At 34.9% G+C, this 72,089-nt stretch overlaps 1 protein-coding gene across 1 annotated transcript; it reads left to right on the top strand.

Annotated features, from left to right (window-relative positions):
• The first annotated feature begins 36,073 nt into the window (after positions 1-36,073).
• On the top strand, positions 36,074-46,549 carry LOC115725071 (putative glucose-6-phosphate 1-epimerase). Its single transcript, XM_030654487.2, has 9 exons — positions 36,074-36,587; positions 38,717-38,791; positions 43,658-43,714; positions 43,796-43,956; positions 44,113-44,253; positions 45,154-45,256; positions 45,338-45,437; positions 45,815-46,055; positions 46,245-46,549. The coding sequence occupies exons 1-8, from the start codon at positions 36,465-36,467 to the stop codon at positions 46,027-46,029; spliced, it is 975 nt and encodes a 324-aa protein (XP_030510347.1). The 5' UTR covers positions 36,074-36,464; the 3' UTR covers positions 46,030-46,055; positions 46,245-46,549.
• Positions 46,550-72,089: the final 25,540 nt, after the last annotated feature.

Below are 72,089 nucleotides of genomic sequence, written 5' to 3'. Positions count from 1 at the left end.
GCATCGGAAGGGACCGATATTGACTTTGACTTAGATTTATTAAACTTACTGTAATATCTATTCAAGTCAATATCGCCTAGTTGATCCTAGATCAAATAATCTTAATCCTGTTATGATTAGGCTCAATCTTAAGAGGCTATTCGTGTTCTTTGATTTGTTAGTTAAGCCTACTTTTAGGTCAGGGTGATACGTACATTTTGGGAACACGGTAGTGCAATTGAGTGGGAGCGCTAACATAAACATGGAATCTGTGGCTTCTATCTGGCGAATAGTAAGTAAAGGATGATCTCCTTCGAGCTTGACCAAACGAAAATAAATGGTGGAGTACTCATTTCACATAAGCTGAAATATCATTTATATGGGGTTAAGTGTTTTAAGGATAAAATACATTGTAGGGTGTAACGGTAATTTAATCCCTTTACAGTGTAGATCATTCATATAGAGGATCATTAATCAAATTAGGATTATAACAATGGATAACTAATGATGTGTCTGTTGGAAATTATTTTACCAGGATCTTAGATCTACTCACAAGTATGTTGTTTAACACCCTAAATATGAACTTTCTAAAACGATAAAATAAACACATATAAAGTTAAGAAAACCTTACATTGATGCAGCGGAATTAATGTCTCCTTCCACTCAGATCTCTAACCCTTGTATCCTTTCTGTCGCAGAGTATAATCAAGATCTGAGCCAGAATCTCCTTCTCTTTGAGTTTGATCCTTCACAGTCTTCCAATCTATGATTGAGTTACCACTTGCTGTGTGTGGGCACTTACTCTATCACTAGGGTCGAAATTTAGGAAGAGAAAAGAGAGAGAGGGGTTTCGGCCAAGGTATAGAAAAGGGAAGGCTCAGTTTTTCTGAAGAGAGAATTTTCTGACAGAAAAGGTTATTGAAAACTTGTGTTTGACTGAGCCATCACTTTCTATTTATAGGCAACTACTAGGTTTAGGTTAGGAATTATTTGGCATTAAAATAATGAAAATATCAATGTGAAAAACTTAAATAAGTGGCCGGCCATGGTGTAGATAATGGGCCCACTTGATTTTGCAGTTCTATTTTCTCAAAAACGCCAATTTTCCAATTCTAACCATTTAAATGCCAAAACTAATTATTTAATAACTAAAATAGATTATTAAATAATATTGTCATTTAATTTAATTATTAACTAGACATATAAAGTCCATTAATAAATAAATAAACCTAGAATCTCTTTTCTTTACAATTTCGCCCCTGCTTAGTGAAAATTCACAAATTAGACATAGTCTAACTTTAGAATTATAATTGACTAATCAAGAATCAATTATTGAGTCTTACAAGCAGTATGTTCTCAACTAGAATGGGGACCATGGATCTATATGCTGAGCTTCCAATAAGTGAACCGAATTTACCAAGTAAATCCTACTTATTAATTCTTCGTTGAATCCACTCTTAGAACTTAGAATCGCACTCTCAGACTTATATAGAGCATATTATATGTTCCACTATATAGATATGCTATCTCATTTAACTATTGTTATAATCTTATTGTGATCAAAGATCCTCTATATAGATGATTTACATCGAGATGAGATAATTTTACCGTTCTCACCCCTCAATGTATTTTGCCCCTTAAAACACTTAGCTACCTGTAAATGGTGTTTAGTGATCTAAGAATTAGTCACTTAAACAAGAGCTCATCCATTTACTTCTATTTGCTAAGCTCGAATGGAATCATCACTTGACTTCTATACATCAGTAGAAGCTATAGATTCCATATTTATGTTTAGCACTCCCACTCAATCATACTATCATGTTCCCAAAATATACGTATCACCCTGACCCAAAAGTAGGCTTAACTAATAAATCAAAGAACATGAATAGTACTCCTGAGTTGAGCCTAAGCATATCAGGATTTAGATTCTTTTAATCTTAAGAATAACTACTGATATTGACTTGGAAAGATATAACGGTAAGTTTATAATATCTTAACTAAGTTGCAATATCGGTCCAGTCCAATGTATATTCCATACATTCGAAACTAGTATACTTTACTAATTTCCTGGAGAGAACATAACACTTACTCCAAGTGTAAGTACACATCATCGCTGATTATCACATTAGTGTAAATCCAAAACACTGATGAAACAGGGACTTAGTCTTTTGATTCATATGATCACAATCACATTCCACTGTGTTGACGATACTGTAATTGTGAATAAACATATGATCTGGATTTAACTGATTCTGTGTGTAAATGTAATAAACATATTAAACCATTAGCATGTAAAATTCATGCAAACATTAATCACTTCAAATTTCTTATATTGATAACTAATCAGATTGTAAAGGGTTTTATTTAGGGCACAAAACCCAACAGTGTCTATATGGTGGAACATATAGAGCATTCTATATACTGAGAGTGCAATTCTAAGTTCTATGCGTGGATTCAACGAAGAATTAATAAGTCAGTGAATTTAGGTTATAAATTCTTGATCTGCTTATTGGAAGCTCGGTTATATAGACCCATGGTCCCCCCACTAGTTGAGATAATATTGCTTGTAAGACTCATATAATTGGTTTTGATTAATCAAATTCTCAAATTAGACTATGTCTATTTGTGAATTTTTCACTAAGTAAGGGCGAAATTGTAAAGAAAGAGTTTTAGGGGCATATTTGTTAATTATGATACTTTGTATGGTTCAATTAATAAATATGATAAATGACAATATTATTTAATAATTATTTATAGTTATTAAATAGTTAGAATTGACATTTAAATGGTTGAATTTAAAAATTGGCATTTTTTGAGAAAATGAGATGCAGAAATGATAAAACTACAAAATTTCAAAAGTGAGGCCCAAATCCATATTGCCAAGGCCGGCCACTTTTATAGGGTTTTTCATCTGATATTTTCATTATTTTAATGCCAAATAATTCAAACCTAACCCTAGTGGAATGCTATAAATAGATAGTGATGGTTTCAGGAAATTTACACTTAACTTTCACACTTTCCTTCAGAGAAAAACCTGAGCCTTCTCTTTCTAAACCCTAGCCGCCACTCCTTGCTCTTCTTCTTCCTTGAAATTTCGAACCACTTAGTGATTATAGTAGTGCCCACACACAGCAAGTGATACCTCAATCATAGTGAGGAAGATCGTGAAGAAAGACATTCAACAAGAAGGAGTTTCAGCACTAAAGAAGGAGAGAAAGAGATCCAGGTTCAGATCTTGATAATACTCTGCGATAGAAAGGATACAAGGGTTAGAGATCTGAACAGAAGGAGACATTTAATTCCGTTGCACCCAATGTAAGGTTTCTAATACTTTATATGTGTTTATTTCATAATCGTTTTAGAAGTTCATATTTAGGGTGTTAATCAACATACTTGTGAGTAGATCTAAGATCCTGGTAAAATAATTTCCAACAGAAACCACCACCAAAAATGAGGATGCACACACTCTTTTACCTCAACTAAGTGCCACCCAATATCAGCAATTACTCAACTTACTTGCTAATCAACACAGTAACATCTCTGTGACCGATCCTAGTACTTCTACAGACAATTCTGGTATAATCCTTACCCATACTTCATCTGATTTTTTGACACTTCTTGGATTATTGACTCAGGTGCCACTAGGCACATTTGTAACAACATCAAACTCTTTCAATGCATCAGTAATGTGCCTGCTACTAGGCTCATTTTACCTAATGATGAAACTTTATTAGTTAACCAAAGTGGTACTATCCTTATCTCTAAAAATCTTATTCTTGAAAATGTTCTTTTTGTCCCAAACTTCAAGTTCAACATAATCTGTGTAAGTAATCTCACCAATCATAAATTTGTTAAAGTTAAATTCGAAACTGCAATTTTATTATCCAGGAAAAACAACTCAAGATTGTGATTGGAAGAGGTAAAAGGAAGAATGGTTTGTATATCTTGGATAGCATTGATACTGCTGCTTGCAACCTGTTGGAAATTATTTTACCAGGATCTAGGCTCTCATAACTGAGTATATGAGAGGGATCTGAAACGTATTTTCTCAACATCGAGACATGGAATACGTTGTGAACTACTGATAAAGCTGGAGGCAATGCTAACCGATATGCCACTTGACCTATCTTCTCGAGAATCTCGAAAGGTCCTGTAAATCTAGGGCATAACTTGCCTCTTTTCCCGAAACGTTTAATCCCCTTCATCGGAGATACCCGTAAAAACACATGGTCCCCTACTTGGAACTCAACATCTCTGCGTTTCGGATCTGCGTAACTCTTCTGTCTACTCTGTGAGGCAAGCATTCTAGCTTTAATCTTTTCTATTGCCTCATTGGTCCGCTGCACTGACTCTGGACCTAGGTATTTCCTCTCCCCTGTCTCATCCCAGTGGATGGGAGATCTACACTTCCTACCGTATAACAGTTCGTAGGGAGCCATCCCTACCGTACTCTGATAACTGTTGTTGTAAGAAAATTCTATCAACGGTCGATACTTATTCCATGAGCCTTCGAAATCCATAACACAGGCTCGCAACATGTCCTCCAATATCTGAATTGTCCTTTCGGACTGACCATCTGTCTGAGGATGGAATACTGTACTGAATTTCAGCTTTGTACCCATTGCTTGCTGCAAACTCTGCCAAAATTTGGAGGTGAACTTCGGATCCCTGTCCGAAACTATAGACTTCGGTACCCCGTGAAGTCTTACTATCTCTCTGACATACAACTCTGCCAACTGATCCACTGAAAATGTTGTTCTAACCGGCAGAAAATGAGCAGATTTCGTAAATTGATCCACCACTACCCAGATGGAGTCAAATAAACCCGTGGTCCTAGGCAATCCGACCACAAAATCCATCGTGATATCTTCCCACTTCCATTCTGGTAGGGTTAGAGGCTGCAACAACCCTGCTGGTCTCTGATGTTCAGCCTTAATCTGCTGACAAGTGAGGCATCTCGATACGAATTCTACCAAATTCTTCTTCATACCGCTCCACCAGAAGTACGGTTTCAAATCTTGGTACATCTTAGTGGTGCCGGGATGCAGAGAATACGGGGTAGAATGAGCCTCCTCAAAGATTTCGTTCCTGAGTTCCACACTACTCGGAACACAAACCTTAGCTTTATACAAAAGCATGCCACTGTATGACACTGAAAAGTCCTTGGCTTGACCAGCCACCACCTCATCTCTGATCTTCACTAACTCTGGATCCGTCATCTAAGCGACTTTTATTCTTTCCAACAGATCAGATTGCAGCGTTAAGTTGTGAAGCTGACCTACCACAAACTCAATGCTAGATCTAACCATATCCTCTGCTAGCTGAGGTGAGATCTGAACCATACTAGCTACTTGCCCGGGACCCTTTCTGCTCAGGGCATCGGCCACTACATTGGCCTTTCCGGGGTGATAGAGGATCTCACAGTCGTAATCTTTCACTAATTCCAACCAACGCCTTTGTCTCATATTCAAATCCTTCTGAGTAAAGAAATACTTGAGACTTTTACGGTCGGTATAGATTTCACACTTTTCCCCGTAAAGATAATGCCGCCAAATCTTCAATGCGAAAACCACCGCGGCCAACTCTAGATCATGAGTCGGGTATCGCTGCTCATAATCCTTTAACTGACAGGAGGCATAAGCGATAACCCGATCGGCTTGCATCAATACACACCCCAAACCCTGTTTGGATGCGTCACAATAAACTACGAACTTCTCCTTGTCAGAAGGCAAAGCTAGCACTGGAGCGGTAATCAATCTCTGTTTTAGCTCCTGAAAACTAGCTTCGCACTTATCTGACCAAATAAATCGCTGATTTTTCTTTGTAAGTTCGGTTAGGGGCATTGAAATTTTAGAGAACCCCTCGACGAACCTACGGTAGTACCCAGCTAAACCCAAGAAGCTTCTGATGTCTGTCACTGTCTTCGGTCTCGGCCAATCCCTGACGGATTCGATCTTCCCGGGATCCACCTTGATCCCATCTTTGCTCACAATGTGCCCTAGGAAGGACACCTGAGATAGCCAGAACTCACATTTCTTGAACTTGGCATAAAGCTTGTGTTCCCGAAGCCGTTGCAGTACCATCTGCAGATGTAACTCATGCTCCTCTTCTAATTGAGAGTACACGAGGATGTCGTCGATAAACACAATCACACAGATATCGAGGAAATCCTTGAATACTCTATTCATTAAGTCCATGAATGCTGCAGGAGCATTGGTTAGTCCGAACGACATAACCAGGAATTTGTAATGTCCATACCTAGTGTGGAAAGCCGTCTTCGGAATGTCCTCCTCTCGGATTCTCAACTGATGATAACCCGAACGGAGATCAATCTTAGAAAAGACTGTCTTCCCCTGAAGATGATCGAACAAATCATCGATTCTAGGTAATGGATATTTATTCTTCACCGTCAGCTTGTTCAATTCTCTATAGTCGATGCACATCCTCATAGATCCATCTTTCTTCTTGACGAATAAAACCGGGGCTCCCCAGGGTGACACATTGGGCCTAATAAACCCTATGTCAAGCAACCCTTGGAGCTGAATCTTTAATTCCTTAAGTTCAGCTGGAGCCATTCTATACGGGGCTTTGGAAACCGGTTCCACCCCTGGTGCCAAATCTATCACAAAGTCAATCTCTCGCTGAGGTGGTAACCCTGGAAGTTCTTCGGGAAAAACATCCTAAAATTCCCGAACCACTTTGATATCCTCTGGCCGAATGGTATCTGGCCGAGTGGTGTCCACCACCACGGCCAGAAACCCTAAACAACCGCCGTGCAACAATTCTCTAGCTGACATAGCCGAGATCACCGGGATCCGAGATCCCTGAACTGAACCAACAAACACAAATGGTTCTTCACTTTCCGATTGGAAGATCACCATCTTCCTTTTACAATCAATGCTCGCCGAATATTTAGATAGGAAATACATTCCTAAAATAATGTCAAACTCAACTAGACTCATCTCTATCAAGTCAGCACTTAACTCTCTACCATCTATCCTGATCGGCATAGACCTAATCCACCTGTTGGAGATAACCAATTCTCCGCCAGGTAATAGGGTTCCAAACCCCGATTCATAACTATCGTACGGTCTATCCAATTTACTAAAGACTCTGGCTGCCACATAAGAATGTGTAGCCCCAGAATCAAACAAAGACCGAGTAAAGCGAGTTATTTACAGAAAGCTGACCTGTGACAACTGATGGGCTGGCATCTGCATCAGCCTGAGTGATGGCGAACACCCTGGCTGAAGTGGGTATCGTCGGAGCTCTCGGTGCCTCTGATCGGAGCTGGGGACGATCCCTCTTGAAGTGTCCGGCATGCCACGGTGAAAGCATCCCTGACCCTTGCACTCACCCCGATGGTGCCTTTTGCAGCTAGGGCACTCAGGATAGGAGAATTGGGTCTCGCACCACCAGGACGACTCCTCTCGTTCGGTTCCCCCGAACCTCTTGTTCGATTCAAGCCACCGAAGCGATGGGTGCTCTCTTCCTCTGATCAATGGCCGAACCACTACTCCCCCTGCTAAAGCCTGATGCAGGAGGGGTAGGAGCCCCGCCACTCGCCGGAGTACTAGCTGACTCCGACATACACCCAACTGCGCCCTCAGCTCGCAGTGCCTTCTCCACCATCTGAGCATAGGTGGTGTTGTTGTCCGTGGTGATCATCAAATCGTGTTTGATCTTTGCATTCAACCCATCCAGGTACTTCTCTTTCTTGTTGAAGTCGGTTGGCACAATTCCCGAGGCTAACCTCGCCAACCGATCGAACTTAGTAGTATACTTGGTGACGCTCATATTCTCACGCTGGGTCAGTTGAGCGAACTCTTTCCTCTTGGCGCTTCTGACCGCCTCATTGTAGTACTTGGTGTTGAAGAGTTCCTGGAACCTTTCCCAGGTCATGGTGGTGACATCGTGAATCTGAGACACCATGTCCCACCAGACCAAAGCGTCCTCCTGGAACTGGAAAGTGGCACACACCACTCTATCATTACCGGTGACACCCATGAAATTCAGGATCTTGGTAATCACCGTCAGCCACTGCTCGGCTTTCATCACGTCCGGACCTCCCAAGAAAACCGGAGGTGCTTGCTTCCGGAACCGCTCATACAGAGGTTCCAATCTATTGGCCGCCACCACTACCTCGGCCTTGGCAGCAGGGGCAGGTGCCACTGGAACTACGGGCACTGGAACTGCAGGAGCACCCTGCTGTCTCAACCTCTGAATCTCGAGGTCTTGCTCTTCAATCCGGGCTTGCATCTCCGCAAATCGAACCTCCCAATTCTGGGCTCCCTGATCGGCCGGGGAGCTCGGGCAGCCCGTGGCAGGTTCTCATCACCCCGACCACGAGCCCCGCCTCGGGGACCTCTACCCCGCCCCTACGGTGGGGGAAACTGAGCTCCCTGACCTTGATTCGACCCCACTGAGTTGCCCTGACTCCTGGTAGTCCGCCTGGCGTCCATCTGATTAGAACCGCCTGCGAAACCAAGAGTTGGCATATCAGGTCGTATTCAAGGAGAGCTTACTAATGCCGCTTAATTTGGAAATTAAAAACGAAACATGCGCCTATTCTACTATCAGGCTACTAACATGCTTCCTAACAGGCTTTTCTTTTTTTTTTCATAACTGAATAAAATAAACTACTAAAGCAATAAAGGCTTACTGAACCGTGAAACGAGCTAACTGCTGATGATGATTGTACATGTCGTGACGATCTTCGGAAGACAACCCGCGGCTCGATACCAAATTGTAACACCCTAACTACCATAGGCGTATTACGTGATTTTTAAACATGCCAGGCAAATTTCGTTGCTAATCAACGAGGTTTATGGAAAACGTGATTAATTAAAATTTTTGCTTTTTAATTAAACTTGTAAAATATAATTACAAAAAGACTCGGGATCCCGATTACAAAATCATTTACAAAATTTAACTGTTTATACAAAATAAATGTCGCCTAGCGACTAGTTACAAAATCAGCCTCGCTGTCCCGATGATCGTACTCTCCAGGCCTAACCGCCCAGACATGTACAACCTTCATAAGCTCGCTCACGGTCCATCAGCTTTAGCCTTGCCTTTACCTACACATAAACGTAGAACTGTGAGTCGACAGACTCAGTAAGAAAAGCATAATAATATTCATACATAATCCCGGTCATGATCAGACGCCCATACCCCCGATCATAACCCTAACCGCCGTGTCCAACACGATACCGAGTCCCACTATCCGCCGTGTCCAACACGCATCGAGTCACTACTGCCGTGTCCAACATGGTACTGAGTTCTGAACGTTCATAGGGACGGTACTATTGACACGTAACGGCTGATCGGCCGAACCTGGTCATACTCCGCCGCCGGTCATACTCCACTCGTACCGACGTGTTACTATATCCACCCGATAGGTCGAACCTGGCCATACTCCGCCGTCGGTCATACTCCACCGTACCGACGGGATACGTCAATAGTACGGAACCACGAACCAAGTGTCGACTGATCGGCCGAACCGGCCATACTCCGCCGTCGGTCATACTCCAAATGTCGTACCGACGTGACAGGTTGGATGGTTCGAAGCCAACATACATAACTAATGTAATCTAACAGGCTTCCTACATGCACGCTAAACATGTAATCTACATATGCATACCGTTATACTAATCTTACTCGGATTCCGAATTCAGTGTGTCTTGGCCAACTCGACCGGAACTTTAATCGCGGCGGACATGTGCTCCTAAACCATAAAAATCACAACACTATAAGTGACACGCTAAATCACTTCCCGGGGACTTAAACTAGGAACTAAAAGTTTCCCTATCGATAAAAAGCATGGAAATACCCCCTAAAACATAAAAACGAGGAAAACTAGGGTCCCTGAATTTTCCCCAACCGGTAGACCGGTTGCCCAACCGGAATTCCAGTTCTGGGAAAATTCAGAACCCCCATCCGAATTCGGATGCACAACCTAATTCGGTTCCTCGCAAAAGAACAATCAAAAATTCATATCTTGCTCAAATGAACTCCAAATCATCTCAAACCTTCCAGACCTATTCCATATAACCCCTAGAACATTTCTAAGGCACCAAAACCACCCAGATTACACATAATCAAAAAACACCATTAGAGCTCAAGCTTTCAGTTCTAAACTCAAACTTGAGCAAACCTAGCTAGCATGCAATCAAATCCATCTAAACTTACTTAAACATGCTTAGAATAACCTCTGGAAACAATTACAAACCTCCACAACATCACAGCAACAGAACATAACCATTTCTTTCAAAAATCATATATTTTACATAGAAAAACCATAGCTTGCTCAACCTAAGAATCATGCTTCAAAAACAACTCAAATAACATCTAACAAACATGCTTTAACCTCTGAAAATATCCATAAAACACAGCAGCAATAACAACCAAAAGATTCATGCATGCATTACACTAAATTCATCAAAATTCAACAATTTTACAAGAAGCAAGGAAGAGGAGTTAACCTAGCTTGAAGAAGGCTTAGATTGGAAGAGAAATTGCTTGAAAATCAAAGAAAGAATCCAGCCCTAGCATTCCATGCAGCCAGCCAAGAGAGAGAGGAAAAGAGAGAGAGGTTTTGAAAATTTTCAATCTTTTTCTAAATTTGTAATTTTTTATAAAATGAAACAAAAAATCTTTTACACATATATCAATTCATTTCAGCCAAATATTAACTAATTAAACATTTATTTTCCATTTAATAAGCTCACTAAAAGACAAAACATCATTGGGGCAAAAAGACCAATTTGCCCCTCCACACTAAAACCACATAATAAACACTAAAGGGGGTTTTTTGGGAAATTCTAAATTTCTGGCCATTCCCGACATTCCCAATGTCTAATAAACCGTCCCAAACTACTAACATACTAAGTTGTGATTTCTACTGAGCCAAACACCGGGTTCCAAGATACTGGGCACCGGAAATGCAAAATATGAAAACTATTGAATGACATAGCAATGCATTTCTGAATTCAACAAATAACAGTATAATAAATTATTTAAATAGCTATAAATAATTTCATAATTAAACGTGATTAACTGCTAATTTCCAAATTAAACTAAGCGGGCTTTACAAATAATATCTGATCTTATAATTAAAATAAATAAAATAATCTAAAATTTCAAAATTAACTATGAGGCTCCTTTGTGAGAAATCAAATTTTCAAAATTCAAAGCCTACTAATATCAGAAACTAATTTTAATTAATTAAAAAATTAATAAAAATTAATTTTATTCTGACAATTAGATTTTTAATTGAAAATTTAGATTCTACACAAAATTCTACCAAAAATTGGCTTGTGTTTCAATGAAAAACGATTTTTGAATCAAAAGTTATGACGAAAACAAGTTTGAGGCACAGGGGTATGCATTGCATACCCCTGCGCGCGTGGATGCAAGGGATTGGCCTAGGAAAGAGGCTGCAAGCAGCCTCATTTGACCGTGGGACTTGGGGCGCGCGCGGATGCAAGGGATTGGCCTAGGAAAGAGGCTGCAAGCAGCCTCATTTGACCGTGGGACTTGGGCGCGAGCTGCCCTTCAGACAAGGTGTTGTCCGAGCGTCCGCGCGCACGTGTGTGCATTCAAATCCTGATATTTTCATTCAACTTCAAAAAAACATAACTAATTCATAAAAAATCAAAATTAGGTTCTGTAAAAGCATAAATTGATTAATTTTTTGTCTACTTTCCAGAAAAAATAGTTCCAGATCGAAATTAAAAATATTTCAGTAACATATATTGCAATTTCTAAACTATCATCAAATAAGCACATAAACAACATGAAACCATCCAAATCAACGCATAACATCGTTTTAATTCGTATTTCATGAAAGTAAATCATTACCATGGCTCTGATACCAGTTGTTGGAAATTATTTTACTAGGATCTAGATTCACTAACAAGTATGTTTCATTAACATCCTAATATGAATTCTAAAACAATGAAATAAACACATATAAAGTTTAGGAAACCTTACATTGGGTGCAGCGGAATATAATGACTCCTTCCATTCAGATCTCTAGCCCTTGATTCCTTTTTGTAGTAGAGCATCACCAAGATCTGAACTTGGATCTCTTTCTCTCCTTCCTTTGATGCTGAATCTCCTTCTTGTTGCTTGATTTTCCACATTCTTACATACTATGATTGAGATACCACTTGATGGGTGTGGGCACTCACTCTATCACTCAAGAATTTCAAAATTTAGAGAAGAAAAGAAGAGAGAAGGTGGCGGCTAGAAATTTTCTGTGAAGGAATGAGATGTATCATCTTTTCCTAAAGCCATCACTACCTATTTATAGGTAACCACCTAGGTTTAAGTTAGAATTATTTGGCATTAAAATAATGAAAAAATAAATGATAAAACCCTATAAGTGTGGCCGGCCATGGATTGTGGATTGGGCCCACTCTGCAATTTTGCCATTTTGTCATTTTTCCATCCCATATTTTCAAAAACGCCAATTTTCCAATTTAACCATTTAAATGTCAATTCTAATTATTTAATAACTAAAAATTAATTATTAAATAATATTATCATTTAATATATTTATTAATTAGACATATAAAGTCTCTTAATTAATAAATGAACCTAGAATCTCTTTTCTTTACAATTTCGCCCTTGCTTAGTGAAAATTCATAAACTAGACATACTCTAACTTTAGAATTATAATTGATTAATCAAAATCAATTAACTGAGTCTTACAAGCAGTATGGTCTCAACTAGTATGGGGACCATGGGTCTATATAACCGAGCTTCCAATAAGCAGATCAAGAATTATATCTTAAATTCACTGACTTATTAATTCTTTGTTGAATCCACGCATAGAACTTAGAATTGCACTCCCAGTATATAGAACATTCTATATGTTCCACGATATAGATACGTCATTAGTTATCCATTGTTATAATCTTAATTTGATCAATGACCCTCTAATAGATGATCTACATTGAATAGGCACTAACTTACCGTTACACCTTCAATGTATTTTATCCTTAAAACACTTAGCTCCGTATAAATGATATTTCAGCAAAGTGAAATGAGATCTCCAGCATTTATCTCTGTTTAGCCAAGCTCGAAGGATATCATCGTTTCACTTCTAAATTCCTATAGAAGTTATAGATTCCATATTTATGTTAGCACTCCCACTCAATTATACTATCATGTTCCCAAAATGTACGTATCACCCTGACCTAAAAGTAGGCTTGACTAACAAATCAAAGAACATATATAATACTATTGAGATCGAACCTAAACATATCAGGATTAAGATCATTTGATCTAGGATCAACAGGTGATATTGAATTGAATAGATATTACGGTAAATTTTAACAAATCTAATCAAAGTTCAATATCGGTCTCTTCTGATGTATACTCCATACATCCGATGCTGGTAAACTTTGCCAATGCCCTGGAAAGGACATAATACTTATCCAAGGTGTAAGAATACCTATCGCTGATTATCATGTCAGTCTAAATCCAGTGAACTGACAAATCAGGGAATAAACTTTCGAACATATAATTAAGATTATTTTCCACTGTGTTGACAACACTATAATCATTAACAAATTCATATGTTCTGGACTTAAATAGAATTCATACATTATATACATAATCATGAAATAAATCATGTGAACCATGCAACATAAAATGTTATTTTTGATCTTTATTAATAAGTAAATCTGATTATATTGAAATGAGTTTTATTTAGGGCATAAAACCCAACACAACCTTACTGTGACAGCTGATATTTGGCACTCTCGAATGGGACATCCCTCTCACAAACGTCTTAGTTTACTTTGCAATAAACTTGATTGTAGCATTGATGATTTTCATAAAAACAATCCTTGTTTTGTTTGTCCTTTAGCTAAACAAAGAAAGCTTCCATTTCCCAAACATTCTGGTTTTGCAAAATCTAAATTCGATTTTATTCATCGTGATACATGGGGTCCTTATCATATTCCTTCTCATGCTAATCACAAATATTTTCTAACTTTGGTAGATGATAAGACTAGATTCACATGGATTTTTTTAATGAAACAAAAATCAGATGTAGTCCAAATTATTCCTGAATTTTTATCTTATGTTCAAACTCAATTCCATTGCATTTTCAAGTGTTTCAGATCCGACAATGCTCCTGAATTAATTTTCAAAGATCTCTTCGCTAGATTCGGCATAATACATGATTTCACGTGTGTGGAAACCCTTGAGCAAAATGCCGTTGCTGAGAGGAAACATCGACACCTTTTAAATGTAGCAAGAGCTCTTTATTTTCAGGCTAAGATCCCTATTCAGTTTTGGAGTGAGTGTGTGATTACTGCTGCCTACTTAATCAATCGCACTCCTACACCAAATCTAAATAATAAATGCCCCAATGAATTGTTGTTTAATGAACTGCCCAAATATGATCAATTAAGAAATTTTGGTTGCTTGGCCTTTGCTAGTACTCTCACTGCCAACAGAAACAAATTCACCCCTTGGGCTCGAACTAGTGTTTTCATGGGATATCCCAAAGGCATCAAAGGTTACAAACTATATGATCTTAATAACCATGAATTTTTTATCTCCAGGAATGTGATTTTCCATGAAAGAATATATCCTTTTCATCGGCTCAACACAACTAAAGATATTATTGATCCTTTTTCCAATATTGTTTTTCCATCTCAAAGCATATCTGATACTTATGTTCAGCAATTTCCTCCTATTGTTCACAATGATACTTGCACTAACCATTCTCCTCAGGTCAATAATTCACCCTTGGCAACTAATGTGCCATATGAACCCTCGGTTCCTGCTGCTACTGCTGATGATAACAGCACTACAGAAAGTTCCACTGATGCTGCAATGGATAATGACACTACAGACTCAACAAACGAAACTCAGCATATCCTCAGACGCACCAGCAGAGTCATCAAACCTCCTGCCTACCTGTGTGACTTAAATGTCATTCTGTCATACAAGACAAACATTCTACACCTCATACTCTTCACAAATTTATATCTTATGATAAACTTTCTGACTCTCATAAAGCTTTCATCTCTGTTATCACAGCTCTTTATGAACCAACAAATTATAACCAAGCAACTCAACTCAAGATCTGGAATCAAGCAATGAACAATGAATTATTTGCTCTTCTAAAAAATAAGACTTGGACCTATGTCAAACTTCCTCCCAATAAGAAAGCAATCGGCTGCCGATGGGTATACAAGATCAAACTCAATAGTGATGGTTCCATTGAACGACATAAGGCTCGGCTCGTTGCACAAGGATACACTTAACAAGAAGGATTAGATTTCTTTGACATATTCTCCCCAGTTGCAAAAATGGTGACATTCAAATTACTATTGGCCATTTCCATAATTAAAAAATGGCACGCTTTGCAACTTGATGTCAACAACGCTTTCCTCAATGGGGATCTCTATGAGGAGGTTTATATGCAACTCCCTAAAGGCCTATCTCTACCACCTGAGTTTGCAATTCTGACATTGTTTGCAAATTGAATAAATCAATTTATGGGCTCAAACAATCATCTCGGCAGTGGTATAAGAAACTTTCAGACGCTTTAATAGAAGAAGGATTTAACCAATCTCAGGCCGATTATACCTTATTCACCAAAGGTACTGACGACAGTTTTATTGCCATTTTAGTATACGTGGATTATATAATCATCAATGGACCAAACTTGACCTTATTACATCAGTTGCAATCCTCTCTCCACAACAAGTTTTCTCTGAAAGCTCTTAGCCCTCTCAAATATTTCCTTGGGTTTGAAATAGCTGTTGGAATTTATTTTACCAGGATCTTAGATCTACTCACAAGTATGTTTATTAACATCCTAAATATGAACTTTCTAAAACGATGAAATAAACACTTATAAAGTTTAAGAAACCTTACATTGGGTGCAGCAGAATTAAATGACTCCTTCCGTTCAGATCTCTAACCCTTGTATCCTTTCTGTAGCAGAGTATTATCAAGATCTGAACCTGGATCTCTTTCTCTGAATCCTTGATGCTGAAACTCCTTTGCTGATGATCTTTCTTCACGATCTTCCTCACTATGATTGAGGTATTGCTTGCTGTGTGTGGGCACTACTCTAATCACTAAGGTAATTTCGAAATTCTAAGGAAGAAGAGAGAGAGAGGGTGGCGGCCAAGGAAGAGAGAGAAGGCTCAGGTTTTTCTGATTCAGAAGTGTAATTTTCCTCAAGCCTTCACTATCTATTTATAGCATTCCACTAGGGTTAGGTTTGAATTACTTGGCATTAAAATAATGAAAATATCAGTTTAAAATACCTACAAAAGTGGCCGACCATGGCTTGGTGGATTTGGGCCTTGCTTTTTGCAATTTTGCAATTTTAACACTTTTGTATCTGATTTTCTCAAAAATGCCAATTTTCTAATTCAACCATTTAAATGCCAATTCTAACTATTTAATAACTATAAATAATTATTAAATAATATTGTCATTTATCATATTTATTAATTGAACCATGCAAAGTATCATAATTAACAAATATGCCCCTATTAACTCTTTCTTTACAATTTCGCCCTTACTTAGTGAAAATTTCACAAATAGACATAGTCTAATTTGTGAATTATAATTGATTAATCAAAACCAATTACATGAGTCTTACAAACAATATTATCTCAACTAGTGCGGGGACCATGGGTCTATATAACTGAGCTTCCAATAAGTAGATCAAGAATTTAGCACTAAAATTCACTAACTTATTAATTCTTCGTTGAATCCACGCATAGAACTTAGAATCGCACTCTCAGTATATAGAATGCTCTATATGTTCAACCATATAGACGCATCATTAGTTATCCATTGTTATAATCCTAATGTGATCAATGATCCTCTATATGAATGATCTACACTGTAAAGGGATTAGATTAACGTAACACCCTACTATGTATTTTATCCTTAAAACACTTGACCCCGTATAAATGATATTTCAGCTTATGTGAAATGAGTACTCCACCATTTATGTTCGTTTGGTCAAGCTCGAAGGAGATCATCCTTTGCTTACTATTCGCCAGATAGAAGCTATAGATTCCATGTTTATGCTAGCGCTCCCACTCAATTGCACTACCGTGTTCCCAAAATGTACGTATCACCCTGACCTGAAAGTAGGCTTAACTAACAAATCAAAGAACACGAATAGCCTTTCAAGATTGAGCCTAATCATAACAGGATTCAGAACATTTGATCGAGGATCAACTTGGCGATATTGACTTGAATAGATTTTACGGTAAGTTTAATTAAATCTAAGTCAAAGTTCAATATCGGTCCCTTCCGATGCATACTCCATGCATCCAACCTGAGCTTTACTTTAACCAATGTTCTGGAAAGAACATAGCATTTCTACAAATGCAAGTAAACTCTTGTTGTAGATTATCATATCAGTAAAACCCTGTGTCTGATAAATCTAGGAAACTTTATTCACATAGTCATGTTTTCTTTCCAATGTGATGACAGCACAATAAACATGATCAAGTATGTGAAAAGGGTTTAAGATGAATTTATAAATCAAATAGACAAGCAATTGATAAAGTGAACCAAAACATACACAAATGAATGAAAAATACTTCTATTTCTTTATTGATGTTGAATAAAATAGATTACATTGAAATGGAGTTTTATTTAGGGCATAAAACCTAACAAACTCCCACTTGCACTAATATAAAAATAATTAGTACATATCAATTAATCCTAAATTCTGACGGTGCTTTTCAAAGGCTGTCACGGCCAGGACTTTGGTGAATGGATCAGCTAGGTTGTCCTCTGTGTCAACTTTCTCAACTAGTACATCCCCTCTTACCACGTATTCTCTGATAATGTGATACTTCCTTTCAATGTGTTTGCTTCTCTTGTGGCTTCGAGGTTCTTTACTGTTTGCTATTGCTCCATTGTTATCACAAAGTAAGACCAGAGGCTTTTCCATTCCAAGAACAACAACTATACTGGTGAAGAAATTTCTTAGCCAGACAAGTTCTTTAGCAGCTTCGGCTGCAGCTATGTATTCAGCTTCCATAGTTGAGTCCGATATAGCGGTTTGTTTAGCACTTCTCCAAACCACTGCTCCACCCCCAAGAGTAAACACCATCCCAGATGTAGATTTCCTGTCTTCAAGACTTGCCTGGAAATCTGAATCAGTGTAGCCTATGGGATTTAAAGCACCACCCTTGTAGACTAACACAAGATTCCTTGTACTCTTTAAGTATTTCAGAATATACTTAACTGCATTCCAATGTTCATGTCCTGGATTAGACTGATACATGCTCACGATTCCAACAGCATAACAGATGTCAGGTCTAGTGCATAACATTGCATACATTAGACTTCCAACTGCAGAGGCATAGGGAATTTTCGCCATGTCCTCTATCTCTTGAGGATCAGTCGGAGACTGTTCCTTAGATAGACAAATACCATATCTAGAAGGCATGTTTGCCCCATTGGTGTTGTTCATGGAGAATCTCTCTAAGACTTTGTCTATGTAGGTTGTTTGAGAGAGAGCAAGAGATCTGTTCTTCCGGTTTCTGATAATCTGAATACCAAGAACATAGGCTGCTTCACCCAAATCTTTCATATCAAATTGAGTGTTAAGCCATTCCTTGATGTGAGTCATTTTCTTGACATTGTTTCCAATGATCAAAATGTCATCAACATAAAGGACCAGGAATACTACTACTTGGTCTTCCTTGAGTTGGTAAACACAAGGTTCATCTTCATTCTAAAGAAAGCCGTAGGTCTTGATAATTTCATCAAACCTTTTGTTCCATGAGCGAGAAGCTTGCTTAAGTCCATTGATAGATCTGTTTAATTTGCAAATTTTCTTTTCCTGCCCAGGAAGAACATAACCTTCTGGTTGCTCCATATAGATGGTTTCTTCAAGTACCCCATTAAGAAAGGCAGTCTTGACATCCATTCGCCAGATTTCATAATCGAAAGCAGCAGCTATGGAGAGAAGAATTCGGATGGATTTGAGCATGGCAACAGGACTAAAAGTTTCCTCATAGTCCACGCCTTCTCTTTGGGTATGACCCTTGGCTACAAGTCTAGCTTTAAAAGTTTCGACTTCGCCTCCAACTCCTCTTTTCTTCTTGTAAACCCACTTGCATCCTATCGGATGATAGTCGTCAGGTGCGTGTACATATTCCCAGACTTTGTTCTTTTTCATGGAATCCATTTCTGAATCCATGCCGGCCGACCATCGTTTCCGTTGCGGACTAGCCATTGCCTGTTTATAGGTTAATGGATCGTCATCAATACCGTCACCTACGACCATATTGATTTCACCATCCAAGCCATAACGAGCAGGTTTTGTTGAAACCCTCCCACTACGACGAGGTGCGGTGATCTTCTGAACAGAAACTTTAGTAGTAGATTTCTCAGTTTGTTCAACTGAGGGGGTGGGATTGTCTTCTTCACGAGTGGAAGAGGACAGAACATTGGAAGGACTTATATCTGATAGCAATTCCTCTAGAACAACTTTACTTTTCGGTTTGTAGTCTTTAATATAGTTCTCTTCAAGGAAAGTAGCATTTGTAGAAATAAACACTTTGTTATCCTTGTGACTATAAAATAGTCCACCCCTAGTCTCTTTAGAATTTCCGACAAACATGCATACTTCGGTATGTGATTCAAGTTTGCCTTCTTTCTTTCTTAAGACATGAGCAGGGCACCCCCAAATTCTGTAATGGCGTAAACTAGGTGTACGACCATTCCAAAGTTCGACGGGTGTCTTAGGGACTGCTTTAGATGGAACAACATTTAAAATGTCATTTGCCATCTATATAGCATATCCCCAGAAGGACGTAGACAGAGTTGAAAAACTCAGCATAGACCTAACCATTTCCAAAAGAGTGCGATTTCTTCTTTCTGCAACTCCATTTTGTTGTGGAGTGCTTGGGGCAGTGTATTGGGATTCAATTCCAAGTTCAATTAAATGATCTTTGAACTGCATATCCATATATTCTCCACCCCTATCAGTTCGCAAGATCTTTAATGATTTACCTAATTGGTTTTGGGCCAAAGCATGAAACTCCTGAAACTTTTCAAATGTTTCAGATTTCTTTTGCATTAGGTAAAGAAAACTATATCTAGAGAAATCGTCAATGAAAGTGACAAAATACTCATAACCACCTCGGGCTTTGACATTCAAAGGTCCGCAGACATCAGAATGCACTAACCCTAGAGGGATTTTGGCACGCTCTCCCTTTGCAGAGAAAGAACGTTTAGTCATTTTTCCTTCTAGGCAGGACTCACATACTGGCAGTTCACCTAAGACGACATTTTTCAATGGACCGTCCTTGGTGAGCCTATTGAGTCTATCAAAGCCTATATGACCTAAACGTAAATGCCATAGATAAGTTTGATCATCATTATCAATCTTTTTTCTTTTTAGGTTTCTAGGTCTAGCTACACTGAAAAATTCACTATTTAGTGAGATTTGAGTACTCGGTCTTAAAACATAAAGCCCTTGTTCCATTATAGCAACACATATTTGAAATCCATTACGAGAAATTGTACAATTTGTACTCGAAAAATTCAATATATAAGATTGTGTTTGCAAACATGAGACACTAATCAAGTTTCTACTAAAGTTTGGAATAAATAAAACATTTTCTAAAATTAAAAATCTTTGTTGAAACTTGATGCGGGCTTTTCCTCTAGCTTTGACCGATACTAATTCGCCATTGCCAACTTTAAGCTTTAACTCTCCTGGAAGCAGATTTTCCCAAGTTTCAAGCAACTGCAGTGAAGAACATACATGGTTAGTAGACCCAGAATCAACAATCCAGATGGATTTGTCGTTCTCTAAAACACATGATTCAAAGACAAAAGCATTACCTTCGTTTGAATTGTTTAGAAGCCTGGGACATCGTTCTTCATGATGTCCCTTTTCATTACAATTCGAACATAGAAGATTATGTCTGATAATTGTACTTGAAGAAGCAGCTTTGCTAGATCCTTCATACCTAGTCCTTTTCCTTCGATTATGGATTGCAAACCCAGGGGAACCCATTGCAATCAAGTTCCGTTCATGGGCTCGTAATTCTGCTTCGAGCTTGTCCATGTCGGAGGAGTTAGAATTGTTGATCATGTAAGAGATAACAAATTCATTATACTCCGGAGGAAGACTATTAAGGATGAGTTGGACCCATTGTTCTCTTGATAAATCAATTCCTAGTAGATTTGCCTTTTGGAACTTCAGATTCATCATCAACAGGTGCGAGTTAATGCAACTACCAGGATGCATTTTCACACTATAGAGTTCGTTTGCTAAGATAGTAACTAGGAGAGGATCGGGGTGAGGGTTATTCATAATGACACTACAACACATCAATAAAACAGAAGTAAGGTTTGGGTTCATAAATTCATACACAGTTCAAAAAATAACAAATAATCACATATGTTATAGAAATACTAAATCTAACATAGTTTATTTTCCAAGGTTTTTCAACAAACTGATACAGTGTCCCGTTTAGGCGAGAGTCAAAGCATCATCCATTGAATAGAGTTGTCAGCTCATCTAAAATGATAACCATTCTAGCAACCTTTTATTCGATCAAGATTGGAATTCAGCGTTGTCCCGTTTAGGCGAGAGTCAAGGCAATTCTATCTTATGAGCTTCCACCATTGTTTCATAATTTGCAAGTCAAGTATGGTCGCCACCATTAGGGTGATCCATACCATACAAAACACTTACAAACTACTTATCATGCGAGGTTAAACGGTGCGAAATTGCTAATGAACGTTCCTCCATTAGGGAGGATTACTCACTAAAACAAACGCGGTGTAAAACCCACAATGGAGATCGAATGTCTCTTGATTAAAAGTTCATTATTTAAAAAATAATATATGTATTTTGTATAATCATTTTAATTCGATATTATAATAATGAAAAATTACAAACTAAAGTTGGTTTAAATAAAAAATCAACTTTAATTAATTTTTAATTATTATTTTATTTGAAAAATAAATTCAAATAAATATCGAACAAGTTCCATAGTATAATAATGAAAAATTAAAAATCAAAGTTGGTTTAAATAAAAATTCAACTTTAATTAATTTTCAATTATTAATTAAATTCGAAAAATAAATTCGAATAATAAATGGAACAAATTTGAAAATATCTTGTTTAAGTTGTTTTAGAAGAATCTAAAAAAAATCAACTTAAATATCTTTCAAATCAGATTTAATTAAATTAAAATTAAGTTGTAACCACTTAATTTGAAGATATTCCATTTTAAGTTAATATTCGAAAAGATATTAACCTAAAAAATATCTAAAATATTCCATTGTAAGTTAATATTCGAAAAGATATTAACTTAAAAAATATCTAAAGAATCTTAATAACCAATGCCTAAAATTCCTCAACTTAATTTTGAAATTTTAAATCCAAAAGATATTCATATTTAAGTTGGTTAGTTGTAGATAACTAAATATCAACTTAAATATGAATATTTAATGAAAAATTTAAATTAAGCTTCAGAAAGAATCTAGATGGTTATAATTCTATATTTAATTAAATACAAGAAAATACATATAGTTTAGCTTAGAATATAAAATTCTTTAAACTATGGTTTTCTTAAATTAATTTCAAAATAAATGAAATTAATTATTTTGCTAATCAATTTTATTAGGTTAAACTAGTGTAATTAACCTAGTACAGTTATTCAAATCAGGCAAATGGGCCTTCACAATTGGGGTGGTTCATGTGAGGGGGTGCTGGGTTCAGTATGTCGTACCCACTACTATGGCTCCCAACTCTCACACAAGGCCCAAAAGAGAGGAATTTAACCTTAAAATAAGCAACTGTTATTAATTGACTAAGCCCAAAAACTAAATGGGCCTAAATAAAATCTATCAAGAACTATGACATTTTATTTAGCAACAGCAACCTATATGCATCTATAATGAAATTAAACACATAGGCTCACACAGGCACACTTTGGATGGGTCCTATCATGTTGGTAGGTCATACACAGATGAAAGAAGATTGTAAATATACCTGTTACAAATTATTAACTTGACCAAGGGAGCCATGAGTTAAAATCAGATCATTGGATCTGTCAACAAGTTAACCATGGCTATTTGCAATCAAGCAATAATAGGTTTTGAAAACTTACACACAAGCTAAAACACATACTCCTGCAACAAGGTTAGCTGGATAGTTGGATGTAGGATTTATTTAATTTTAAATTAAATAATTAATTTCGAAAATAATTAATTAAATAAAAAATAATTTTCGAAAATTTTAAAAAAATTTGAAATTAAAAAAATTAAATTTAAAATTAAACTACAATTTTGAAAAAATTAGGTTTCAACCAACCTAAATATTATTTCAAAATTTGCTAACTACTTTTAAAATTTAAATGTTATTTTATAAATAAAAATTAAATAAAAAATTAGAAAAGATAAATGAATATCTTTTTCAGATTTTAAATGTAATTTAAATAAATAAAATAACAAAATTTAAAAGTTAGCAAAATATCTTACACCTTTTTAAAATTACATGATTATAGTTATCTTATTTTAAATTTAAATAAGGTCAAATTATTTTTAAAAAAAAAATTAAAATATTTAAAATCTGACCTTAAATAAGATAAGATATAATCAAATTTAAAAATAAGATAGATTATTAAGCAAATAAGATAGATACTAACTATTTTTAAATTCAAATTACACTAATATCTTGAATTAAATTTAAAAAATATTAAATTAATTCATAATGATAATTAGAATTGAATTAGGAATAGTAATAGTATAAATACAGAACTACACAAAAAATCGGAAGTTAATTCCATGAAAAAGCATGAAAAAACGAAGAAAAACGAAAAATTTGCGAGCTGTACGGACAGTATGCATTGCATACTGTCCGCGCGCGCAGGGTGGGGAGCATGGCCGAGGGAGCTCGGCGCAGGAGGCTGCTAGCAGCCTCTCCGCGCGCGCAGCCCAGGTTTTTAGACAAAAAATTTGTCTGCGCGCGTGCTGTCCGAGGCACAAGGCTCATGCGCGCGCGTGACCCTGTTGCTCAACCCCGATATTTTTCGAAACTTCAAAAAATCATAACTAATTCAAATTAAATCGAAATTGAGTTCTGTAAAAAAGTAACTTGCTTAATTTTTTTCCATACTATCCAATAAAAATAATTCCAGAAACAGATATTCAATTATTTTCACGAAAATTCACAAACACCAATCAATCATCAAATAACACTCAATACAACATGATACCATCCAAAAAAAAACAAACAATCGTTTTAAAGTCCAAATTTCTTGCAAGTAAATCAATTACCATGGCTCTGAGGCCAGTTGTTGGAATTTATTTTACCAGGATCTTAGATCTACTCACAAGTATGTTTATTAACATCCTAAATATGAACTTTCAAAAACGATAAAATAAACACTTATAAAGTTTAAGAAACCTTACATTGGGTGCAGCGGAATTAAATAACTCCTTCCGTTCAGATCTCTAACCCTTGTATCCTTTCTGTAGCAGAGTATTATCAAGATCTGAACCTGGATCTCTTTCTCTGAATCCTTGATGCTGAAACTCCTTTGCTGATGATCTTTCTTCACGATCTTCCTCACTATGATTGAGGTATTGCTTGCTGTGTGTGGGCACTACTCTAATCACTAAGGTAATTTCGAAATTCTAAGGAAGAAGAGAGAGAGAGAGGGTGGCGGCCAAGGAAGAGAGAGAAGGCTCAGGTTTTTCTGATTCAGAAGTGTAATTTTCCTGAAGCCTTCACTATCTATTTATAGCATTCCACTAGGGTTAGGTTTGAATTACTTGTCATTAAAATAATGAAAATATCAGTTTAAAATACCTACAAAAGTGGCCGGCCATGGCTTGGTGGATTTGGGCCTTGCTTTTTGCAATTTTGCAATTTTAACACTTTTGTATCTGATTTTCTCAAAAATGCCAATTTTCTAATTCAACCATTTAATGCCAATTCTAACTATTTAATAACTATAAATAATTATTAAATAATATTATCATTTATCATATTTATTAATTGAACCATGCAAAGTATCATAATTAACAAATATGCCCCTATTAACTCTTTCTTTACAATTTCGCCCTTACTTAGTGAAAATTTCACAAATAGACATAGTCTAATTTGTGAATTATAATTGATTAATCAAAACCAATTACATGAGTCTTACAAACAATATTATCTCAACTAGTGCGGGGACCATGGGTCTATATAATCGAGCTTCCAATAAGTAGATCAAGAATTTAGCACTAAAATTCACTAACTTATTAATTCTTCGTTGAATCCACGCATAGAACTTAGAATTGCACTCTCAGTATATAGAATGCTCTATATGTTCCACCATATAGACGTATCATTTGTTATCCATTGTTATAATCCTAATGTGATCAATGATCCTCTATATGAATGATCTACACTGTAAAGGGATTAGATTACCGTAACACCCTACTATGTGTTTTATCCTTAAAACACTTGACCCCGTATAAATGATATTTCAGCTTATTTGAAATGAGTACTCCACCATTTATGTTCGTTTGGTCAAGCTCGAAGGAGATCATCCTTTGCTTACTATTCGCCAGATAGAAGCTATAGATTCCATGTTTATGCTAGCGCTCCCACTCAATTGCACTACCGTGTTCCCAAAATGTACGTATCACCCTGACCTGAAAGTAGGCTTAACTAACAAATCAAAGAACACGAATAGCCTTTCAAGATTGAGCCTAATCATAACAGGATTCAGAACATTTGATCTAGGATCAACTTGGCGATATTGACTTGAATAGATTTTACGGTAAGTTTAATTAAATCTAAGTCAAAGTTCAATATCGGTCCCTTCTGATGCATACTCCATGCATCCAACCTGAGCTTTACTTTAACCAATGTTCTGGAAAGAACATAGCATTTCTCCAAATGCAAGTAAACTCTTGTTGTAGATTATCATATCAGTAAAACCCTGTGTCTGATAAATCTAGGAAACTTTATTCACATAGTCATGTTTTCTTTCCAATGTGATGACAGCACAATAAATATGATCAAGTATGTGAAAAGGGTTTAAGATGAATTTATAAATCAAATAGACAAGCAATTGATAAAGTGAACCAAAACATACACAAATGAATGAAAAATACTTCTGTTTCTTTATTGATGTTGAATAAAATAGATTACATTGAAATGGAGTTTTATTTAGGCCATAAAACCTAACAATAGCTCGTGCACCAGAAGGCTTAGTTATTTCTCAAAGAAAGTATGCTATACAACTCCTAGAAGATACTGGATATATTGGAAGCAAGCCAACTAAGACACCTATGGATCCTCGGATCAAACTTGATGATCAAAAAGGAGAACTTCTTCAAGATCCCTCCCCATATCGTCAAATGGTTGGCAAACTGCTCTATCTAACCTTGTCCAGACCAGATATCACCTTTGATGTGAACATACTGAGCCAATTTATGTCCTCTCCATGCACCCCTCACTTACAGGATATACACCACTTGCTTCGTTACATAAAAGGCACCCTTGGCCAAGGCCTTTTATATTCTGCATCTTCAACACTACAACTCAAAGGATACTCTGACTTAGATTGGGCCTCTTGCCCCACTACAAGACGCTCAACAACTGGTTGTTGCATCTTCCTCGGAGATTGTTTAATCTCTTAGAAAACAAAGAAGCAACCAACAATCTCTAGGAGTTCTGCTGAAGCAGAGTATCGGGCTCTCGCTGCTACTCATAGTGAAATTACTTGGCTCCAATACCTTCTCCAAGATCTTCACATACCTCAAACTCAACCGGCATTCATCTTTTGTGACAACCGATCGGCCATCCACATTGCCAATAACCCCACGTTTCACGAACGAACAAAACACATAGAATTAGACTACCATTTTATTCGTGACAAGATCAACCGTTCCCAAATTCGCTTAAGTCCTGTTTCCAGCACCATGCAACTGGTCGATGTCTTCACAAAACCCCTAGCTTCAACTACCTTGACCACACACATAAACAAGATGTATGTCCATGATGTGTACAGTCCATCTTGAAGGGGGGATATTAAGTATATTAAGTCTCCTGCTTCTTTTCTATACTGTTATATACTGTTCTACTCCTTTTTGACTTAGCTGGCTTATTTTTAAAGTCAAGTTTCCCTTTTCAGTTTTTTGTGTCAGAAGGTAGTTAATTAGTTAAATCGACTCCTGTTAATTAGGTGTTAGTTTTATTCCTTTTGCATCTGTATATATACTCTGTTCTTCCTCGTATTGTGTTAAGTCATTTTCAGATTAATAAAATGAATTACTTTCTTTCTTTCTTTCCGCATTAAAAACTAATAATTCTATTTTATTTTTCTTAAAATTATTCTCCAAGCGTTATATCCTAAGTTAAATTCAAAAGATAGTTGTGCCAAGTGGAGCTTTTATAATCAATTTTTATGAATGATAGAACTTAATACACATATTTTAATATAATATTCTGTAGAAGAACAAACCAGTAGAGCAACAAGAAAGATTAGAAAGCAAAGAAAGAAAGAAAAAGCTAAATAGCAGTAGAGAGAATTTTAGACATAGTCCAATAAAAAATAATCTCATTAATTACAAGAATGAGTTAGCTCATCCTTTATATACACAAAGAAAACACGAAAAAAGATCAACAGCAAACAATAGAAAAGAACCAACTACTTACTAACTAACCACCTAAACTAACTTAACAAACTTAAGAGACATCACTCAAAAGTTGGTTAACATCCCCCCTCAAACGAAAAGGTGTATCAGACATCTTGACTTTGTGGCATGTTTGGTTTGTTATCATGGGAATGATAATGAAATCAAATTATCCATTACAATGTTTGTTTTGCTTTTAAAGGTGATGTAATGGGATTACATTGTAAACATAATTACATTAAACAAGGAAATCCCCATTACATTAGAAAAGCTATGTAATGAGGATTACATTACAAAAAACTAAAGAAAGTAAAGCTAAAATGACTCTAATGCCCTTTTTTTTATATAAATATAAAAATTAAAGTAGGGGATAATTTTGTCAATATATCATTTATTCTAATATTCATTCCAATAATAAACCAAACATCTTAATCAATTCCCATTACTATTCTTATTCCATTACATTACTATTACTATTACTATTACTATTACATTCCACTAAACCAAACATCACCTTGGTTCTTAAGTAGGTGAATCTTTCAGTAGATAGTTGTTGGAAATTATTTTACCAGGATCTATTTACTATCATGTATGTTGGATTAACAACCTAATATGAATTCTAAAACAATAAAAATAAACTCATATAAAGTTAGAAAACCTTACAGTGGGTGCAGCGGAATAATATGACTCCTTCCGTTCAGATCTCTAGCCCTTGATTCTTTTCTGTAGCAGAGCATCACCAAGATCTGAACCTGGATCTTCTTTTCTCCTTCTTTGATGCAGAAATTCCATAGTCTTACATACTATGATTGAGGTACCACTTGATGTGTGTGGGCACTACTCATCTCACAAGGATTTCGAAATTTTCTCTCTCTTTTTCTCTCTTAATTTCGTGGGTTTAAGCTTACAAGGGAAGAGAACAAAGGTTGCTTTATATAGGGAGAAGGGAGAGCACAACTTTCCAAATAAAACAGTTTCCTTAATTATTGTGTAATCAATTAACTGCCTTATTTAGTGTGATCCACCACTTTTCTATTTTTGCTAGGCTTTGATTAGCAATTACATGGTAATTAAAATTGAAAATAATAATTGGGAAAATCAAACCATGTGGCCGGCCATAGGGTGAAATGGGCCTCACTTGGATTTTGCAGTTTCCTCAATTTTATTTTTATTTCTCCAAAAATGTCATTTTTCCAATTCTAATCATTTAAATGCCAAAACTAATTATTTAATAACAAAAATAGATTATTAAATAATATTGTCATTTAAAATAATTATTAATTAGACATGAAAAGTCTCTCAATTAATAATTAAACCTAGAAACCCTTTTCTTTACAATTTCATCCTTAAACTGTGAGAATTCATAAAGTAGACATAGTCTAACTTTTAGAATTATAATTGATTAATTAAAATCAATTAACTGAGTCTTACAAGCAGTATGGTCTCAACTAGTATGGGGACCATGGGTCTATATAACCGAGCTTCCAATAAGTTGAACCGAATTTACCAGGTAAATGTTGGGTTTTATGCCCTAAATAAAACCCATTACAATCTGATTAGTTATCAATTTAGAATTTTGAAGTGAATTATGATTACATGTATGTTACATGTTTATGGTTTAATATATATACTTGATATATGCACAAAATCAGTTAAATCCAGAACATATAGGTATTCACAATTACAGTATTGTCAATACAGTGGAATGTGATTGTGATTATATGATTCAAAAGATTTGGTCCCTGTTCATCAGTGTTTTGGATTTACACTGATGTGATAATCAGCGATGAAGTATACTTACACTTGGAGTAAGTGTTATGTTCTTTCCAGAACATTGGCAAAGTATACTGGTTTCGAATGTATGGAGTATGCATTGGACTGGATCGATATTGAACTTGGTCAAAGATATTGTAAACGTACCGTTGTATCTTTCCAAGTCAATATCAGAAGTTGATCTTAGATTAAGAGAATCTAAATCCTGATATGCTTAGGCTCAATCTCAGGAGTGCTATTCTTGTTCTTTGATTTATTAGTTAAGCCTACATTTGGGTCAGGATAATACATATATTTTGGGAACATGATAGCATAACTGAATGGGAGTGCTGAACATAAATATGGAAATCTATAGCTTCTACTGGTGTATAGAAGTAAAGTGATGATTCCTTTTGAGCTTAGTTAAATAGAAGTAAATGGATGAGCTCTTGTTTCAGTGACTGTATATCAGATCACTAAAACATCGTTTACAGGTAACTAAGTGTTCAAAGGGGCAAAATACATTGAGGGGTGTAAACGGTAAATTGGTCCCATCTCGATGTAAATCATCTATATAGAGGATCTCTAAATCACATTAAGATTATAACAATGGTTAAATGAGATAGCATATTGATATCGTGAAACATATGATATGCTCTATATAAGTCTGAGAGTGCAATTCCAAGTTCTAAGAGTGGATTCAACGAGGAATTAATAAGTTAGGGATTTACTTGGTAAATCGGTTCAACTTATTGGAAGCTCAGCATATAGATCCATGGTCCCCATTCTAGTTGAGACTATACTGTTTGTAAGACTCTATAATTGATTTATGATTAATCAATTATAATTCTAAAAGTTAGACTATGTCTAATTTGTGAATTCTCACAGTTTAAGGATGAAATTGTAAATAAAAGGGTTTCTAGGTTTAATTATTAATTATGAGACTTTGCATGTCTAAATTAATAATTATTTTAAATGGCAATATTATTTAATAATCTATTTTAGTTATTAAATAATTAGTTTTGGCATTTAAATGATTAGAATTGGAAAAATTGCATTTTTGGAGAAATAGAAATAAAATTGAGGAAACTACAAAATCCATGTGAGGCCCTAACACACCATGGTCGGCCACATGCTTGCATGTTTCCCAATCATTGTTTTCAATTTAAATTGCCATATAATTGCTAATCAAAGCCTAGCCTAAATAGGAAAGTGGTGGATCACACTAAATAAGGCAGTTATTCAATTACACAGTAAAAGAGGAAACTGTTTATTTGGAAAGTTGTGCTCTTCCCTTTTCCTATTTATAGCCGCCCCTCTCTCTACTCTTGGAGTGCTTGAAAAAGCTTTGCTTTGCATTGTGTCACACGAAATCAAGAGAGAAAACAAGAGAGAAATTTCCAAATTCCTAGTGAGAGAGAAGTGCCCACACACATCACTCAGTACCTCATTATAGTTTGGAAGACTGTGAAGGATCACATCCAACTGAAGAACTTTCGGGCTCAGATCTTGATTATACTCTGCTACAGACAGGAATCAAGGGTTAGAGATCTGAGTGGAAGGAGACATTAATTCCGCTGCAATCACTGTAAGTTATTCTTAACTTTTATGTGTTTAGTTCATCGTTTTAGAAGTTCAATATTAGGTTGTTAAATCAACATACTTGTGAGTAGATCTAAGATCCTGGATAAATATAATTCCAACAGTAAATTCCCTAACTTATTAATTCCTCATTGAATCCACACTTAGAACTTGGAATTGCACTCTCAGTCATGTAGAACGCTCTATATGTTCCATGATATAGACACGTCATTAGTTATCCATTGTTATAACCCTAATATGATCAATGATCCTCTATATAGATGATCTACATTGAAAAGGCACTACTGTTACCGCTACACCTTCAATGTATTTTATCCTTAAAACACTTAACCCTGTATAAATGATATTTCACCTAAGTGAAATGAGATCTCCACCATTTATCTTCGTTTGGTTAAGATCGAAGGAAATCATCCTTTACTTCTATTTGCAAGATAGAAGCTATAGATTCCATATTTATGTTAGCGTTCCCACTCAATTGCATTACCGTGTTCCCAAAATGTACATATCACCCTGACTGAAAAGTAGGCTTAACTTAACAAATCAAAGAACACGAGTAACACTCTTGAGATTGAACCTAACCATATCAGGATTAAGATCATTTGATCTAGGATCAACAGGTGATATTGAATTGAATAGATATTACGGTAAATTTTAATATATCTATTCAAAGTTTAATATCGGTCCCTTCCGATGTATACTCCATACATCCGATACTGGTAAACTTTGCCAATGTCCTGGAAAGGACATAACACTTTTCCAAGGTGTAAGAATACCTATCGCTGATTATACCATGTCAGTCTAAATCCACTGTTCTGACAAATCAGGGAATAAACTTTTGAACATATAATAAAGATTATATTCCACTGTGCTGACAACACTATAATCTTTAACCAACTCATATGTTCTGGACTTAAAAAGAATTCATACATTATATACATATAATCATGAAATAAATCATGTGAACCATGCAACATAAAATGTTATTTCTGATCTTTATTAATAAGTAAATCTGATTATATGAAATGAGTTTTATTTAGGGCATAAAACCCAACAATAGTGGCTTGGTTAGAGTATCTACAACATGATCAAATGCAGGAACATATCGTACAAAGAGTTGCTTGGATAAGATGAGATCCCTCACAAAATGTAAATCGATCTCAATGTGTTTGGATTGAGCATAAAACACAAGATTTGCTGTAATGGCAGCAACACTTTGGTTATCAACCCACATAATTGGACATTGAGAAGGGGTTATATGAAGTTCAGAGAGAAGAGATACCAACCACTTAACCTCTGTAGCAGCATTGGCAAGGGCACAAAATTCACTCTCAAACCTGGACCTTGCCACAACCTGCTATTTCTTGGCTGACTAGGAGACCAAATTACCCCCAAAATACATGACATATCCCCTTGTGCTTCTTTTTTCATCAACACACGAAGCCCAGTCAACATCAGAGTATCTTTCCAAAGTTAAACTGGCAATTGGTGTAATGTGAAGACCATGAATAATTGTGCCTTTCAAGTATCTCATTAGTCTTTTACATGCCTCCCAATGAGTAGTAGTTGGGGCATGGATGAACTGGCTTAGTTTATTGATGATGAAGGCAACATCAGGTCTTGTAAGGGTGAGATATTGTAATGCCCCCAAGGTGCTTCTATACAATGTCTTATCTTCAAAAGGTTCACTTTCTGTGAGAGACAATTTAATGCTTAAACTTGTTGGATTTAGGGAAGGGTTTGCACCTTCCATGTTGAGCTTGACAAGAAGATCTGTGATATATTTTGTCCGTGAGAGATACATGCTAGATTTATCTCTAAAGATTTTCACTCCAAGGAAGTAATGCACCTGTCCTAAGTCTTTGAGGGAGAAAGACTTGTTAAGATCAGAAGTTAGTTTGTCTATGAGGTGAATGTTTGGACCTATAACTAAGAAATCCCCATTGTAAGAGTGTGCCTTTTAGTGTCTGGTTCCAAGCACGAGGGACCTGTTTTTATTAAAATGTACCTACTTTTGTGAGTGAATTGTTTAATATACCTTCACTGATCTCTATTTAAGTTTAGCACATAATTTACATTAACTTAAGAGGTATACCGATGTTAAAAAATATGAAAATAAAAGTAAAATTTAAAAAAAGAAATTATTACATAGAAAATATAATTGACATTTTATTTACAAAAATACCTCTATAAGGTGTGGATAATATTTATACATTTTATATGATTTTAATTACCAAAATACCACTTACACTATCACTTACACAATCAAACAATGGTTACAAGGTGGTTGCTGCGTGGTTGCGCGGTGGTTGCATTAGACGAAGGTTTCAATCAGATGATGGTTGTAGGGTAGTTGCTAGGTAGTTGGCCGTGTTGGGTTTTGTGCCCTAAATAAAACTCATTTCAATATAATCAGATTTACTATTTAATAAAGATCAGAAATAACATTTTATGTTGCATGGTTCACATGATTTATTTCATGATTATATATAATGTATAAATTCTATTAAGTCCAGAACATATATATTTGTTAATGATTATAGTGTTGTCAGCGCAGTGGAATATAATCTTGATTATATGTTCGAAAGCTTAATTCCCTAATTTGCCAGTTCACTGGATTTAGACTGGCATGATAATTAGCGATAGGTATTCTTACACCTTGGATAAGTGTTATGTCCTTTCCAGGGCATTGGCAAAGTTTACCAGTATCGGATGTATGGAGTATACATCGGAAGGGACCGATATTGAACTTTGATTAGATTTATTAAACTTACCGTAATATCTATTCAATTCAATATCACCTAGTTGATCCTAGATCAAATGATCTTAATCTTGATATGATTAGGTTCGATCTCAAGAGTATTATACATGTTCTTTAATTTGTTAGTTAAGCCTACTTTTGGGTCAGGGTGATACGTACATTTTGGGAACATGATAGTATAATTGAGTGGGAGCGCTAACATAGATATGGAATCTATAACTTCTACGATGATATCCTTCGAGCTTGGCTAAACAGAGATAAATGATTGAGTACTCATTTCACTTTGCTGAAATATCATTTATACGGAGTAAAGTTTTTAAGGATAAAATACATTGAAAGGGTGTAACGGTAATTTAGTCCCTATACAATGTAGACCATCTATTAGAGGATCATTGATCAAATTAGGATTATAACAATGGATAATTAATAGCGTATCTATATAGTGGAACATATAGAGCGTTCTATATGACTGAGAGTGCAATTCTAAGTTCTATGCGTGGATTCAATAAGGAATTAATAAGTCAGTGGATTTACTTAGTAAATTCTTGATCTGCTTATTGGAAGCTCTGTTATATAGGCTCATGGTCCCCATACTAGTTGAGACCATACTGCTTGTAAGACCCAATTAATTGATTTTAATTAATCAATTATAATTCTAAAGTTAGACTATGTCTAGTTTATGAATTTTCACTAAGCAATGGCAAAATTGTGAAGAAAAGAGATTTTAGGTTTTATTTGTTAATTAAGAGACTTTATATGTCTAATTAATAAATATATTAAATGACAATATTATTTAATAATTAATTTTTAGTTATTAAATAATTGGAATTGGCATTTAAGTGGTTAAATTGGAAAATTGACATTTTTGAGAAAAATGGGATGAAAAATGACAAAATGGCAAAATTACAAGTGGGGCCCATTATCGTATACATGGCCGGCTACTATGCATTTAATTTACCATTTATTTTTTTATTATTTTAATGCCAAATAAATCTAACCTAAACCTAGATGGTTACCTATAAATAGATAGTGATGGCTCACATTCAAACTTAACTCTGTCAGATAAAATTCACTTTCAAAAAAATTGAGCCTCTTTCTATTGCTTAGGACGAAACCATTGTTCCTCTTTTCTTCTTCAATAATTTCGAACCTTGAGTGAATGAGTGAGTGCCCACACACATCAAGTGGTATCTCAATCATAGTGTGGAAGATTGTGAAGAATCCAATCAACAAGAAGGAGAATTAGCATCAAGGAAGAAGAGAAAGAGATCCAGGTTAAGATCTTGATAATGCTCTGCTACAGAAAAGAATCAAGGGCTAGAGATCTGAATGGAAGGAGTCATTATATTCTGCTGCACCCAATGTAAGGTTTTCTTAATCCCTTATGTGTTTATTTCATTGTTTTAGAATTCATATTAGGATGTTAATGAAACATACATGGTAGTAAATCTAGATCCTGGTAAAATATTTCTAACAGGCCGAAGGTTGCATCAGACGAAAATTTGTGGGTGGTTGCTGGGTGGTTGCCCGGAGGTTGTATCAGACGAAGGTTTTAATCAGACGAAATAACTGTTAGCAAAATGTTTATGCAACTGTAATGCAACTGTTGTGAAACATTAAAAAAGAGAACACTGTTTTCACGTACGTAACTCTATCTACATGTCTCTTTATGATTTAATATGAACAAATTTACCATTAAAAATTTGGAAAATAACAAAAATACATCAGGATACATATTTTACTATAGTATTGATGTAATTTTTTTTGGATTATACTTGAGTTGGATTGTTTGAGAACTCTAGATCAATTTTTTGAGATCTTCCTTTCAAGGATTTGAAAATTGAAATCAAAACATTAGTTTTATGCAAATTAAACTGGATTTTCGATTGAATTTTAGTTTCGTAGTAGTTTTTCTACATTTTTTTTATGAATTCGAAACAGCCCCTGTTTTGATTGATCCTGGTCGTCTTCTTAGGTGAAGTTGCCGGAATTAATGGTAGTTCTCTTTCTGGTTGAATTTTTGTTTCGGTTGTGCTGAGTTGTTATGTGGTTGCGCAATGGTTGCGCGATAGTTGCTCAGAAAGTATAGATCCTAGATTAAAGGTGTGTGTAAGTGGTATTTGTATAATTTTTTTATTTGAACTGTATATTTATTTATTTAGCCAGCTAAAAATATTTTTATAATATTATTATTTTTTTTAATTAATATTAAAAAAAACCTAAATTAAAATAAATAAAATAAAATGAGTATATAATATAATTTATTCTTATTATTTACTCAAACTTTTCATCAATTAATAACGGGTCGGGTGATAAGAGCACGTGCACCCACGGTGAAAATGGGTGCGGTGGGGACAGAACAGGCAGAGCCAAGCCGAACATTTCGGGTCCGGATAACGGAAGTGCCAACAAAATCGGAAAAGGGCAAACGAAATTTCAGGACAGCGAGGAATAAAGAGAAAGAGGGAAAGTTCCATACCGCTTAGCTTAGAAATTTCACGACAGCTTTTGGTCTCTTGCTATTGACTCCAATCTCCAATTGTCCAATACTAAAAAGAAAACATTACTCTCACACACTCACAGTCACAGGTCTTGACGAAGACACTGCCAAATAATATTATATATATTTATATGGTAGAGGACTTAAGGAGAAGAAAAAAGGTTGATATATTAAAGAAGACAGGCTACGGAGCTAGCTATGAGTAGCGAGAAGGTTCCTTCATCGGCTATGACTTCTACTACACCGCATGTGGAATTTGCTAAAGGCGTCAATGGCCTCGATAAGATCATCCTACGCGAGTCTCGTGGCAGTTCCGCCGAGGTAAACTTCTAATTATCCTCTTTCTCTTCAAGATCTGACTGCTTTGTTCCGTTTTTTATTGCCATTTCTTAGACGGAGTCCGATCATGTTTTCGTTGATTGAGGTTTGGAATCATTCGGGATCAGATCTGGTCGGTTTCATCGCTGACATTTAATTTAATTTTTGTTTTAGTTTGTCTGTGGATTTCTGTGATTATTTGAATGCCTACCGTATAATGATAACCTTTTTTTTTTTATTATTATTTATTTATTAAAATTGTTGTTATCACACTTCAAGCTTGTTCAATACTGTCTACGATTTTTGTATCAAAGCTGCGTATGTTTATGATTAAACTAAACCGAGCTTTGAATTAAATAAATTTATTGGTTTGAACTTTAAATTTTCTTTTACTGTTTGTTTATTTTACTCTTAAGATTCGATTGATCATGCATTTTGCAGGTAATTACAGATCTGTTAGACTAATACTTGTGATTAATAGCCATGAGTTCAATGTGAGATTTGATTGATACTATTATTTTCTTTTCCTAACGGGTGATTCATTGATGATCAACATTTGAAAACTTTGCATAATGTTTTGTAGAATTTAAGTTGGCAATTGAATTGTATATGGATTCTCTAGAGCTGATTGATTGTTTGATTTGATTTAGGAAGTGTCTTACGTATTTCCCTCATTGTTTTGTATGTTGAAGAACAATACTTGAGATCAGGGTATAAATATTTGACGGGTTATTTAGTCTTGTTAGTCAAATAACTTAAATCCCTCAAGAAAATGTTTTTATTTTATAATTATTATGTACAAGATTTATGTTGTCACGTGTTAAACTAAATTGCACATATCATCGGATTATTATTTCTAGAGTGCTTTGGCATTTTGACTAAAAAAGTAAAAATTTCTGTTTATGAAATTAGAATTATTTCTGAGAACTGGTATAAAACTTGAGAGAATGCACCCTTTTCACTATTTGTATTTTGTACCATCTCATGATTCTCTCTCTTTTCAACTTCTCATTCATGGTTTCTCTCTTCATTATCTCTTTTTGAGCTCTCTAAATTTTTTTTATCATTATTATTATCAGAACTCTAGGATTTTGCTCGCTACTGAATATTGATTCTCTCTTTTTATTATCTCTCATCACTTTGTTTTTACATTTAGTTCCTATCATGACTTTTTTTCTACATTTAATCTCTCTCATTACTTTGTCTCTTTTGATTCTAATTAGTCACTCCCTTGTTCTCATTAGTACATTATCTATATTTCATATGACCTTTTCCCCTTATTGTCCTGTTTTTTTTTATGTCTCCACACTTTCTCAGTTGACTTTCACCTTTCTCAATCTCTCCGACTCTCTTCCAAATGTCTTTTTTTATTATTCAAATATATTATTTCAATTAGAATTTCATCTCATAAAACATTTGCTGACGATTTCCCCCCCTCTCTCTCTCTCTCAGTTTGAAAACAATAAGAACAATTTTTGTTCTCATATCTGAAATTAGAGAGAAAACAATGGAAAATATGCTTTAATATTCACTCATTAGGTACTTCGCACCACTTGAAATTGGACCACATGTAGCTAATTATGTTTTTTCAAATGTTATGGACAAGTTTTCCTTTGCTAATTCAATTGCACATATTAGTTGGGAAACTTTTCTGTTTCCTATGTTTTTTATTATTGTTTTCACTATGTTCTGTTTTCTTTTTTTATTTTTTTTTGAAAAAGGGCGAGGAACCCCTTGTCTTAGACAGGTCCCTGCCCGTTATACTATGTTCTGTTTTCTGTTTCAAGCTATATTTTAGTTTACTGAGATTACCCTTGCTTAAACTGCTGAAGATACATCCTTTTTAAGTTATTTTTTTTATTTAAAAAAATTCATGTAGTAAATTAGTTTTAACAGTTGATCTGCTTACAAGTAGTTAATGTGCTTCTTTTCTTTGTTGTTGTCTTATCTCTTGTTTGTTTAGTTGTTTTTTTTTTTTTTTTCAATATATATATATATTTATGGAATTACCATTTTGACGATGATGCCCTCTTGATGCTTGTGTTACATACTTCCCAGGAATTCTAAGACATTCCCTATTACCTATCTTAGTGGCTTCTTTAATTTATAGTTTGTTATTTTTTGGATACCAGGTATATTTGTATGGAGCTCATGTGACGTCATGGAAGAATGACCATGGGGAGGAATTGCTTTTTGTTAGTAATAAGGTAATACAGTAATATTTTTTCCCTGATTTATATCATTGAGAGAATTTCATTTCCCTCCAATTTTTGGCTTATTCCTTCATTTAAGACACTGTTGTTTAATTGCCTTTGCTTGGTTATGCTCCTGTAAATATGTTAAAATTTCTATATAAGAAATAGAAACTCAGTATTTCATAAGATAAAGGTGTGATGTTTCAGTGCTAAGCTTGCCATTTGCTGATGAACCCTCAGGAATGCGCTGGCATGTGCTTAGCAACCAAATGTTTTAAATTTATTATTATGATGTTTTAGTTGCTTTTGTCTTTTTTGAGCAATAAGGTTAACTAGTCAACTTTTAAACATCCATACCCTCAATGAAGATTATTAGTCCTCTCCGTTACCTTGCTTTATACTGATGGAGTTACAAGTTTCTATAGTGCATGATACGGATCTTTGCACCCTTTAATGTGTTGTTTACACATCTCCTAGTTAGATATTAGCTGCTTATATGACTTCATTGTAGGAAGGTTGTACCATTAAGGTTATTATTTCCATCACTGTGATGATAATGAATCCATCCATATTGCAGTGATATTTTATAAGCTTATTCTGTCATGGATTTAGGGTCTAAAAGCTGCTTTTTGAGAATATTTCACATCTCTTTTTTTTTTTTTTCTTTTCTTTTTGGTAATGATAGGCAGTCCATTGTTTTTGTAATCTGTACAATGTTACAAGAGAGAAGTGAAAAACTTGTGCCAGCATTTTAGTAAAGTTTATAGTTCTGTTTCTCCATTTGATATCTCTCTGGTTAGATCAAATAATATATATAGATTAATATTTTGTAGCACTGATTAGATCAAATATTATTTTATGTATTTCAAACAAGAATAATTATCTTTTTTGCCCCCTGTACTTATGACACTATACTATTATGCCCTTTAATCTATTCAGCTTGTTACAAATAGTCCTTGTATAATTTTATATGCATACATTTAGTCCTTCTGTTTATTTTGTTTAAAAATACCGTTTGTATTGATGATGTGGTATTATAACAAAGGATAGAGTAGTAATTTCATCTCTTTTTAGAGGGAAAATTGACTATGAGGTGGCATAATAACTGACAATGAAAGATGATTAAAAAATGATTTCATAACCTTTTAAAAAAATTTAATAAAAATAATTTTATTAAAATAATTCCAATCGTTTTTTAGCAGTTCAAATTAGAAAAAGGTGTAAAATTAGGATTCTACAGTATTTGAAGAGATGGATATCACTAGAAAGAACATGGGATTTTTGGAAAATTAAGGTAATGATATTCTATTTTTTGGGATGTTATTTTTCATTTTTTTTTCCTGTGATTGTAATTTTTATGACTTGTAATTTATTTTCCTAATGGTATATAATTTTTCAACTACTATCTATGTATAATGCCACATTATTAATTTAACAGTCAACTTTAGTCAATTTTAACAGAATTAGATAGAAGGATTATACTATTCCAACTGATATATTTTAGGGGGTATTTTTAACTACACTTATAAATTAAGGGGCATCATAGTATAGTGTCATAAGTACAGGGACTAAAAAAGCTAATTATTCTTCAAACAAATATTGCCTTTCAAATCATGTTTAGAAGATTTTAGTTTTCACATCATTAAATTCTTGTTTGTTTAAAGGGAAAGTGATTTTATATATTTGTTTATTGCCTGTTTTATGGTTCATAATGTAGAGTTATCATTTCCTTTGGATTTTAAAGGCACAGGATAATTGAAACTGAAGTGAGTGCTGCATGTTACTGAACAGTTGTTGCAGTTAGCCCTGAAAAGGAGTGAGTTTAGCCTGTATTATTCATGTATCATAAATGTCATAACTCTGAATTATCAGTACTTGCATTTGTCGGTGTTTGTTGCTTTTGTATTTTCACAAAATTTACAACACACACTATAGGATTTTATTGAAAGCGAGTTTTGATATAATATCTGTGAAATTGATTGTTCTTTGCAAGCATGTCGATCTCAACTTTAGGCTTGTGAAATTTTGCTATAAATATTCCTTCATATCAATTGTACTTGCTTTTTTTTTGGGTCTTAACATGAGTTATACACATCAATAATTTTATTTAATTATTTAAAAATTGATTCTAGAGTAGCTTTAAGTTAATTGGGACATGGGTAGATCAGGTGGTTTCTCATGGAATCTGATACCAATTTACAGCAGATGAGAGTTCAGAAACAATAGAACAACATTCTATCAAACAGTAACACATATCTGGGTAGTATAGCAGTAGGCTGTGTTATTTACTTGAGCACCATTACAAAGTTTTCCAAGTTGCTTTAGAGAACTTCAAGACTCTTCACCCGTACAAAGTTTGCCAAGTTGTTCGAGAGATCTTTAAAACTCTTCACTTGAGCCAAAGCTTCCTTAAAATCATGACACCAAATGCCTACCTCACCACACAAGTAAGAGCAGAATATGTTTTCCTTAATAATCTCAATGCAAAACTGCCACTACACCTCACCTTGCTGGCTACAAAACCAACCAGGGACAAAGGATTAATGCCCTATACAAAATACTTAAGTATTTCCACCCTAATTCTTCTGTTGCCTAGTATACATGAAACGTATTGGAGGCAAATTAAAATCTAAAATTAATTAGAAACTTAAATGCCTGAGTGCTAGTTTCATAATAATTAGATGTTGCACTTCATTGTTTGATTGGAGGATGTGTAAGATAAATGAGGCGAAGTTGGTTTTTGTGACTCTGTGCGTAAGAAGTTGTACACATTATTGGGATCTAACTAGTGTGGCAAAATGGGTCAAACATGATAACACGACTCAAAACTCGCACAAAATAAATGGGTGTGGGTTTCCCTTAAATAGATTTGGGTCATTTTTGAGTCAACATGACTAACTTGATCATTTTGGGGTTGACATGCCTAACTAAAAATGGCAAGACAACGACCTATTTAAAAGTATACACTCTTATATTTATTATATTTATTTCATGTAAATTGTATTAAGCTAGTTAAATAGGATATAAACATGTTAAATGACTCATAAATATGCGTAAAATGGTGCAAAAATTACTTGTTATAAATATGTTAATGTGTTGATAAGTTGACCAAAATTAAGCACGATCTTTTATATAAACGTGTTAAACGGGTCGGGTCGGGTCAACTCTTTTATAAAGAGGTTGGATTTGGGTTTTATTTTTCGACATGATTAATAAATGAGTTGGGCATTTGCTTGTAATACCTAAGTCTCGACTCAGCATAAACACGACCCATAAACATGAATTGCTACCCCTAGATCCAACACTTTTCATTCAAACTCATTCGTACGGAAATCTTTGGCTCTGATAAGGAAGATTTTTGTGTAGTTGACAAATGACAACATTGAATAAGTTGAAGACAAATGAGAATTTATGGTGATGCAAGCCGTTTTCTTACAATTTCTTCCTCAAAGAGCTTCAAATATAGCGACTATCTACATAGACTATGTTTAATGAAATCTAATTAAGAGGCTCATGTAGTATATAAACACTAAGGCATTATTCAAACAATAGCATATAAACACTGATATATTATTCAAATGTAGCATCACAACCCCAAATACTGGGGTTGTTTGTGCAAACTTCCTACTTCTACAACAAATGTGAGTTGATTGAGTATGGCTAGAACATTGCCAAGGTATTCTGCAACAAGTGGAGAGTTTTAGTAGGAATGGAGTTGTTTTGGGAAGAAGGATTCTGTGGAATGTGGGAACCTTTGCTATCTTTATAGATAATAGCAGATTCTTCAAAGATATGGAAGAAAATGCATGTGCTATTTTATTTGGGAAAGAGAAAGGCATGGGCTGGCTATATTTCAGTGCTAAGAAAACGTTTCCTTTTACCATGCTGCTTAATGATTTGTCATTTTCATAATTTGGCACCAGCATTGCTGTCGTTGTTGTGTGTGCATGTGCGTGTGTTTTTATTGGTATTAGATCGTGAATAGTGTACTAGGGTGTAAGTTTGATTATGTCTATCATCTTTTGTTAACAACGACAAGTGTTTAATTTTAAATAATATTGAAGGATTCTCTCAATTGCTTGTTAAGGCTCAAGATTTTTGCTGGCCTTGTGAGTTTGGGCTGATAAAGAAAGTTTTACAGTTGACTTGCCGTGTCTCATCTTTCATTTCTGCTGTAGTTTTGTTGAAATGTTGCTCTTCTAAATGTTCTATATCAATGTGGAAAATTTCAAATTGGTTGATAATTGAAATTGGTTGAAAATTTCAATTTAAGACCAGGTTTTTTGAGGAATTGTCTTTTTTAGATTTATGTAGAGAATGGAAATCATTGATGTATTAGCAGTATATTTGTGGCCTAGCAATTTTCTTTTAGCATTGCTGAGTGCTAACTGTTATTGGCTTTATTTGTTTATGTGTGTTTTTTGTAACCAAGGTTTTCCTCCGCCACAAGTGAGAATTTTCAATACATAACGGGGAGGGTCCTGTCTAAAACAAGAGGACCCTTTCTCTTTTTCAAAAAAAAAAAAAAATAATAATTGTTTTGGTTCATCCACAAAGAATGAGTTATTTTGCTACTATGGTGTGGAGGCTTTGCATATCAGAATAATTGATGAAGAATTATTAGCCCTTTCTTTATGTTTAGTTATGTTTAGGCTTAGTGTGATTGGCTCTTTATTCACCATATCAAAATAAGTAGGATTTTCCTTGTTCGATATACAATCTTGACACAGTTCCCTATATTTAATGGATTATGGGAGGTGTGGTTTCTGCTTTCAATTTTTTTTGTTTCTGTTTTCTTATGAGTCATTTTAACTTTCATCCACTTATTTTGCAAACGTAATACAACATATATAGTAATGTTTTTATTTTCTTGTGCAGGCTATTTTTAAGCCTCCTAAAGCAATTCGTGGTGGAATCCCAATTTGCTTTCCTCAAGTATGCCTTGTTTTCCCCCCCATCTTATTGCTTTCTTTTATTCTATTCATCTTGGTCAGGGAAATTCTCCTATGATTGCAGTTTGCAAATCATGGCCCTCTTGAGTCGCACGGGTTTGCTAGAAACAGGTTTTGGGATGTGGATAATGATCCACCCCCCTTTCCCACACCAACCCACAGCAAAGCTTATGTTGATTTGATCCTCAGGCCTTCTGAAGATGATGTCAAGGTTTGGCCACACAGGTAAGACTTGAGAACTTTTTGCTCTTCCTATATATATACTCTAGAATTTCATTATTTATAATCATTTCATCCCTTCTTCAGCCTAGTACAGTTACATTATATATACTTGATATCAGTATATTTGAATATACATATTTATATTGTGCTCACTTGTAGTTATGAGTTTCGGCTGCGGGTGGCTTTGGGACCAGGAGGAGATCTCATGCTGACATCTCGTGTTAGGAACACCAACTCTGATGGGAAGCCATTCTCATTCTCATTTGCGTATCATACTTATTTCTCAGTTTCCGATATTAGGTAGTTAATATGTGTTTCGTTTTCATCCTTCCATTTGACTTTGTTTTATTATATTTATTACTTAAGTTTGATGCTTTACTTCAATATTATAATTGAGATGGTATCTGGACTTTGTTCCTTGCTGGCAAAAACCAGGCTGAGACTGTATTTTAAAAGTGAATACTTGTGTCATTTGCTATTCCTGTCTTGAATTAATATCCTGATGGATAGATGACAGGCTCACATGTTCACTGGTTAAAGTGTACCCTTCTTGTTAAAAGGACTCACTATTAGGACAATGGGTTGCTGATGATAAATCAGTCTTATCATTGGAAATTGTTTGTGATTTGCAAGATTACGTCTAAAACAGTTTGCAGTTACAAAATGCTTACACCAGTAGAGCAATTTTTGCCTCTTAATAAATTTAATGTGAAAATGTTATTGCCAGTTGGTTCATCCTTTTTTCTTTTAGGCCAAAATATTTTCCTTTAGAACCTTATGATTGAGTTGATTCCATTCATGGAAATTTAGATTGTATTTAAAAATGATCCCAATACTTTACTATCCATAAGATTTTAGAGCTTTTTTTTATTATTTTCTTTCCACACTAGGAGGGAGATTCAAACTTGGGACATGAGGAGAGATATAGTATCACTAGGCTGCGCATATGACTACGAAATTTCTTCATTTAATTGTTTCTTTTATATATATTTATAAAAATTATCAACTTCCTCATGTGAGTAATTGGAAATTTCTGTATGACAAAATGATTAGGATTGGTTTCCAGTTATAGGAATATTAATATGAAGATAAAAGCTTTGTTGCTTTCTTCACTGCAGTAAATTATTGCAAATTCTGTACCATATAATTAAGATGTAGTTGTAACTAAGTGTTTTGTTAATATCATTTGTGTACGTGCAGTGAAGTTCGGGTTGAAGGATTAGAGACCCTAGATTATTTTGACAACTTGAAGAGTAGGGAACGCTTTACTGAACAAGGTGATGCAATAACATTTGAATCAGAAGTAAGGTTTTCCATCACTTTGTTTCTGATGCCACTCTTAATTCTTCGTCATATGCCTGATACTCATTTTAAAAATAATTAGGTGGACAAGATTTATCTAAGCACTCCTACAAAGATTGCAATTCTTGATCATGAGAAAAAGAGAACTTTTGTTGTACGCAAAGATGGACTTCCAGATGCTGGTAAATATAAACAAAGCCTCTTTTGTAAAAAAATTCTTTTTCTTTTTTTAATAATACAACTTTACTTTCTTTTTAGAAAAAATGGTGGACGTGTTTTTGGTTCTACATCTGTGTAGCTGTAGGCTGTACCTGTACCTGTACCTGTTCATTTTGATATTCTCTTCATTGTACTCTACATGCCAGAAGTTATATAGTTGTTGGGTGTAGGGAGGGATGGATATAAGATACTAAAAAATTAGTAGGAATGGGGAAAAGGAAATGAAATAATTACAACCAAACATTACATTCCCTTCATGAGATCTCTATACAATAAAACACCTTTAAAATCTTTTAGAACTAATAAACAAAGGGCATGTATATTTGTTATTTTTGTGCAGTTGTCTGGAATCCTTGGGATAAGAAGGCAAAAGCTATGGCTGATTTTGGCGATGATGAATACAAGCACATGCTGTGTGTTGAGGCTGCTGCTATTGAGAAACATATCACATTGAAACCTGGTGAGGAGTGGAAAGGAAGACTAGAGCTGTCAGCTGTTCCTTCCAGTTACTGTAGTGGGCAGCTCGACCCTCAAAAAGTTCTCCAGAGCAGTTAGAGTTCAATCCAGATTATATTGTACAGGTACTACTTGATTTTTTAACCTGTTGGCTCTCGCCTTTTTGATCGAGTCCTTGAAAACTGTTGTTTGAGAGTTTAGAAGGTGTTCTCAGTATTCTTCGTATATTTGCAACGTTCAGTATCAATCTCCCCCCTTTAAAATATATATGTTTAGTTTTATTAATGAGTATCTCAGTGATTTTTTCCAAACAGGTACTCTCTTGCAACGTGTAATGGATTGGGACATGACTCATGAGTTGAAGTTCTGGCCACTTGATTATTGTTATTATTACTATTTTCCTTTCTATCTCAAAAAATTACTCATCATTGTTGTAGAGATGAGTTCATGAACAGATGACATGTTTAAATAATGATTTAGCGTCTTAAATTGACTCGGATTTGCAGACATAAGATGCGATAGCCAACACTGCCACTATAGTGGAAGGAGATAACATTTTCCTTTTTGTTCAATGGAATCTCTCGTGCATTTGGAATAAAAAGTTACATATTATATGAAACATTATTCGATTAATTTTTGTCAATAGCACTAACATTTTATTAAAACAAGGGTAAATACCATTTTGGACTCTCTGTTTTACAAAAGTTACTAATTGGACCCTGTGTTTTGTTAAATGACAAAATGGACCTTGTATTTTCTAAAATAGTATAAATAAGATCTTGAATTTTTTGTCAAAATAAAGTTTAATTATAATCTGATCTAAAAGTGCTATGATAAAACTGTTTACATTTTTTGTATCTGTTCGTATTAAGCATTGTCTTCAAGTTGGTTGTATTAAAAAAAAAGTTGTCAAAAATTAAGCTCAGGGTTCTATTTTTACTATTTTAGAAAATACAGGGTTTATTTTGTCATTTAACAAAACACAGGGTCCACAATGGTATTTACCCAAACAACAATGATATAGTCATAACTAGTTTTAAGAACTTTATATTTAAGGGTTCTTTAGCGAAATGACCTATTTTTATAGGTCAATTTGTATTTTCGTCTACTATATTTTTTATTGGAATATTTACAAAATACCCCCGAATTCGCACTTTTTTTTTTCTTTTTCTCTTACTGAAAAATGAAATTCGTTGATTTTACAGACTATTATTTATTTTTGGGATTTTTCATTTTTACACTTCAAAACAGTTTTTTTTTTTTTTTTTTTTTTTTTTTTTTTTGTATTTTTACGGAATTAGGCATAGAAACCCTTTTTACAACTAGCGCTGCAACCTAAATTGTAACAAAAAATCGTACAGAAACCCCTACTGTAACTAGCGCTGCAACCACTTTAGAAACTCAAACCGTAAATTTGAAAAAAAAAGTTAAAAAAATAGTATATGGGTAATTCCCCTTTATTTTTTTACAATTTATTTTTTCTAATTAATTAATTATTTTTTTTTTCTATGGAGAACAATGTAATAGCAACATAGTATAATAACAATATGAAAATAGAAATTTGATAAAGCATACTTAAATGCTTAACACAATCTTTTAATATACCACATTAAAACAAATACACTTTGGAATGAGTTAATACTAACAAGGGAATGGTAATGTGAAATATTACTTTGTAAGGGAAGGATTCAATTATTACCTTCTATTATATTAATTTGAATAGTATTTTTGAATTAATAAATAAATTTAAATACCAATAATATTATCATTTATTATAAATAAAATATTACGATATATATTTATTCTACGAGATCGGTTTTTTTTTAACTGAGTTATTTTTATAATATTTAGAAGGAGGTTCCAATGGTTACATTTTTATTGTAACCATCATGGTTACATTTTTTTAGCCATTAGATCACTATTAAATGGTTGTGATTAATTTGGAAATTAAATAAAAAAAAAAATAAAAAATGACCTGTAACCTGATATTGACCTGTTAATTTATTTTCTTTTAAAAATTTAATTAAGATTAATTATATTTTAAAATTAAATTAAGTATAACTATTAATTAATTTTTTGCAATATATTATTAAATAAGAATCTTTTAGTAATTTATTTTTTTTACACTTAAATTATTTTAATTTTTATAACAAAACTCTTAATAATTTAAAATTATACACATATAATTTCATAATTAAATAGCTTAATTGTTAAATTAATTAAGCTAAGGGATTTATATATAAATAAAAAAAAGTTATTTATAAATTTTAATTTCTAAAAAAGGACTTCTTAAATATTTATTTAATTACTTAAAAAATAGTTAATTATAATTAATTAATTCTAAAAATAGAATTTTTACTTATTGGTAACCTGCTATTACAGGTCAAAAATAAAATGTAGCCATATGGTTACAATAAAAATGTAACAATTGAATAGTCACCCATATATTTATTATACATAAATTTTATGCGGATGGTGTACATACATGACATAGCGAACAAAAATAAATAACATAGTGATAAAATATATAGAAATGTTCATTTTAATTAATAAAAAATACAATAAACTTTAATATTTACTAATTAATAAATATATTTCTTTGATGAATTAACTCTTTTCACTTTATTTTAATTTTTTAAAATAAAGATTCCTCTACTCAACCAAACTGTGTAATTTATTTAACAGAATTATGAGTACATATTACCCTACACAGCCAAACACAATTTACACATTTCCCTACAATCATATTCTCCTTCATAATATTTCCTATAATCAAATTATTTTGAACACCTCGTACCAAACGCCCCTTAACTATTCTCCTAAAACCCTTAAACCCAATAATACCCTTACAATTCAAAATACCCTCTCTTTCTCTCTAACTCTCACTTTTGTCTAACTTCCCACTCTCTTTTTAAGTCTCACACTCCCAACAGTTCACTGTCCTTGACCCATTCCAAAAATTCGACCACCCTCTCTTTTCTCGCAAGCTCGAACTGCCACCTAGGAGACACACTGGCATTTTGAACGTTGCCCTCCCACAAAGCTCAGTTCGCGATGACGAACCATGATAGCTACCCTTGAAAAATCACTGTGACATACCACGACAACCACCCAGACAACCCACAAGACCTATTTTAGTATGTATTTAAAATTTTGTGTTTTTTTGATATGTTTTGGGGTTTGATTTGTTTTTTAGGATTAAATTTTAAGGAAATTTGTTTCAATTTCGATTATTTGTGTTTTAAGGTTGATTTTTTATTGATGGTTGATGTTTCTCTGAAATTGTCAATGTTTTGTGATATTTAGCAAAGACTAACAGTATTAACAACATCAAAATGGAAATGGGGTTATTTAGTGTTTTTGTGATATCTCGCGACTTGTTTGCGACATTGCGATTTCATGGGCTTTATGCCGCTTGGTTTATAAGTTAGGACTTTTTTCATTGTCTCTTTGCAATTTTAGCAACATCTTGCGATATTCTTTGTGACATTTCACGATATTATTGATGATGGTGTATTATCGTTAGACATCGTTAAAAATATCATAAGACATCGATAAATCAAGCACACTACAACAAAAATTGTTCAAACAAAGAAATTAAATATAGATATCGTGACATGTCGCAAACATATCGTAAGATGTCTCAAATTTCTGTTGCTGCTATCACAAGCAAGTTTATTTTGTTTGCAACATTTTGTGATTTCTACTGCTGATATCAAGTTGAAACCTTCAACAACTCAAACACCATCATATAATAAAATCACGAGCACATTTGAATCTGCAAACAAAAATGAAACAAAAAAATTAATTCAAATTTCACTATCTTATCGTGAAAAATTGCATTTTATCGTGACATATTGAAAAAATAGCCTTACATTGCATTATATCACATAATGTAAGAAACAACATCGTGCGATATCGTGAAACATCTGTTGGGTTTTATGCCCTAAATAAAACTCTTCACAATCTGATTAGTTATCAATATAAGAAATTTGAAGTGATTTATGTTTGCATGAATTTTATATGCTAATGGTTTAATATGTTTATTACATTCACACACACAAAATCAGTTAAATCCAGATCATATGTTTATTCACAATTACAGTATCGTCAACGCAGTGGAATGTGATTGTGATCATATGAATCAAAAGACTTGGTCCCTGTTTCATCAGTGTAACGTCCTAAATAATTAGGCACGCTACCCAAAATGCTTATGAAACCCTAATCCCCTAATCGGGATTACTAATAAAAATAGCGCAGAATTTAAACTTTTATATTAAACAGACTGAAAATAAACTTGTAATATATTTAAACTTTTCAAAATAGTTGGGATCCCAAAAATATTTACAAACTTATTACAAGTTCTTTCTTACTAGCTGACCTAAGCGGCAAAACAGAATACAAAAGTCAACACTGTTAGACCCATAACCCGCTTGGTCTGAAGTGGCATGAACATGTACATTCTTCGCCCCTGCTCCTAAAACTCATGGCTGATCAGCTAATGCCTTACCCTTTCCTGCACAGTAGAGCACCCGTGAGCCAAGCCCAGCAAGACAGAATAAATCACAATAAATATAATATGCTCATTTACATATGTCTGTATAGCACAGACCTAATCACTATATCAACATGCCCATTTATGTCTACGTGGCGTAGACCTATGTGTTGCGCTCACAAATCTAATTAAATCTACATGACGTAGACCTACGTGTTGCTCTCACACGTCTAATTACAATAAGGCCTTAGAATAGTTCATCTTGGTTCTAGTTACCGAGTCCAACTTGATTATGTGACACATAACCCTTAATCTCAATATGTAACACATACTTATTAGTGCCACTGCACTATTTGTCTATTTGCTATAGACCTGCATGTTATGCTCACATGCCTATTTATGTCTACGTGGCGTAGACCTACGTGTTGCTCTCACACGTCTATATACAATAAGGCCTCAGTAGGGTTTACCTCGGTTCTGATTACCGAGCCTAACCTGGTTATGCCTTGCTCGCATAACCCTATTCATGTATATACGTAATCCATGTATTACGTTCTTTCAGTGGTTTATCCTGGTGATATATACCAGGTCTAACCCAGTTATGTCTTATACACATAACTCTTAACATACATGCGTGTGTTCAATATTTACTACAACATATATAATCTTAGGGTGATAACCCTAACTTGCACACTATGTAATCACTCATATAATACATTTCTATATACTCAGATAACATTTACTAAGAGTGTTAACCCTAACTCATGCTTTCACTGGATTCACAATATTCTAGGGTAATAACCCTAAACCGCATTAAAATTAAACTCAAGGTACTAGCTTTGTAAAGACCGCTTAGTTTAATTTGGAAATTAGCAGTTAATCATGTTTAATTATGAAATTATTTATAGCTATTTAAATAATTATTTATACTGTTATTATTGAATTCAGAGATGCATTTTTATGTCATGTAGTAGTTTTCATAATTTTGCATTCCGGTGCCCGGTATTTTGGAACTCGGTGTTTGGCTAAGTAAAATCACAACTTAGTATGTTAGTAGTTTGCGACGGTATATTAGACTTTGGGAATGTCGGGAATGGCCGGGAATTTAGAATTTCCCAAAAATACCCCTTTAGTGTTAATTATGTGGTTTTAGTGTGGAGGGGCAAAATGGTCTTTTTGCCCCATTATTATTTTGTCTTTTAGTGATTTTAATAATTGAAAAATATATGTTTATTTTAATTTGTTTTGGCTGAAGTAAGAAGGAGTAAGTGTTATTTTATCTCATTTTTCATTTCAAAAATCAACACTTAAAAAAATAGAAAAATTTCAAAAACCACTCTCTCTTTTCCTCTCTCTCTCGGCTGGTTGTGTGTGTGCAAGAAGCTGGAATTTTCCTTTGATTTTCAAGCCCTTTCTCTTCCAATCTAAGTATTCTTCAAGCTTTGGTAAGGTCCCTAACCTCTTCCTCTTGTATTTTATGAAGAAAATGTTTAAAAGATGATTGTTGCATGTGAATTGTTGTGATACTTGCTGCTGTGTTTTGTTGTTGTTTTCAAAGGTTTAATCTTGTTATTTTAAGTAGCTTAGAGTTAGTGTATGCATGATGGTTGCTTGGATTCAAGCTTTGAAGTTTTTAGCTCAAGAACATGAATTTTTAAAGAAATGTGTGAATCTGTTAATTGCTTGCTGTAGTTGGTAGATTTCATTTTCAAAGGTTTAATTATGCATGATTAAGTAGGTTTATTCTGATTTGATTGCATGTTAGTTGATTCTAACCAAGTTTGAGTTTTGGAACTCAAAGCTTGGGCTTTAATGGTGTTTTTCATTTCTATGCATTCTGGGTGAATTTAATGCTTTAGAAATGTTATTTGGGTTATATGGAATAGGTCTGGAAGGTTTGAGGTGATTTGGGTTGGTTTTGGTTGAGATATGAATTTTTGAATTTCTGCCTGCGAGGAACCGAAATTCCGGTTGTGCATCCGGAATTCCGGATGGGCTTCGAAAATTCCCAGAACCGGAATTCCGGTTGGGCAACCGGTCTACCGGTTGGGGAAATTTCAGAAACCCTAGTTTTCCTCGTTTTTATGTTATTTGGGGTATTTCCATGCTTTTTATCGATAGGGAAACTTTTTGTTCCTTGTTTAAGTCCCCGGGAAGTGATTTAGCGTATCACTTATAGTGTTGTGATTTTTATGGTTTAGGAGCCTGTAATCCGCCGCGCAGATAGTTCCAGTCAGGTTGACCGCCACACCTGAATTTGGAATCCAGGTAAGATTAGTATAACATTATGCATATGTAGATTACATGTTTAGCGTGCATGTAGTAAGCCTGTTAGATTACATTAGTTATGTATGTTGGCTTCGAACCATCCAACTGTGTCACGTCGGTACAGGCTGAAGTATGACCAAGAATGGAGTATGACCGGCTCGACCGATCAGCCGACACTTAGGTTGGTGGTTCCGTACTATTTGACGTATCACGTCGGTACGAACTAGAGTATGACCGGCGGCGGAGTATGACCGGTTTGACCGATCAGCCGATACCGTAACACGTCAGTACAGCTGGAGTATGACCAAGAATGGAGTATGACCGGTTCGACCGATTAGGCTGTTACTTGTCAATAGTACCGTCCCTATGAACGTTCAGAACTCAGTACCGTGTTGGACACGGCAGTTAGGGGGACTCAGTATCGTGTTGGACACGGCAGTTAGGGTTATGATCAGGGGTATGGGCGTCTGATCATGATCGGGATTTATGTATGAGTATTATTATGCTTTTCTTACTGAGTCTATCGACTCACAGTGCTATGTTTATGTGTAGGTAAAGGCAAGGCTAAAGCTGATGGACCGTGAACGAGCCTATGAAGATTGTACATGTCGGGGCGGTTAGGCCTGGAGCGTACGATCCTCGGGACAGCAAGGCTATTTTTGTAACTAGTCGCTAGGCGACAATTATTTTGTATGAACAGTAAACTATTGTAAATGATTTTGTAATCGGGATCCCGAGTCTTTTGTATAAATATTTTATAAGTTTAATTAAAAAGCAATAATTTTAATTAATCACGTTTTCCATAAACCTCGTTGATTAGCAACGAGCTACACAACATGTTTAAAAATCACGTAATACGCCTATGTTAGTTAGGGTGTTACAATTTGGTATCAGAGCCGCCAGGTTGTCTTCCGAAGATCGTCACGACATGTACAATCATCATCAACAGTTAGCTCGTTCCACGGTTCAGTAAGCCTTTATTGCTTTAGTAGTTTATTTATTTATTTTATGAATAAGAAAAGCCTGATAAGAAGCATGTTGGTAGCCTGATAGTAGAATAGGCGCACGTTTCGTTTTTAATTTCCAAATTAAGCGGCATTAGTAAGCTCTCCTTGAATACGACCTGATATGCCAACTCTTGGTTTCGCAGGCGGTTCCGACTAGATGGACGCCAGGCGGACTACCAGGAGTCAGGGCAATTCAGTGGGGTCGAATCAAGGACAGGGAGCTCAGTTTCCATCGCCAGCTAGGGGCCGAGGTAGAGGTCCCCGAGGCAGGGCTCGTGGTCGGGGTGATGAGAACCCGCCACAGGCTGCCCAGGCTCCCCCAACCGATCAGGGAGCCCAGAATTGGGAAGTTAGGTTTGTTGAGATGCAAGCCCGGATAGAGGAACAAGACTTAGAGATTCAGAGGTTGAGACAGCAGGGTGCTCCTGCAGTTCCTGTGCCAGTAGTTCCAGTGGCACCTGCCCCTGCTGCTCAGGCCGAATTAGTTGTGGCGGCCAACAGATTGGAACCTTTGTATGAACGGTTCTGGAAGCAAGCACCTCCGGTTTTCTTGGGAGGTCCAGATGTGATGAAGGCCGAGCAGTGGCTAACGGTGATTACCAAGATCCTGAACTTCATGGGTGTCACCGGTAATGAGAGAGTGGTGTGTGCCACTTTCCAGTTCCAGGAGGACGCTCTGGTCTGGTGGGACATGGTGTCTCAGATTCACGACGTCACCACCATGACCTGGGAAAGGTTTCAGGAACTCTTCAACGCCAAGAATTATAATGAGGCGGTTAGAAGCGCCAAGAGGAAAGAGTTCGCTCACCTGACCCAGCGTGAGAATATGAGTGTGACCGAGTATACTACTCAGTTCGACCGGTTGGCGAGGTTAGCCACGGGAATTGTGCCAACCGACTTCAGCAAGAAAGAGAAGTACCTGGATGGGTTAAATGCAAGGATCAAACACGATTTGATGATCACCACGGACGACAAGACCACCTATGCTGAGATGGTGGAGAAGGCACTGCGAGCTGAGGGCGCAGTTGGGTGTATGTCGGAGTCAGCTAGTACTCCGGCAAGTGGCGGGGCTCCTACCCCTCCTGCGTCAGGCTTTAGCAGGGGGAGTAGTGGTTCGGCCATGGACCAGAAGAGAAGAGCATCCACTGCATCTAGAGGCTCGAGTCAAAACAAGAGGTTCCGGGGGTACCAGAATAGAGGTAGTCGTCCTGGTGGTGCAGAGACCCGGTTCTCCTATCCCGAGTGCCCCGGCTGCAAAAGGCACCATCGGGGTGAATGCAAGGGTCAGGGATGCTTTCACTGTGGCATGCCTGGACACTTCAAGAGGGACTGTCCCCAGCTCCGCTTAGAGGCACCGAGAGCTCTGGCGATACCCACTCCAGCCAGGGTGTTCGCCATCACTCAGGCTGATGCAGATGCCAGCCCATCAGTTGTGACAGGTCAGCTTTCTATTAATAACTCGCTTTACTCAGTGCTGTTTGATTCTGGGGCTACACATTCTTATGTGGCAGCCAGAGTCTTTAGTAAATTGGATAGACCGTACGATAGTTATGAATCAGGGTTTGGAACCCTATTACCTGGCGGAGAGTTGGTTATCTCCAACATGTGGATTAGGTCTATGCCGATCAGGATAGATGGTAGAGAGTTACGTGCTGACTTGATAGAGATGAGTCTAGTAGAGTTTGATATTATTTTAGGAATGGATTTCCTATCTAAATATTCGGCGAGTATTGATTGCAAAAGGAAGATGGTGATCTTCCAATCGGAAAGTGAAGAACCATTTGTGTTTGTTGGTTCAGTTCAGGGATCTCGGATCCCGATGATTTTGGCCATGTCAGCTAGAGAATTATTACATGGCAGATGCTTAGGGTTTCTGGCCGTGGTGGTGGACACCACTCGGCCAGATACCATTCGGCCAGAGGACATTAAGGTAGTTCGGGAATTTTTGGATGTTTTTCCCGAAGAACTTCCAGGGTTACCACCTCAGCGGGAGATTGACTTCGTGATAGATTTGGCACCAGGGGTGGAACCGGTTTCCAAGGCTCCATATAGAATGGCTCCAGCTGAACTTAAGGAGTTAAAGATTCAGCTCCGAGGGTTGCTTGACATAGGGTTTATTCGGCCTAGTGTGTCACCCTGGGGAGCCCCGGTTTTATTCGTCAAGAAGAAAGATGGATCTATGAGGATGTGCATCGACTACAGAGAATTGAACAAAATGAGAGTGAAGAATAAATATCCATTACCTAGGATCGATGATTTGTTCGATCAACTTTAGGGGAAGACGGTCTTTTCTAAGATTGATCTCCGTTCGGGTTATCATCAGTTGAGAATCTGAGAGGAGGACATTCCGAAGACGGCTTTCCGCACTAGGTATGGACATTATGAATTCCTGGTTATGTCGTTTGGACTAACCAATGCTCCTGCAGCATTCATGGATTTAATGAATAGAGTATTCAAGGATTTCCTCGATATCTGTGTGATTGTGTTTATCGACGACATCCTTGTGTACTCTCAATCGGAAGAGGAGCATGAATTACATCTTCAGATGGTACTGCAACGGCTTCGGGAACACAAGCTTTATGCCAAGTTCAAGAAATGTGAATTCTGGCTATCTCAGGTGTCCTTCCTAGGGCACATTGTGAGCAAAGATGGGATCAAGGTGGATCCCGAGAAGATCAAATCTGTCAGGGATTGGCCGAGACCGAAGACTGTGACAGAGATCAGAAGCTTCTTGGGTTTAGCTGGGTACTACTGTAGGTTCGTGGAAGGGTTCTCTAAAATTTCAATGCCCCTAACCGAACTTACAAAGAAGAATCAAGGATTTATCTGGTCAGACAAGTGCGAAGCTAGTTTTCAGGAGCTGAAGCAGAGGTTGATTACCGCTCCAGTGCTAGCTTTGCCTTCAGATAATGAGAAGTTCGTAGTTTATTGCGATGCATCCAGACAGGGTCTGGGGTGTGTACTGATGCAAGCCGATCGGGTCATCGCTTATGCTTCCCGACAGTTAAAGGACTATGAACAGCGATACCCGACCCATGATCTTGAGTTGGCCGCGGTTGTTTTTGCATTGAAGATTTGGCGGCATTACCTTTACAGAGAAAGGTGTGAAATCTATACCGACCATAAAAGTCTCAAGTATTTCTTTACTCAGAAGGATTTGAACATGAGACAGAGACGTTGGTTGGAGTTAGTGAAAGATTACGACTGTGAGATCCTCTATCACCCTGGGAAGGCCAATGTAGTGGCCGATGCCCTGAGCAGAAAGGGTCCCGGGCAAGTAGCTAGTATGGTTCAGATCTCACCTCAGCTAGCAGAGGATATGGTTAGATCCAACATTGAGTTTGTGGTAGGTCAGCTTCACAACTTAACGCTGCAGTCAGATCTGTTGGAAAGAATTAAAGTCGCTCAGATGACTGATCCAGAGTTAGTGAAGATCAGAGATGAGGTTTTGGCTGGTCAAGCTAGGGACTTTTCAGTGTCAGATAACGGGATGCTTCTGTACAAAGCTAGGGTTTGTGTTCCGAATAGTGTGGAACTCAAGAATGAGATCTTTGAGGAGGCTCATTCTACCCCGTATTCTCTGCATCCTGGCACCACTAAGATGTACCAAGATCTAAAACCGTACTTCTGGTGGAGCGGTGTGAAGAAGAATTTGGTAGAATTCGTATCGAGATGCCTCACTTGTTAGCAGATTAAGGCTGAACATCAGAGACCAGCAGGGTTGTTGCAGCCTCTAACCCTACCAGAATGGAAGTGGGAAGGTATCACGATGGATTTTGTGGTCGGGTTACCTAGGACCACGGGTTTATTTGATTCCATCTGGGTAGTGGTGGACCGATTTACGAAATCTGCTCATTTTCTGCCGGTTAGAACAACATTTACAGTGGATCAGTTGGCAGAGTTGTATGTCAGAGAGATCGTAAGACTTCATGGGGTACCGAAGTCTATAGTTTTGGACAGGGATCCGAAGTTCACCTCCAAATTTTGGCAGAGTTTGCAGCGAGCAATGGGTACAAAGCTGAAATTCAATAAAGCATTCCATCCTCAGACAGATGGTCAATCTGAAAGGACAATTCAGATATTGGAGGACATGTTGAGAGCTTGTGTTATGGATTTTGAAGGCTCATGGAATAAATATCTACCGCTGATAGAATTTTCTTACAACAACAGTTATCAGAGTACGATAGGGATGGCTCCCTATGAACTGTTATACGGTAGGAAGTGTAGGTCTCCCATCCACTGGGATGAGACAGGGGAGAGGAAATACCTAGGTCCAGAGTCAGTACAGCGGACCAATGAGGCAATAGAGAAAATAAAAGCTAGAATGCTTGCCTCACAGAGTAGACAGAAAAGTTATGCAGATCCGAAACGCAGAGATGTTGAGTTCCAAGTAGGGGACCATGTGTTTTTACGGGTATCTCCGATGAAGGGGATCAAACGTTTCGAGAAAAGAGGCAAGTTGTGCCCTAGATTTACAGGACCTTTCGAGATTCTCGAGAAGATAGGTCAAGTGGCATACCGGTTAGCATTGCCTTTAGCTTTATCAGCAGTTCACAACGTATTCCATGTCTCGATGTTGAGAAAATACGTTTCAGATCCCTCTCATATACTCAGTTATGAGAGCCTAGAATCCGACGGATATGTCTTATGAAGAACGGCCGGTGCGGATCCCGGATAGAAAGGATAAAGTCCTTCGGAATAAGACCATAGCATTGGTCAAGGTTCTCTCGGAGAAACAAAGAAGGTGGAGGAAGCCACCTGGGAGCTAGAGTCAGATATGAGAGCTCAATATCCAGAGTTATTCAGGTTAGATTTCGGGGACGAAATCCTTTTAAGGGGGAATAGTTGTAAAGACCGCTTAGTTTAATTTGGAAATTAGCAGTTAATCACGTTTAATTATGAAATTATTTATAGCTATTTAAATAATTATTTATACTGTTATTATTGAATTCAGAGATGCATTTTTATGTCATGTAGTAGTTTTCATAAATTTGCATTCCGGTGCCCGGTATTTTGGAACTCGGTGTTTGGCTCAGTAAAATCACAACTTAGTATGTTAGTAGTTTGGGACGGTATATTAGACTTTGGGAATGTCAGGAATGGCCGGAATTTAGAATTTCCCAAAAATACCCCTTTAGTGTTAATTATGTGGTTTTAGTGTGGAGGGGCAAAATGGTCTTTTGGCCCCATTATTATTTTATCTTTTAGTGATTTTAATAATTGAAAAATATATGTTAATTTTAATTTGTTTTGGCTGAAGTAAGAAGGAGTAAGTGTTATTTTATCTCATTTTTCATTTCAAAAATCAACACTTAGAAAAAAATAGAAAAATTTCAAAAACCACTCTCTCTTTTCCTCTCTCTCTCTTGGCTGGTTGTGTGTGTGCAAGAAGCTGGAATTTTCCTTTGATTTTCAAGCCCTTTCTCTTCCAATCTAAGTATTCTTCAAGCTTTGGTAAGGTCCCTAACCTCTTCCTCTTGTATTTTATGAAGAAAATGTTTAAAAGATGATTGTTGCATGTGAATTGTTGTGATACTTGCTGCTGTGTTTTGTTGTTGTTTTCAAAGGTTTAATCTTGTTATTTTAAGTAGCTTAGAGTTAGTGTATGCATGATGGTTGCTTGGATTCAAGCTATGAAGTTTTTAGCTCAAGAACATGAATTTTTAAAGAAATGTGTGAATCTGTTAATTGCTTGCTGTAGTTGGTAGATTTCATTTTCAAAGGTTTAATTATGCATGATTAAGTAGGTTTATTCTGGTTTGATTGCATGTTAGTTGATTCTAACCAAGTTTGAGTTTTGGAACTCAAAGCTTGGGCTTTAATGGTGTTTTTCATTTCTATGCATTCTGGGTGAATTTAATGCTTTAGAAATGTTATTTGGGTTATATGGAATAGGTCTGGAAGGTTTGAGGTGATTTGGGTTGGTTTTGGTTGAGATATGAATTTTTGAATTTCTGCCTGCGAGGAACCAGAATTCCGGTTGGGCATCTGGAATTCCGGATGGGCTTCGAAAATTCCCAGAACCGGAATTCCGGTTGGGCAACCGGTCTACCGGTTGGGGAAATTTCAGAAACCCTAATTTTCCTCGTTTTTATGTTATTTGGGGTATTGCCATGCTTTTTATCGATAGGGAAACTTTTAGTTCCTAGTTTAAGTCTCGGGGAAGTGATTTAGCGTATCACTTATAGTGTTGTGATTTTTATGGTTTAGGAGCCTGTAATCCGCCGCACAGATAGTTCCAGTCAGGTTGACCGGCACACCTGAATTCGGAATCCAGGTAAGATTAGTAAAACAGTATGTATATGTAGATTACATGTTTAGCGTGCATGTAGGAAGCCTGTTAGATTACATTAGTTATGTATGTTGGCTTCGAACCATCCAACTGTGTCACGTCGGTACAGGCTGGAGTATGACCAGCAGCCGGAGTATGACCGGTTTGACCGATCAGGCTGACACTTAGGTTGGTGGTTCCGTACTATTTGACGTATCACGTCGGTACAGGCTGGAGTATGACCAGCAGCCGGAGTATGACCGGTTTGACCGATCAGGCTGATACTGTAACACGTCGGACAGCCGGAGTATGACCAAGAAATGAGTATGACCGGTTCGACCGATCAGGCTGTTACTTGTCAATAGTACCGTCCCTATGAACGTTTAGAACTCAGTACCGTGTTGGACACGGCAGTTAGGGGGACTCAGTATCATGTTGGACACGGCAGTTAGGGTTATGATCAGGGGTATGGGCGTCTGATCATGACCGAGATTTATGTATGAGTATTATTATGCTTTTCTTACTGAGTCTATCGACTCACAGTGCTATGTTTATGTGTAGGTAAAGGCAAGGCTAAAGCTGATGGACCATGAACGAGCCTATGAAGATTGTACATGTCGGGGCGGTTAGGCCTGGAGCGTACGATCCTCGGGACAGCAAGGCTATTTTTGTAACTAGTCGCTAGGCGACAATTATTTTGTATGAACAGTAAACTTTTGTAAATGATTTTGTAATCGGGATCCCGAGTCTTTTGTATAAATATTTTATAAGTTTAATTATAAAGCAAAAATTTTAATTAATCACGTTTTCCATAAACCTCGTTGATTAGCAACGAGCTGCACATCATGTTTAAAAATCACGTAATACGCCTATGTTAGTTAGGGTGTTACAAGCTTACCGAGTCTAGTTTAATTATGCCTTAAGCGCATAATTCATAATCCCAATATATAGAGATATCTGACATGGCATTGTATTACACAACATATATCACTAGGGTAATAACCCTAGGCTATTAAACCGCTCATGTTAGGGTAATAACCCTAATCCCAGTTGCAATTAATCACATATATCATATTCAACATAAGCGCCACCGTGCATACTCTACGTGCAAACTACTGTCTTACCTGTTGTCCCGCAATAGCAGAGATTCCAAACCCCTGGGTGCTCCTGATCAGGTGCCGGTAATCCTAGTCACACAACTCGGGATTTCACAAATAGGATTAATCCCTAATCTCACTTTCACAAAATATAAATTTGGCATTAAAAATACAGATAATCATAAAGAGCTCAGAACGAGCTTTCCAACGATATAAAGAACGTCCAAAACGGAGTCCTGAGTCAAAAGTTATGGCCAAAACAAAATCGGAAAAAAGATGGCTCTCTGCTGGGTTCTATGGCCGCGGCGACCATAAATCTGGCCGCGGCCACTGGGTTCGAAAAACCCAGAAAACCAGATTTTAAGGTCTAAATATGCTCACTTTACCATATATTCGAACCTCAACCAAATCACAGAGTAAAAACACAAATTTCATGCTTAAATTCACCACAGAATATGTATCCCACAAATTAGATTAACAACACTCAAGCCAAGCTCAACACTTGAGCAAAATTCAACCTAGAAATCAAGTCCATAACCATGAACATCAAAACCCCAAATACCTCATGCTTGAACACAACAAAAATCAGAACTTAAGGTTAGACTTCAAACACAATATAACCTTAGAAATCTCATCTGAAATTACTAGTAAACATACTCCTCAACTCAACAATATAATCAAGCTAAAACATTAAGATTAAGACCAAAATCACCTCCAATTCCACTATCATGCATCCATAATTTTAAGAAAACCAAGAACACCTTAATTCATTAAATAACATCTGAGATTAATAAATCAAAAAGGCTAAAGATCATTACCACAAGTTTCTCAAGTTCTTCTCAAGCAAGAACATCCACAAAGCTACACCAAATCAAGCCCTTTTTTTTTTTTTTTTCTCAAAATCAAGATTTCTAAAAGAAAGGGTTAGAGAGAGAGAGAGAGAGAGAGAGAGAGAGAGAGAGAGAGAGAGGTCGGGTGTGAGGAATAAAAAGCTAGAAATTCATTTATTTCCCTAAAAAAAAATCAGCTTTTACCAAGTATAGAAAATAAAGGTCAATGACCATTTTGCCCCCAAGGCCAATTTTCACCTATTCACACATACAAGGGCATTCAAAGTCAATTCATACCCAATTATTTTCAAATAAAAATTCAGATTATTCCATTTCAAATAAAAATGCCAAATAACAAATCCAGTTTACATTTCGGGCCCGAACCCGGTTCGACCCGAAATTCCCGTTTGTGACTATACCGCGCTAACCTGTCAGAACACACCTGAAAAGACAACACAGACATACTATATAATAATATAGTTCTATTAAGCACGTAATTAAATTAATTTCATCATTTTACCCTTCTCAGGTCATAATTACCAAAATGCCATTGGCTCACCAACGGGGTCTTTAATATATTAAAATTCATGTAAAATCACATATATTGAACTATATAATAATATAATTCATCCGTTATACATAATTATCTAGTTATGCTTTTCCTAATCCTTTTCTTAATCCTGGGTATTACAATCAGTGTTATTGGATTTACACTAATCTGATAATCAACGATGATGTATACTTACACTTGGAGTAAGTGTTATGTTCTTTCCAGGACATTAGTAAAGTATACTAGTTTCGAATGTATGGAGTATACATTGGACTGGACCGATATTGCAACTAAGTTCAGATATTACAAACTTACCGTTATATATATCTTTCCAAGTCAATATCAGTAGTTGATCTTAAGATTAAAAGAATCTAAATCCTGATATGCTTAGGCTCAACTCAGGAGTACTATTCATGTTCTTTGATTTATTAGTTAAGCCTACTTTTAGGTCAGGGTGATACGTATAGTTTGGGAACATGATAGTATGATTGAGTGGGAGTGCTGAATATAAATATGGAATCTATAGCTTCTACTGGTGTATAGAAGTCAAGTGATGATTCCCTTCGAGCTTAGCAAATAGAAGTAAATGGATGAGCTCTTGTTTAACTGACTAATTATTAGATCACTAAACACCATTTACAGGTAGCTAAGTGTTTTATAGGGCAAAATACATTGAGGGGTGAGAACAGTAAAGAAATCCCATCTCGATGTAGATCATCTATATAGAGGATCTTTAAATCACAATAAGATTATAACAATAGTTAAATGAGATAGCGTATTGATATCGTGGAACATACAATATGCTCTATATAAGTCTGAGAGTGCAATTCTAAGTTCTAAGAGTGGATTCAACGAAGAATTAATAAGTAGGAATTTACTTGGTAAATTTGGTTCACTTATTGGAAGCTCAGCATATAGATCCATGGTCCCCATTCTAGTTGAGAACATTCTGCTTGTAAGACTCATTAATTGATTCGTGATTGATCAATTATAATTCTAAAGTTAGACTATGTGTAATTTGTGAATTTTCACTAAGCAGGGGTGAAATTGTAAAGAAAAGAGTTTCTAGGTTTATTTATTTATTAATGGACTTTATATGTCTAGTTAATAATTAAATTAAATGACAATATTATTTAATAATGTATTTTAGTTATTAAATAATTAGTTTTGGCATTTAAAAGGTTAGAATTGGAAAATTGGCGTTTTTGAGAAAATAGAAATAAAATTTGATAAAACTGCAAAATCAAGTGGGGCCCACTAACACACCATGGCCGACCACTTATTGTGGAGTTTCAAATTTATTTTTTTCATTATTTTAATGCCAAATAATTCCTAACCTAAACCTAGTAGTTGCCTATAAATAGAAAGTGATGGCTCAGTCAAATCACATGCTTTCATAAGTTTTCTGACAGAAATTTCTCTCTTCAGAAAAACTAAGCCTTCCTCACTTTCTATACCTGGCCAAAACCCCTCTTCTCTTTTCTTCTTCATCAATTTCGTGACCCTAGTGAAAGAGTAAGTACCCACACACAGCAAGCAGTAACTCAATCATAGATTGGAAGACTGTGAAGGATCAAACTCAAAGAAGAAGGACATTCGGGCTCAGATCTTGATTATACTCTACTACAGAAAGGATATAAGGGCTAGAGATCTGAGCGGAAGGAGACATTAATTCCGCTGCATCAATGTAAGGTTTTCTTAACTTTATATGTGTTTAATTTATCGTTTTAGAAAGTTCATATTTAGGGTGTTTAAACAACATACTTGTGAGTAGATCTAAGATCCTGGTAAAATAAATATCCAACAACTGGCCTCAGAGCCATGGTAATTGATTTACTTGCATGAAATTTGGACTTTAAAACGATTGTTTGTTATTTGGATGGTTTCATGTTGTATTGAGTGTTATATGATGATTGATTGATGTTTGTGAATTTTCGTGAAAAATAATTGAAATTTTGTTTCTTGAATTATTTTTATTGGATAGTATGAAAAAAATTAAGCAAGTTACTTTTTTACAGAACTTAATTTCGATTTAATTTGAATTAGTTATGTTTTTTTGAAGATTCAAAAAAAAAGATAAGGTGACTGTGCACCTACACGAGCGCGCGGATTCAGACAGCAACGACCGAGCTTACTGTCTGAATCCTTCATGCGCGCGCGGATCTCGTGTCTGAAGCCTCCCTATGCGCGCGCAAAGGCTGCAGATCCCCTTGTCCGCCGAGGTTACTCGGCCAGTCACCCAGGGACGCGCGCGCGGACGATATGCTTGGCATACTGTCCGTACAAGTCCCAAAATTTTCGTTTTTCTTCGTTTTTTCATGCTTTTTCATGGAATTAACTTCCGATTTTTTGTGTAGTTTTGTATTTATAGATTTACTATTCCTAATTCAACTCTAATTATCATAATGAATTAATTTAATATTTTTTAAATTTAATTCATGATATTAGTGTAATTTGAATTTGAAATTAGTAAATATCTATCTTTTTGCTTAATTATTTATCTTATTTTTAAATTTGATTATATCTTTTTTTTTTTTAAAAAAATTTAAGGTCAGATATTAAACTTTTTTAAATTAAATTTTTTTTAATTAATTTTTTTTTTAAATATTTTGACCTTATTTAAATTTAAAATAAGATAACTATAATCATGTAATTTTAAATAGATGTAAGATATTTTGCTAACTTTTAAATTTTGTTATTTTATTTATTTAAATTCAATTTAAAATCTGAAAAAGATATTTAATTTATCTTTTCTAATTTTTATTTAATTTTTTATTTATAAAATAACATTTAATTTTTAAAAGTAGTTAGCAAATTTTGAAATGATATTTAGGTTAGTTGAAACTTAATTTTTCAAAATTGTAGGTTTAATTTTAAATATATTTTTTTTATAATTTCGAAATTTAAATTAATAATTTTTTTTATTTTTTCGAAATTAAATTATTTTTTTTTTAAAATGTTTTTTCTTTTTGAAAATTAAATTTTATTTTTTATTTATTTAATTAATTATTTATTTTTTCGAAAGTTATTTATTTAAAATTAAATAAATCCTACTTCCAACTATCCAGCTAACCTTGTTGCAGGAGTATATGGTTTTAGCTTATGTGTAAGTTTTCAAAACCTATTATTACTTGATTGCAAATAGCCATGGTTAACTTGTTGACAAATCCAATGATCTGATTTTAACTCATGGCTCCCTTGATCAAGTTAATAATTTGTAATAGGTAAATTTTACAATCTTCTTTCATCTGTGTATGACCTAGCAACATGATAGGATCCATCCAAGTGTGTACCTGTGTGAGCCTATGTGTTTATTTTATTATATAGATGCATATAGGTTGTTGCTAAATAAAATGTCACATTATGATAAATTTTATTTAGGTCCATTTAGTTATTGGACCTATTCAATTAATAACAGTTATTTATTTTAAGGTTAAATTCCTCTCTTTTGGGCCTTGTGTGAGAGTTGGGAGCCATAGAAGTGGGTACGACATACTGAACCCAGCACCCCCTCACATGAACTACCCCAATTGTGAAGGCCCATTTGCCTGATTTGAATAACTGTACTAGGTTAATTATATTAGTTTGACCTAATAAAATTGAATTAGCAACATAATTAACTTTTAAATATATATGAAAATTTATTTTCATTTTAATATTTTAAAGTTAATTTTAAGAAAAACACCTTTAGTTTTAGATATTATTTCTAGACAAACTATTTGTATTTTTCTTGTATTTAATTAAATAAAGAATTTTAACTAACTAGATTCTTTCTGGAGCTTATTTAATTAAATATTCCTATTTAAGTTACAAATTAGTTGTATCAATTGATTTTTCTTATCTAACTTAAATTTGAATATTTTATTTAAATTTTAAATTAAGTTGAGGAATCCTAGGGATTAGTTATTAAAGATTCTTCAGATATTTTTTAAGTTAATATCTTTTCGAATATTAACTTAAAATGGAATATTTTAGATATTTTTTAGGTTAATATCTTTTCGAATATTAACTTAAAAAGATATCTTCAAATTAAGTGGTTATAACTTAATTTTTGATATTTAATTAAATCTAAATTTGAAATTATTTTAGTTTTAGATTTTTTCTATATAACTTAAATTAGATAGTTTTTCAAATTTTTGTTGAAAAGATACTTAGTCAAATAAGATATTTTCTAGATAGTTATTTCTAGATTACTTATTATTTCTAATATTTAAATAGGAAAATATTATAAATTGTGAGATTAATTATTTAAATAATTAATTTTGGTACAATTTTATTTAAGTATATTTTTCCTAGTATTAAACTAGAAATTAATAATTAAGCCTTCTCTACACTTAATTATTTATTTCTTGAATTTAATACATTTAATTAACTTGAAAAATTCAAATATCTAAGTTGATTTTCATCATGATACTTAAATATTTATTTTTCATGACACTTAATTAAATAGAAAATTATTTTTAGGTTGAAATTTATTTTTTCAACTTAAATTTAAATAATTTTCAAAATATATATATATTTTTTCTCTTTATTTTATTAATCAATTTCGAAAAATTGCATTTTATTTATGAAATTTTTTTTTGAATTTATCTTGAAAAATAGATTGACTTGTAAATTAATTATTTATTTTAATTAATTCTTGGGCCAACTTAAATCAATGATTTTTTCATCTATTGATTAATTTAAAATAAATGAATTTAAAATATATATTATTAGAAATTGAATTAACTAGTCAAAAGAAAATCTAGATAGGTGATATTTTTGCTTGAAGTATTTTTTTTTCCTTATTTTTATTATTTTTCAAAAATTGTATAATTATACTTAATTTTTCGAATACAATAAATATATTCTCAAGGAAATTTTTAAGTTGCTAATTAATCTAATTTAATTCAACTTAAATTAATTTTCTTAATATTTATATTTAAGATTATTACTAAGATGGAAATAATTAATTTTATTTCAATCACCATCTAGGTATAATTTTATAATTATTATATTAAATTCTTATTTTTTGAATTTTAATTCTAAATTTCGAATTTAATGAGAATTTATTTATTAGAATAATAAAGAAAATACATTTTAAAGAATGAGCTTTATTATTATTAAGATATTCGATCTCCATTGTTGGTTTTACATCGCGTTTGTTTTAGTGAGTAATCCTCCCTAATGGAGGAACGTTCATTAGCAATTTTGCACCGTTTAATCTCGAAAGATAAGTAGTTTGTAAGTGTTTTATATGGTATAGATCACCCTAATTGTGGCGACCATATTTGACTTGCAAATTGCGAAACAATGGTAGTAGCTCATAAGATAGAATAGCCTTGACTCTCGCCTAAACGGGACAATGCTGGATTCCAATCTTGATCGAATAAAAGGTTGCTAGAATGTTTAACATTTTAGATGAGCTGGCAACTCTATTCAAAAGATGGTAACTTTGACTCTCGCCTAAACGGGACACTGATATCAGTTTATTGAAAAACCTTGGAAATTATTTAGGATAGAATTTATTAAAGTATTTTCTCATATCATTCCTAATTGCTATGTGCTTATAATTTCTGAATTGATTTTGTGTTTAAACCATTATTAATTTTCTGTTTGTTGATTTTTATTATTTTGTAGTATCCTGTATTACCAAAATGAATCCCATGTTATCACTGTTGACTGAAAATAAGCTGAATGTATCTAACTTTACAAAGTGGAATGAGAACATTAATATTGCTCTCATAGGAGAAAGTGCCTTGTTTGTTTTAACTGAGCCGTCACCTGAAGTGCCTGGGGACAATGCATCCAAAGCTGTGAAAGAAAAGTATGAGCGTTGGCAGAAAGCAAATGACAAAGCTCTATACTTTATGCTTTCTAGCATGGTTGACACCCTAAAAACTCGGTTTTCTAAAACCGAGAAGGCTGCTGAAGTTATGACGAAGTTAAATGAGCTATTCGGTAAGGCATCACTTCAGTCACGCTTTGACGCGACTAAGAAGTACATTAATGCACGGATGGAACCTCATCAAAACGTGCGTGACCATGTTCTCCTCATGTCGAGTTATTTCCAAGAAGCCCAGGATCATAGTGCTAAAATGGACAGTGCTACTCAAGTAAGCCTTATCTTGAATAGCCTGACTCCAGCATTTCTACCATACACATCAAATTATGTCATGAATAAGAAGGAAATTGACTTTCATGAATTAGTCAATGACCTTCAAACTTATGAAAATTTGATTGGAGGACCCAAGAAGAAAGGGAGTAAACCTCATAATCCTGGGAATGGTAATGGGACGAACAAACCTGAAGCAAATGTTGCCTCTGCTTCAAAGCCCAAATCGAAGAAGAAGTGGAAGAACACCAAGAAGCGAACAAAAGCCATGATGAATAAAAAGGCTGTTCCTTCTGGTGATGCTACACTTAAAGGAAAGTGTTTCTACTGCAATGAGAAAGGTCATTGGAAACCCCAATGTCCTAAACTTCTTGCAAAGAAACAAGGTATTTCTATTTATAAACTTTAAGAGTTTTAGTGAATTATTATCCACTTGGATTTATGATTCTGGACTAACTTTGTTTATTTGTTTTCTTCTTCTTATAGGCCAAGCTACTTGAACTCAATTGAGTTGGATCGGAAAGCTGGACCAAGGGTGAAATCATCTAGATGAAGATGAAGCTCTTCAATTTTTTTTTTTGAATTAATTGTTTTAGTTTAAAGACAATTTGGATTTCAAATTTTTAGTTAGGGATATTTATCCCTGTTTTTCTCATATTGTTGCAATACATTTTTTATTTTATTATTAATAAATTATTCTTTTATTTTCGAATTCAACCATTGCAATTTATGAGAATGAGCTTCATTTATTTTATCTTCATCAACTATTACCACATTATATTTATATGTTTGTATGTGTAAATGTTTTTATTATTGATGCAAATTCTATAATATTTACAACTCTTCATAGAGTTATATTAAATAAACACTAGAAATTATTTCTATGTTTATTGATAATTGTTCATTCTAATACAATTATTTAGAATTTATTTAATAAAAGGATCTTTTGATCTGATAGGAGTGGAGAAAAGTTAAGAAAACTATGCAGTTCAACAATCTTTTATATCTAATGAACTCTGGATAGTTATCAACTCCACATAAACTCTATCACACTTACAGAATCATGATCTTTACAACCTTTAGGGGTGGATCATAATCTCTATATACTTAGGGGTGGAGGTTATCCACAAGTACCCTATATGTATATTCTTAGGGGTGGAATCTATTCCACAATTCCCTATGTGACACATATTTTCTTTAAACATGGAAGTAATATAATGAGTCAGCTATTATCAATATAAATTCTTGATCTTGATTGTATGTTCCATTTCGTTTTTACTATTGTAAGTAAAAGTTTGATACCTATGAAAGTTCTTTGGAAAAGTTTCACACTACCTTAATTGAGTGGGAGAATTTTAAAGTTCTATACCCATCTTCATCAGGTTGATACTTGTGATAGATACTTAAGAACACTACTGAAAAGCAAATCTAACCATTCACATGGATAGGAATAGCTTATCAGAATTATGAGAATAAGATAAAGAACTCTAGTTCAGTCCATTCGAATGACTTGAATCTAGAATTCTTAATCCTCATAAAATTTTATGGTATCTTAATTTTGATTACTTTATCTCTGGCATGTATTTTTCACTTCAAATACTAATCTGCTATGTTGATGACTTAGTCTTAACGTAAAGCTTCAGACTAATACAAAAGTCACAACTAGGTAACTCTCCAAACAATCAGAGGTTAAAAGTATTATTTAACCAGATATCTGCTATTGAGTGGGAGCTATCTGAGATGTAATCAAATAGGGAACATTAGAAGATATTCAAGAAAGATTTATGAAAGTGATCTATATGTTAGATATTAAGGAACTGTGTATCAGTTGTCCTGGTATCTCACCATCTAATTTCGAGATCTTTGAGATGGTGCTTACTTTGGGGGTGGAGGAATTATTGTATAATAATTCAAGCTCTACTAGAGAAGAACTATAACTTTGTGTATTCGAAAATCCAAGAAAGTTATATCACTGAAGAAAAGTATACACTGTATTATCTCAATTACACATTTTAAAATATGAGAGATATGTCTTCTGTTAATTCAGATGTACTTTTAAAACAGTAAAGATTTCAGTATCCCTTGATGAGTAAAGGATATAGTAAATGATGTTTCATAAGTGTATTTATGAACTAGTTTCCAGAAGTTTGGGTGGATTCAAACATACTACACTTGATCTGAAGATCAAGACATCAGATTGACCTATTTGCACAGTTTGTTTTATATTAGTGCAAGTGGGAGTTTGTTGGGTTTTATGCCCTAAATAAAACTCTTTACAATCTGATTAGTTATCAATATAAGAAATTTGAAGTGATTTATGTTTGCATGAATTTTATATGCTAATGGTTTAATATGTTTATTACATTAACACACACAAAATCAGTTAAATCCAGATCATATGTTTATTCACAATTACAGTATCGTCAACACAGTGGAATGTGATTGTGATCATATGAATCAAAAGACTTGGTCCCTGTTTCATCAGTGTTATTGGATTTACACTAATGTGATAATTAGCGATGATGTCTACTTACACTTGGAGTAAGTGTTATGTTCTTTCCAGGACATTAGTAAAGTATACTAGTTTCGAATGTATGGAGTATACATTGGACTGGACCGATATTGCAACTAAGTTAAGATATTACAAACTTACCGTTATATATATCTTTCCAAGTCAATATCAGTAGTTGATCTTAAGTTAAAAGAATCTAAATCCTGATATGCTTAGGCTCAACTCAGGAGTACTATTCATGTTCTTTGATTTATTAGTTAAGCCTACTTTTAGGTCAGGGTGATACGTATATTTTGGGAACATGATAGTATGATTGAGTGGGAGTGCTGAATATATATATGGAATCTATAGCTTCTACTGGTGTATAGAAGTCAAGTGATGATTCCCTTCGAGCTTAGCAAATATAAGTAAATGGATGAGCTCTTGTTTAACTGACTAATCATTAGATCACTAAACACCATTTACAGGTAGCTAAGTGTTTTAAGGGGCAAAATACCTTGAGGGGTGAGAACGGTAAAGAAATCCCATCTCGATGTAGATCATCTATATAGAGGATCTTTAAATCACAATAAGATTATAACAATAGTTAAATGAGATAGCGTATTGATATCGTGGAACATACAATATGCTCTATATAAGTCTGAGAGTGCAATTCTAAGTTCTAAGAGTGGATTCAACGAAGAATTAATAATAGGAATTTACTTGGTAAATTTGGTTCACTTATTGGAGGCTCAGCATATAGATCCATGGTCCCCATTCTAGTTGAGAACATTCTGTTTGTAAGACTCATTAATTGATTCGTGATTGATCAATTATAATTCTAAAGTTAGACTATGTCTAATTTGTGAATTTTCACTAAGCAGGGGTGAAATTGTAAAGAAAAGAGTTTCTAGGTTTATTTATTTATTAATGGACTTTATATGTCTAGTTAATAATTAAATTAAATGAAAATATTATTTAATAATCTATTTTAGTTATTAAATAATTAGTTTTGGCATTTAAAAGGTTAGAATTTGAAAATTGGCGTTTTTGAGA

The sequence above is a fragment of the Cannabis sativa genome, chromosome 6 (genome assembly GCF_029168945.1).
Source record: "Cannabis sativa cultivar Pink pepper isolate KNU-18-1 chromosome 6, ASM2916894v1, whole genome shotgun sequence".
Taxonomy (NCBI): Eukaryota; Viridiplantae; Streptophyta; class Magnoliopsida; order Rosales; family Cannabaceae; genus Cannabis; species Cannabis sativa.
This window is presented reverse-complemented; position numbering and strand designations above follow the sequence as displayed.

Excerpts from the sequence above, each read along its gene's own strand:
- LOC115725071 (XM_030654487.2), top strand. The coding sequence starts at position 36,465 with ATGAGTAGCGAGAAGGTTCCTTCATCGGCTATGACTTCTACTACACCG. Across the intron at positions 36,588-38,716 it reads CTCGTGGCAGTTCCGCCGAG|GTATATTTGTATGGAGCTCA; the intron begins GTAAACTTCTAA and ends TTTGGATACCAG. Across the intron at positions 43,957-44,112 it reads GTCAAGGTTTGGCCACACAG|TTATGAGTTTCGGCTGCGGG; the intron begins GTAAGACTTGAG and ends GCTCACTTGTAG.